Source organism: Adiantum capillus-veneris, chromosome 9 (genome assembly GCF_014529385.1).
Source record: "Adiantum capillus-veneris isolate H3 chromosome 9, ASM1452938v2, whole genome shotgun sequence".
In the NCBI taxonomy this organism is placed as follows: Eukaryota; Viridiplantae; Streptophyta; class Polypodiopsida; order Polypodiales; family Pteridaceae; genus Adiantum; species Adiantum capillus-veneris.
The window spans coordinates 67,799,518-67,871,606 of NC_140939.1; positions in this window are offsets into that span (position 1 = coordinate 67,799,518).

A 72,089-nucleotide genomic window follows, 5' to 3' on the forward strand; every position below is an offset into this window, starting at 1 on the left:
CCCTCATGATCAGAGCTCTGGATCCATCAATAACGAAAGAGGATCCACGATACTTCAACATGCAATCTGGAAACAACATTCTAACTCTAGGATCATTGCAGGTATACTTTGTTCACTCTATAATAACAAAAAATATTGATTATTTGGTTGTTGATTTTGTGTTTTCATTTTTCACTGCAGGTTGATAAGGAAAATATTGAAATCATCGATTGGGTTTTTAGTCAAACCCAAATTCCTTCTATCATCGGTGAACAAACACTACAAGAGGCTATTCATATTAGCGACGCTCAAAAAATAAAATCCCGGTGTCGCTATGAGCGTCGCAAATTTACAAAGAAATTTGTGACGCTCATAGCGACGCCGGTTGGGCTAAAAAAATAACCGAGCGCGCCCAAAAACTCAGATCTCAGATCTGAGTTTTTCGGCGCCCTCAAGCAAGGAGCAGGTAACACTCTCCCTCTCTCTCTCTCTCTCTCTCTTTTTCTTCTCCACACACACACACACACACACACACACACACACACACACACACACACACACACGAGGAGAGGAAGGAGAGCCAGGTATGCTCCTTCCCTCTCCTCATTCTCATGTTCCCTTCCCCTCTTTCTCTCTCCCTCTCTCTCTCTCTCACACACACACATACACACACACACATAGTGTTTTTGAGAGAGAGAGAGAGAGAGAGAGAGAGAGAGAGAGAGAGAGAGAGAGAGAGAGAGAGAGTACAAACAAAAACAAAAACGCACACACACATACATAAACAAAGAATGCACACACACATTGAGAGAGGAAAAGAGAGAGAGCATGCATAAACAAAAAACGCACGCATTGAGAGAGGAAAAGAGAGAGAGAACATGCATAAACAAAAAAAGCACACATTGAGAGAGGAAAAGAGAGAGAAAACATGCATACGATCCAAAAAAATGCACACACATTGAGAGAGAAAGAGAGAGAAACTAATTTAACGTCGTAGGAAACTAATTAAAATTAAAAGACCTAAAGATCTAGCCGACGAGGAGTTGAACTCAAGACCTATTATTCAAGAGGGAAATGGCATAATCAATCTATCATACTTGGCATGGGTGATAGAAAGGTTATACCATTTATCTCTTTTTATTGGCACACACATCCACACACGCGCACACACACAAGAAGAGGAGAGTTATAACGTCGTAGGAAACTATCTTAAAAGACGTTAAAGATTAGGTTATATGTAGACTTACATTAAATTAGATTTAGGTTTATTTTTAACTAGATTTACGTTTATTTACGCTAGATTTAGATTTATGTTATATTAGATTAGATTTAGGTCTCCATAGACTGCGATGCCTGCATGAAGCGGGTGAAGAAAGCCCTCAATGGAATATAGGGTATTGCTGCCTTCACTCATGGTGGGCTCCGTCGATCCAAAAGTACTGGTGAAATGTCTTCAGAAGATAGGGAAGAAGGTGGATCTTCAGGGCGGCAAGAGTCACTACATCCCCGACACAATGACCATCTAGACAACCTCTAGTCATTCAACAGCAACTTCAAAGTTAGTAACAAGAGCAAGAACGGTCTAAAGGGCCAATTGCTGTCATCAGATGTGGATGGAGATGAGGCAGCGTCACCGCCAGAAGTTAACTCTCACATCTTTAGTGATGAGAATGCCAACTCTTGCCGAGTTATGTGAAAAATTATGTGTTAAATCAGTTTTAAGGTTCTTATAATCCCTGTTAGTTTAGTTCTTTGTTTTTAATATAACATAATTTACGTTAGATTTAGATTTATGTTATATTAGATTAGACTTAGGTTTATTTAGGTTTACCCACACACACACACACAAGAAGAAGAGAGTTTTAACGTCGTAGGAAACTATCCCAAAAGACGTTAAAGATTAGGTTAGATGTAGACTTACGTTAAATTAGATTTAGGTTTATTTTTAGTTAGATTTACGTTTATTTAGATTTACGCTTATTTATGTTAGATCGAGTCCACGCAAGAATTACTTACGGTTTAGGGTTTAGAGTTAGACGAACAGTGAAAAGATCTACTGTGAAAAGATGTTAAGATGCTGTGAAGTGCTACAGCTAGAGAAGAGGCAAAGGGGTTTTGTCCACTACATGCAGTATCATGTAGACGTGGGTGTGTAGATTTCTTGTACCCACAAATATAGGTATTGACCAATAAAGACGAGATTATAACCCGGTGGTTCTGATCTCCGTGCACCTCTAGACTGAGGTGTGCGGGGATTGGACATGACTAGAGAATGTGAGGTAAAGAGAGAGAGAGAGAGAGAGAGAGAGAGAGAGAGAGAGAGAGAGAGAGAGAGAGAGAGAGAGAGAGAAGATGAAGAATGCCAATAGAATATTAAATTTGTTGTCCAAGTTATAAGTTTTTTATCCTCATTATGAGTAGTGACGAGGATGTGGGACCGTCCAACCGAAACACCTATCTCTCAACGAGGGTCTTATGTCCTTGTAATCAATGCAAGCATGCTGTGTGACGGACAAGACGTGTTTCTTTGCAGCACGTTCGCAAATTTGGCGAGTTCGATCCATCTATTATAGATCGAGTTGTTGCCAATTATAACTCGTCGGACTCTGACGCTGGCCAACAAGCAGCAATCTTGCAACCCAATAGACGTGTTCGCAGGCTCTTTGGTCAAGCAGCATATGTGAGGCCACAAGATGTAGCCTCTGACAGCTCGGGGGATGATCATGCAGAGCACATTCCCAACAAGGCAATGTTTGAGCCCGAGATTGATGAAATGATCGAGACGATCATGGATTCAGAAAGGCTTATCTATGATGATATGAAAAGTGAAGCCGATACGCCATTGTATAATGGAGCACGTATGTCTAGATTGAAAGCACTCCTGGTTCTTCTCAACATGCAGGCAAAGTTTGGATGGAGTGACACTAGTGTCACAGCGCTTTTCAGGTGATCTATTACAATTAGTTTACTTTAATAAAACTCTAAATGTATAATGATCTGATAGATTTTTACACGACTGTATCATATTTTTATGTTGTGTAGATTGCTGAAAGAGCACATACTACCAGCTGACAATGTGATGCCAGATTCCCGAGATGAAGCAAGAAAGATTTTGCGAAACTTGGGGATGGATTACAATTCTATCCAAGCTTGTTCTAATGACTGCATTCTTTTGAGAGGGGAATACATAGACATGGAGAAGTGTCCGAAATGTGATTCCGAAAGATATCGAGTAGATCTCCACGGGACAAAAATTCCACAAAAGGTTTTGCGACATTTTCCTCTGCTTCCTCGCATCAAGCATTTCTTCGAATGTAAGTCCATGGCCGCCCTAGCATCATGGCATGAGGAGAATAAATCTTCGGATGGTGTGCTACGAATTCCTGCAGATTGCGCAGCCTGGAAACATATAGATGGAACATGGTCGGATTTTGCCAGGGAAGCTCGAAATTTGCGCTTAGGCCTGGCTATGGATGGCGTAAATCCATTTGGTCAAAGATCAACATCTTACAGTGTATGGCCCGTTGTCATCGTCAACTACAACATTCCCCCGTGGTTGACTATGAAGAAGGGGCACCTATGGCTAAGCTTGATTGTGCCAGGGCGATATAAAGTGGGGAATATGGATGTGTATCTTCGTCCACTATTGGAAGAGCTACAACAATTGTGGATTGGCATAGAGGTGGTGGATATGAGCTGACACACAGGACGACGGAATGCTTTGATCAGAGGCATTCTAATGTGGACCATGCATGACTATCCCGGGCTAACAGAATGCTCAGGTGATCTATTGACACTCCTCACTCAGACACTATAAATCTTGTTTTTTCCCATAGTTGATCTATTATCATGTGTATACATGCAGGGCTTCAAACAAGCGGATACAGAGCATGTGTCACATGTGGACCTAGACTGAGTGCACGTAGGGCACCCTCACTGAAGAAGCAAATCTACGAAGGTCATCAAGCGTATCTTCCAGAGAATCATGTGTTACGCGACGGCTTTTTGGGAAGAGAGCCACCAAGGATGTCTGCACAAGCATGGTTAGAGCAGAAGGAGATGTGCGATGACGGATTGCCTCCAGGGATGAAGAGAATATCTCTATGGTACGAGTTACCATACTGGCCCCGACTCATGATCAATCACTTGCTCGATCCAATGCACATATTCAAGAATGTGGGTAATCTACTATGGGACCATTTGACCGGCAAGAAAGATACTTTGGGAGCCAGAGTTGACCTTAGAAATGTGGATCGTATGGAGCAATATTGGCCGCAAACAGCGTCTGATGGATCGATAAAACTCCCTAAAGCACCATGGATTTTCACAGGAGCCCAAGAACGCAAAGTAAAAGAGACCATTCGATCTTTGCGGACCCCCACTGGCGTAATGCACTCGCTCTGAACGTGTTTTACTAAAGAAGGAAAGCTTACCGGTTTGAAGTCACACGATTGGCATAAAATGTGTCAGGTACATTCATAGTGGACTTTAATATCATTGCATAAAATGTGGACTTTAATATCATTGCTGCACATACTTTACAGTTTATTTTACCGGTTGCTATTGAGGGATGTTTGTCTCTCGACATCCGTAACACAATCTACAAACTTGCAAAGCTGGTGCAACGGATCTCACAAAAGGAGATCAAGGTAGACTCCATACCATTTGCCAAACTAAATGCTGCGGAGCTTGTGTGCATGTTTGAGAAACATTTTCCTACTACAATGCTAACCATTTAGGTGCATCTTCTTGTTCACATAGTTGATGAGGTGGAAATAGCTGGCACAGTTCATTCCAGATGGATGTTCTTCTTAGAACGTTTCATGAAAACGCTTAAGGGATATGTGCGTCAAAAGGCACATCCGGAGGGTAGCATGGCAGAAGGTTGGTTGGTATCAGAGTCCCTAGTGTACATTGGAGAGTGGCTAGACGGATTTGATAAAGCCCGGGACACGCTATGGCGAACCATAGATGATGAGCGCATATCTGGGATTGTCATGTGCAATCTCGGTGTTGAGAAGAAGATGACGGAAGATCTAGAGGCTAAAATCAACCGATTTTGCATGCTTCACAATCCAGTGATGCAAAAGTGGATTTCACAATATGAGGATGCAAAGCAAGAGCGACAAAGGGCACGAATCGAGTGGAGACGGGGAAGACGACCACCGATGCACTATCCAGCGGTTCTGGAGAGCCTACCAACCTTCATGAGCTTAAGATGGTTGCACAACCAATTGAAAAGCGCACAACAATGCGGTGACGAAGTGACTGAGGAAGAGTGGGAGTACTCTCGGGGTTGCGCGACCAAGGTAAGTTTGCAATGTACGACTAGCAAGTGACTTTATTTATAAACGTTTGAACGGCCACTCATAATCTTTGTTCGTTGTAGTATAAGTCATACACAGCAGCATGGTGTAAAGGTTGACATTTTAGGGTGGAACGAATCGACAAAAAGCGTTTTACTCAAGATTGTGGAATCATGGCAAAATTTGAACAGTCTAGTTGACGACGTTCCTCTGATGCAGATCCTGTGGTGGCGGAACTCACTTACTTCGGCACGCTGCAAGAGATTTTGAGGATCGATTACAGAGGATTTTTTGTCGACTTGTTCGACGTGCAATGGTTCAAGATAATCATGGAGGGTCGCAACGCTACTGTGCGTAGAGGAGAGTCTGGTTTTCTTGAGGTGGATTCTACTAAGAAATGGACTGACCTAAGAGACACTTTCGTACTACCCGAGCATTGTGAACAAGTAAGTATGTAAATAGTTAACATCCCCCTTTTACAAGTTATGTGCTTGAAAGCTCTCATGTAAGTTATGTGGCTCTGGCAGGTAATATTTCATCCTACAAAGCCTACATCAAACTGGTGGTACGTCATAGAGGTAGCCCCTCGTAGTGCAAGGACGTATGAAGGCTACCATGTGCCAATCACAACGACATCAATGGAGGAGATCAGAGAAGATGCTCAATCAGAAGCCGCTGTGGTGGTGCCAGACGAGCATCAAGATGCTACTACTCTATATGGGGTGCATGCAGAGGAGCTACAAAATGAAACAGAGGATATGTGTTTAAACGGAGAGTTCTATATAGATATAGGAAGTTATGCTGAGTTATGCGAGGATGAGAGAGAGATCTCTTAAATCCACAAATATTGTATTTGAACAATTAAGTACCTTCCATGGTGTATAACGCTCTTTTCTGCTCGCGCTCACATCTTTTGATTGAAAATTCTGAGTTTTCGACTTGCCTCTTCTATCACTCAATTCATTGCGTCATTGTATTTATATGCGTCATTACGTCATTGTATTTAATGGTCTTTGCGTCATTGTCTACTCTATTCATTCAATATTAAGTTTAAATATTCGTGTGTTTAATGCAGGTATGGATGATGAGGAGTTTCTTTCTTCTTTGTCACCGCAGCAGAGACAGTGGTACGTGGAGCGTCATCGCTCTGGCGCATCATCGCGCGTTCCTACTCCATCCGCATCTCCCTCTCTTTCGGAGCATTCGGCGCGCTCCGAAGCTTCGGCGTCGACGAGATGAGCTTCACACTCGTCTAGACACCCGCGCTCTAGTGGTGGTGGTGGCGGTTGTTGTGGGGATTCCGCCACCGATGCCTCCACACCGCCTCGTGTTCGACGAAGCTCTTTACCCTCCCCTTCTTTGCCCGCCCCCACACCAGCCACAACATCGCCATCTTTACCCTCCCCTTCTTTGCCTCCACACCGCCTCGTGTTCGACGAAGCTCTTTACCCTCCCCTTCTTTGCCCGCCCCCACACCAGCCACAGCATCGCCATCTACGCCAGGTTTTGCGCGGCTGACTTTTCCTAGCAGCTACACACCTCTACCTACTCCGCCAGGAGCCACCCCACTTGACACTCCTTGCTTCGGGGCCTAGACGCCAGTGGAGACACCTGACGTCCGTACCCCCATCGACACGCCGCTAGAGACCCCTGCCGGGACACCCAGGTTCACGCGTCACCGGCTAGAGGGCTTGTCTTACTCCATCGACTTCAGCGGCGGCATCATCATAGATGATGACGGCAAGAAGGTGATCTCGCGCATGCGTGGTCTTTGCTCTCAGCTATTTAGACACTACATACTAAACAAATGGAGTGAAGTACCAAGTGATTTAAAAAACAGAGTCATCAGCATACTTCATGATGAGTTTCCCTTTCCAACACGGGATCAACGCTTCAATGAAGACCTGATGAAGATTCGAATGCGCGAATACTGCAAACACAAGCGTTTCGAAGTGCAAAAAGCAATCAAGAATGGGTGGAACAGGCCAGATTGGCTGGCCAAAGAAGATTGGAAGAATGCGAAGAAAGTAGCGTGCGAGAATCCCGACAAGTGGAAGCAACAAAAGGATGCAGCCAGAGCGCGAGTAGAGGCAGGGAGCTCGCACCACTTGGGGAGCGGTGGATGGGCATCATTTGAGGCCGATTTTGTAAGTGTTTTCACATTACTCTTTATGTTCGATAATTTAGGGTTTATGAGTTTTTTAATTCTAACATAATGAAATCTTTGTATGTTTTGACAGTGGTCGATGACAGGACGTGATCCCACACCGTACGAGCGCGAGTACGCAGGCAGGAAGGGCTTAAACGCCCTGATGGACATTCTCAGTTCTCGCGGCGGCATGGTTAGTATTAGGGTTTACTCTTTTTTATTTTTTGTATTGTTTTCTAAATGTCGTTATATGTTTATACTTACTGAAAGCTGTCTTATTGTCTTTTTTTGTAGAATCCGACAGATACGCCGCTTGGACGCGATGAGACATCTGACTAGACGACGTCAGTTTAGCCGTAGCTAGATAGCATTAGTTTAGGGTTTCTCATAGCTTATATATCATGAGACGGATTTTATACGTCTTTTTGAAACATGTATATTATTACATTTGTCACCGCAGTTCCTTTTGCCAATCAATTCTTTATGCCTATGATGTTGTACAATTGTCATTATTACATTTGCCAATCAATTCATTTTGCCTATGATGTGTACACTTGTCAATTTTGCAAACAATGCGTCTTGTGGGTGACTATTTTGGGTCTATTATCTACCCTTGCACTTTTTTTAAAAAGTGAATCAAGTACAATATGGTTGATGGGTGGATGCCCTGCCACCAAAAAAAAATTCTCTCGGGCGTCGCTATAACCGTCGCTATTTATGGCTCTGTAGCGTCGCTATAGTCTTCAGTGTAAACGTCGCTATAACCGTCGCTATGAGCGTCTCTATATAGCGACGCTCTCGTAGCGACACTCGTAGCGACGGTTTCAGCGACGCCGGGGGTTATAAAAACCCAGTGTATTTCCGTCGCTAACAGCGTCACAAGAGCACACAACCTCTTGTAGTGAAAGAAATGGAGCCATTCTTTCAGTGGAAGGATTTGGTGACTATACAATGGAATGGCACATGGCAGGTGACTTAAAGACTCTTAAGTGTATATACAACATAACACACGGAGGAGATGTGGAAAATCTATGCTTATATTGCATGGCTGATGCACAATCTCTTGAGAGTGTGCAATGGAATAGAGCTCCCAATAGACATCTTCAAGATAAAACTTTTAGGCCAGTGCTTGATATTCCTGTGTGTTCACGTCTGTACACTTCATGCACTCTGTCAAATAATTGAAAAGGTGGTTCATTTGTACATATGTTTTGCATGGACATTAAAGCTAGAGAGTGAGTCAAAAAGAGTGATCAAAGAATTAGAGGGAGTGCTCTCAGACATTGGTTTTCATGGAGGCAATGCCAAAATCAAAGAGGACCCTAAGATGTCTCAAAGTCGTTACAAGGTACTTAGGAAAGCATCGATAGGTGGTGTGAATGCAAGAAGGTTTCTTGGGTTTAGCCTCAAAGATTCAGATAGAGAAGAAAGGAGAAACTTGTTCAACAAATGGAAACAGTTACATAAAGTGGTTAAAGACAACGTTGGTGGTGGGGCAATTCAGAATCACAAGGCGAACGTGTGGAAATCACTATATAAAATTTTTCACTACGTTGAGCAGCATTCTTGGGACCAAAGTAAACTCACATCATTTCAAGCAGCCTTGCTGGATTGGAAGAAGGCTTACCTTACAGGGTGGGGTGGGCAACATATCACACATTACATAGTGGGTTAGCATTCTACGTATACAAAATAAAATTTTAAATTGTACTCTATTGACCATTTTTTAAAATTTCAATGCAGCACATACTGCTCAACCATGGTCCATATTTTTCCAAGACATACGGCTCACTATCAATATGGTCCACACAAGGCATGGAAAAAACCCACTACATGGCAAGAACAGGTTATTTTAAGCACACTAGACATGGGGGAGGAAAGGATAAGGCCAATAGCCTATTAGAGTTACACCAATGGACTTATAGACGACTAATTCATAGAGTAAGGCAAAAGGAGCTTCTTAAGAGTTCGGAAATTACACGGTCTTTACAACACATCTGCAAAGAGAAGAAATAGATGGCTTGGGGAAATTCAAATGCGGGGGAGCGCCATGCAAGGTGGCGACATTCACGAGTCAGGAGCGGGAGAAGATGGACCTAAGCCCATTGTTTTTATCCTCTTTGATGCACCTCCTTCTTCCTCACTTTGTACCTCTTCGATGTGAAAGCTCTGTAGACGAGCTCGTTTCTCTGTTGATGGTGGGATCCCCATGGGCATCACGCATCTTCTTTCCCTTAGAAACAACCGCTTGTTGTATGGATCTAAGCTCTCCGGGTATTCAACCCCTATAGCGAGAGCTTGAGCTATGTAGGACATGAAATAGGGGGCTCTGACTGCTTGGCACCCATACCCAATGCCAAAGATGCGTAGAGCAAACTGTTTCTCAATCAGAATTAGTCTTTCTGTGTTTAGTGGGAGGGGGTGTCCACCACACAATTTTTTAATAACTTTCATTGCAAATAGTGGGAACTTTGCATTGTCCTCAGAGTATTCCTTGTGGTATATTATGATCTACAGAAAAATAGTAATGAATTTATGGGTCGTAAGTGAGATGAGTACAATTGCCAAGTACTTGAATTGTTTCTACAAAACTTTTTGTGGTTGAAACGTCCGATGTAGTGAGACAACGCCCTTGCAGTGAGCCTCCTACTCTTCTAAGGAAACTATCGTCATACACTAGCACCTGTCAACAAAAAAATTGATCATGATATTTTATCACTAGGCCATCTCCAATACCATCTAAACTTGCACGACAAAAATTACCATCCGATTCTCGTCCATTTCTAGCATCGACCTTTCCCACAAGTGAATAGACTGACTATTCATTACCTGAGCTCTAGGTGCCACTGGCCTACCCAGGTTTTCCAAGCCGAGCTGTTTTGTTGTCGATTGAAACTGCTCATCTGTTGGCAAATTGGCCTCCCCGAAATTTGCTTCATTGAATGTATCTTTGATCAGTTGCCACCCTGAAGTAAACTGCGAGTCGCGGACAGCTGTGTCAGCAATAAGATGTTGGTCCACTCCAACATCATCCACAAATCCCATGTCTGCCTCACAAAAATTCACAATTGCAGAGGCAGTAGTCCTCCCGTATATTCATCTCATGCATGATATCTGTGAGCATAACGTAGTGGGTGTCGCCCGCCATAGAAAAGATGGGAGCGCAATTCAGAGACAAAGTCACTTCCTTATTTGGGCTTTCTTGCTTGCACCCTATTGCTGCATCCGCAAGAGAAGCAAGATTTAAGCTCACATCAAATGTTTCCTTTAATACCTCTACGCGCTCTTCTTCTGGGTCAAACTACACCTCCACATCCTCTACCTCTTCCTCCGGTGCCAATGGACAACTGCCGAAAGTTGTTGACTGGGAAGTCTCTGACTCACCATCCGTCTGCAAGTATAAGTAATAGACAAACCCGTGGTAGAATTCCACTAAGTGACACTTTTTGAGTTGCTTCATACACTTGTCTTGTACAAGCAGTGCATTGGAGGGACACTTTTCTAGACAACGATTTAGTTTCCTTGAAGAACTCTTGTCAGGGTCAAGGTTAGCTGGGTGCACATATCTCATGCCATCAACTGTCATGGAATTGTCAGAAATGACTTCCTCATATCGTTGTAAATGGGTTTGTAGGTACTCAAATGAGCAATCTATAATCCTCTGTATAGAAAGCTCTGCATTAAACATTCCTGATAGTTCTGGTGCATGCTGATGAGCACGGGCGTTGTATAAGAACGTGAATAGTTTTTCTTCACATGTATCCTCGCCCACAACATCTGTTTCCAGGACTATGATTCCCATGACTGTAAGAAAAAGCAAGCCAAAACTACTATTCAAAATTGGTATGTATTTGGTGTCATAACCAAGCGAATATTGAGCCTCGAGTACCCCTCAAGGTTTTTATTTTCTTGGTTCTGTCCCGTGTGCTAATGTCATAATAGATGATGTCACTTGAGTCAGAACCAGGCAAATAGGGCCCCCAAGAATCTCCAAAGAGCCCTATTTGCTTGGTTCCGACCCAAGTTGAATTTCCATTGTAGCCTCTACCTCCAGGATGCGGTCCCCCATGACTGAAAGAAAAATCAAGCCAAAACTACTATTCAAAATCATAACCAAGAAAATATTGAGCCTCTTGTATCCCTCAAGGTCTCTATGCACTTGGTTCTGTCCCGTGCGCTAGTGTCATAATAGGTGACATCACTAGAGTCAGAACCAGGCGAATAGGGACCCCAAGAATCTCTCAAGGGCCCTATTTGCTTGGTTCTGACCCAAGCATTTGGAACAGGTGGATTAGAACAGAGCATTCAATGTTATCAGTGATAGATATATAGGCCTACTCACTCACTATGCCCAAACTCAATCACGGTCACATAAGGAGTAATTATTCCAACCATGTGGTGCGAGACTTCTAATCTTATCCTAACGACCACTCTTTGTCCCTTGGAGTGTTGTTCCCATTGTGCTCTAGCCCCGTAACGCAGTGGCTTCGATGCGCACACAGTTAACAACACACAGGAAGGGGAGAGAGAGAGAGGGAGAAAGAAATGGTGCCGAGTTGGATGGTGATGGCGATGGCAACGCGGTAGCAAAGGACACAAACCAGTGGAGGTTGCTCAATGCAGGATCACGAGAGGTGTCCAAGGGGAAGAGCGTAGAAAAGGCAAAGGCAAGGACGATATGTTTGTTCTACTTCGAGATGGAGATGGCGGCTGCAAGGGCGATTGGCATTTGACTCTAAGCAGGATCACGAGAGGTGGCCAAAGGGAAGAGTGCAGAAAAGGCAAAGGCAACAGAGACCTGTTTGTTCTACTTGGAGGTGGAGATGGCGACTATAAGGGCGATCAACGTCTAACTCTAAACGGTCACTCAAAAAAGGAACGAGGGTTGCGCTCACAAGGACAACCAGTAATGAATGGGCTCAGATTCCCATGCAGTACGATTTACCAACCACAATCTTGGGTGTAATCATGCGCATAAGTGAAGTTGTCACCCTCACCAAGGTAATCATTCTAAGTGTAGAGGTAGTACCCCTGCCAAACATTTTAACTATACCCTCACCCCAGATGAGCGCTCTTCTGCCTCTTTTTGCATCCTCTACTACCCATCATTTTAACTCTACCCCCATCGACGCTACGCGGTAAGCAAACCATCTCTTTGTGCTCCCAACCCTTTTTGTGCATCTCCTCTTACTCTCTAGTGCTCCTCCTTTTTGCGCATCCTCCTCTTACTCCTGTTTTGCAATGTTTTAGTGACGCAGAACTCTACACACAGTGAAGAGGTATGCTACTACACTTTTGTGCACTTGTATTTTGTGTAGTCAGTACCAAGCGAATAAGGGAAGGTAAACCCTGTTTGTCGCACCTGTTCGCTTGGTACTGACCATCGTCTTTATTAATGATGTTTGCTATTAAACTTTTATGAGGTCAGTACCAAGCGAATAAGGGAAGGAAAACTTTGTTCGATGCACCTCTTTGCTTGGTACTGACCTCAAAAAATATAAATGATGTTTGCTATTACACTTTTCTAAGGTCAGTACTAAGCAAATAAGGGAAAGGTCAACCCTGTTTGTTGCACCTGTTTTTTTTTAAAACCAAATACGCGTTTTGAATTTATAAGGGAGAAGAAAAATTACAACTTAACATCCATGTAGGGGGTTTTGAGTTAGAAAACACTAGGGACATGCGCAAAGGCCAGGTTTCAGACTTTACAAAAAGTGGTCTACTAATTTTCGGGGGATACAACTGGCAATAAAAAGTTAGAAGTTAATCCTTTTCCTTCACAGCCAGTCTATCTCTTCCTGAAGGTTGTTGGCAAAGTTCAGGGCTTCCTCATATTTACTGGCTAGCTCAAGCAATTTGTCCTTCGTCTCTTGTACCCAATTATTGATAACATTTAGAGAGACATTTTCATCGAGCAATCCCTGCAGGTCTTCAGCCCTTCTTGCTTCCAGAGAGTCTTTGAGGATTGAGACTCTGTACCTGTAGATCCTCATTTGTTCTAGCTTGAGGTTAGCATCCTGCACAGAGCATCCAACAAATAAGATCTTCAAACTAGGAGCTTGAAAATTGGGAACAAAAAGGAAATAATTTTTGAGCGTCCAAGGGTTGGTACTAAGGGGGAAAGGATGGGGGTGTTGGTTTGGTAGTTGAGACAGACAGGATTACTAGCAGCTTACCTCAAGGATTGACTCTCGTGTTGACAGGAGTCACTCCCGAACTGTGTCAATGGAGAACGCTATGGGTAGCATTGGGGGAGGACCAAGGGGGGGCCTCATGAGGAGGGCCCGTATGTGGTCCTGCTGGCGCTGCGGAGTGTCCCTTGGAAGACATCACCACTTTTCCAAGATTCCTGTAGTTTCTCTATGAAACCTTGAGGGAGGTTCTGAAAAAACTATTGGTTAAATAGACTAGATGGACATGCTTGAAAGCAGGGCCTCGATTTTGGCTGATGAGTGGTCTGTGAGGCGGTGGGTTGAAGTACCGCCATGTGTTTTCATGAGAGATAGACGTGGGAGGGAGAAGCAATGGTACCACCCCCCCTAGATTAAGGGAGGTGATGGGAGGGCACGGCATGACAGTTAGGACAATATGGACTTAAACGTCTCCTTCACATTGGATAGATGTGGGAGGGAGAAGCAATGGTACCACCCCCCCTAGATTAAGGGAGGTGATGGGAGGGCACGGCATGACAGTTAGGACAATATGGACTTAAGCGTCTCCTTCACATTGGTATTTTGTTGCACCTGTTTGCTTGCTATTACACTTTTCTGAGGTCAGTACCAAGCCAATAAGGTAAGGCAAACTCAGTTCAATGCACATGTTTGCTTGGTACTGACCTCAAAAGATTTAAACAATGTTTGCTATTAGGATTTTCTGAGGTCAGTACCAAGCGAATAAGGGAAGGCAAACTCTGTTCGATGCACCTGTTCGCTTGGTACTGACCTCAAAAAATATAAGTGATGTCTGCTATTACACTTTTCTGAGGTTAGTACCAAGCAAATAAAGGAAGGCAAACTCTGTTCGATGCACCTGTTTGCTTGGTATTGACTTTTTCTGAAATCTTAAGTCCCTTGTGCTGACAAATGAAATGTCATTTTTTGTTATGCTATAGAGATGCCTCATGCAAAGGCCACGCCTAGAAGGGCAAAACGTGACTCTTTGAATGCTCAATCAAGAAGACGTTGATATGAGGCGCACAAAGGTGTACTGCAAGAGCTGCAAAGGATCAAATGACACGTTCAACCGGCTATTCCATGTCTTCCTTTCCAGCGTGTAGTGCGAGAGATTTGCAAGCAGTGGAGAGTCGGCATGCGATGGGCCAACAATGCACTTCTTTGCCTTCAAGAAATTCCAGAAGACTACCTCGTTGAATTCTTCAGCGATGGATATATACTGGCTGCCCATGCACACCGCGTTACTATCTTGCCGCAGGATTTGGGACACTCTTCGGAGACTGCGCTTTTGCTATGATGGGCTGCTTCAGCCAGTACTCATCTGAGATATGCAAACAATGGATATTCTTAACATCCCCTCTCTCCATCCTCGTGCATGATAGATAAAGCCGTCTAGGGCTGAAATAAACAGCAGAAGGACAAGATCACGAGTCGAGAGAAACGACACAGATGGGCAGGCTGACATAGCCACATAGGGGCATGGGCAAGCAAGGGTGGACCTCGAGGCAGTCATGGAAGAAACAGAGACAAATATGGAGGAGCCAGCTAGACCCCAAAATGAGCAAGTCATGGAGGATCCGGAGCTAGTAAGGGCTGATGAGGGGCATGAGCAGGCCAGGGTGGACCCCGAGACATCTATGGAGGAACCAATATTGAAGGAAAATGAGCAAGGCATGGAGGATCCGGAGCCTGTGTGCCTATTAGGGAGGACCCTGTGGCTGTTAGGGAGGAGCCTGAGGCAGCCAGGGATAAAGCTCAAGAAAGGGAAGGGCAAGGCTCTCCTTCACAAGGGCCATCCAATCAGGAGCCTTTATCAAATGAGTCGGTTATTTTAGAGTAAATCAACGAAGAGAATAAAGAGGAGTTGCAAGTTCTGTTTAGCACAGCACCTCTGCATGCACAGATACTGCTACCTGGAATGTCAGAGGAGGCCTGCATTTTCAACCTCGATCAACAAGACTTCCTGTGCATGCACATTTTCACCAACTCCAATGCAACGGATGGGGTCGTCAACATTGCTTTGTGGTAATTCTCATGCTCTTTAAAAGTCATGGTTGGTTCATTAAATGGCTCAGTACCAAGACATGGGTCAATACCAAGCGAGTCAGTGGCTTATGGAATTGGATAGTGATACTAATCGCTCGGTATTGACCCGTGTCTTCGCGAAAATCGTCAAGTTTTTCTTTATAAGTCACGCTTGGTTCATTAGATGGCTCACTACCGCTAAGACATGGGTCAATACCAAGCGAGTCAGTGGCTTATGGAATTTGATAGCTGCCCCAGTCGCTCGGTATTGACTCATGGGTTTGTGGGAGTGACAGCCCGCTAAAATATCTTAAGTCTAATCTCTACCATTGATTCATGTTAGGCACGCTGTCTCGCTTCTGCCCCCTGAGGTTCAAAACAAAATATACATGGGTGAAAGCATGTTAACGTGTCGCGCTTTTTGTGTTGGTTAACACTTTCAAGCTAGCACATTTTTAAAAATTTGGGCGTCCGGTAAAATTTTTACAAATAATATCAAATTTTTTTGGAGGTTGTATATTTGGATTCCTTGTTTCAAGAGCTTTCTACTGATATATCATATGTTATAGACCTTAAAGATGTAGCTCATGTTATTATACTAGTTAGCATATGTCAAAATTGTGCTAGTTAGCATTGTCCGGGACATGAAAAAGTGTGACATGTTAACATGCCTTTACCCACATAATAGATCCGCTGATATCGCCTATGATGCAGAACAACGTTTCCTTTTTGGCTCTGATGGACTGGTTTAGCCGAGTCAATTTTGATCTAGCATGCTTTCTGGTCACTGCATACAATCAATCGTGAGTTTTTTTTTGTCTTGTAAAAACCATGTTGCATTTAGAATCGTTCTCCTCATCTTTGATGGTTTTGGTGTAGTGATCATTGAACATAAGATTTTTTATTACGCAAAATCCGGGCAAAGCAGGGCGTTTCACAATCGTGTAAAAATGTAAGGCACATCTGGGTACATTTGGAAGTAGTGTCTCTTTGTAATGTGTTGTTGACTCAAGTGGTTATGTATGTAGTGCCGCGAAAAAACTTGTATGCTGTGTAGAGTATATTTTGTTAGAACATGATCCAGGGAATACCATCCGGCACAAAGGGGTAATCGTGCCCACGTAGATTGATGACTATAGATGTGGCTGGTGAACTTGTTTGAATGCCTTGTTGCTCCTCAGTCAAATTTTGGATGTACCGAACGTAAATAATCGTGTTGTTTCATTGTTTGCTGCAATGTTTGTATTAAAAGAAGCAACATCTTTACTTACTTTCCTATTATCACACTTCTACAGGAACTTTAATTACATAACTACACCCCCACTGATGTGCGACATTTTTTTGTAATGGCCATCCAGCATATTATAATTTTGGTAAACAGATGTACAAGGGGCAAGAGCTAAGGAGTTCGAACAGGCTCGTGTTAACAAAATGACGCAACGCTACAATCAGACTCAAGAAGTCGTTCAAAATATGCAAGAAGCAATAAATCAATATTATGCGGACGTTGCAGAAGTAGAGGAATGGGCTACATGTTGACGGCAAGAGCAAGAACAGAGGGAAGCTTCAGAGGTACAAGGTGCATGGGAAGCCATGGAAGAGGCCCATGATTTCAAACAACACGAAAGGATGCCCGAGACCAGCATCCCCAGAGGCAGAAGTAGTAGCAACCAGAGCAGAGGGAAGGGGAGCGGTGGCATCAACCGGGGGAGAGGACAAGGGACCAGTAAAAGAAATTGGGGGAGAGGGAAGGGGACCAGTGGTAACAACCGAGGGAGAGGATAGGGGACCAGTGGCACAAACCAGGGGAGAGGACAGTAGTAGGGAAAGGAATCAATAACTTGTATAAATCTTAACAGAAACAACACAATTTATAAATTTTTGAGACAATGAAAAGTGTACATTTTCTAAATATTGTTTGACTGCTACAAAATGTCTTTGTATTAGTCATTTTGAAGAGTACATCATGGTTTGCATGGCATCAAAGCTCATTGCGTGCACAAGGTATGTGACCTAGCTTCCGGTGGAAGCAATTAAGTGAAGTGTATTTGTGAGTGACTCCTTGCACAATTTTGTTTTCTCCTTGCGTCTTGGAATCTGAAAAGAAGAAAAATTTAGATTCTCTCTTAATGTATTAAAGGCAATCAAAATTCATCCATTTAGTAAGCACCTTTCTATTATTGAGACTGAATGCATACAATTCCGGCAAAAGTGGAAGTTCTTCACATGTAAGATCTACCCTAGGCTGTGCAAGAGCTGTGCTTGACATTGTCTCCATCACACTAAGTAGGCTATCTTGAAAGTAGAGATCCATTGATAAGGGTTTGTTCTCGAGGCTAGACTCTGTATCTTGGTCGAGTGGAATAAGCTGCCCACTAAGAAGATGATATCTAAAATAGTAAAACGACACTATGAAATTTGGAGAGCTTATAATGAACTTGCAAATTATGGACTTCTTTTGCAAAATACAGATTTTTCTCGGTGATTGTTTCCTATCCCAATTATCATCTAAAAAGTCCAAACAACTCTCAGACTTGCAAATGAACATTGTTGCGGTAGTTCTTATTTGCTCATCAAAGACAAAATCTACAAACACTTCAAGAGGCATAAATAGTGCGCAACAAACTATTTTTGTGGCAATTGAATACTTGAGGGACTTTTGTATATCCTAAAACAACTTATTCCTAAATCTTTCAGTAGTTTGCGAAGCTGGCAAAGACCAATCCTTGTTGTCAAAGTATGGAAGTGACAAAGGATCTACACGACCTCAACCAATGGAAGTTATCGGTTCCACATATGACATATCATAAAAGAATATTCCAATATCTGCAAGTTCCTTGTGTTGTTTTGCTCGGTACATTTGCTCACCAATAAATGCATGGAAAGCATCAAAAATCCCAACTATGCTCTCAACTGGTTGTCAATCTGTCCTATTCGATGGATAAATATCTGAAACATACCAAAGATGATATCCACCACTTAACCTTCGGCTATAATCATGCATTAAGTGAGATGCTCAAAATAAATTACAGTTCGGTCGATGCCTTGGAAAACTTGGAGGAGATGTTTGCAACGTCAAGTCTGCATGCTGGAAAGCATGTTGTATGAGGACCTCTTTCACCCGCTTGCTTTGTGCACACACTTTAAACTCTTTAACTTGTCCCTTGAAAGCCTCCACGAAATCATTGCGTTGCCTCCTCTTCCTCATCCTAGTTTGCAGTAGAACCCAACTTCTGATAGTTATTCGAAATGGTATCCATGCTTGATCATCTGTAGTATAACTGTAAAAAATGCTAACAAATTCAATGGTAGTGCTAGGCCTTCGAGAAGTCGTCATGGTGTGCACTAGAATACACAAAAAGGTTAGCCCAAATATGAAAAGGGGAAGAAGTTTTGAGAAGAAAGTAGAGCTACTCAAAGTCATATTTGAGCGGGAACATAGATACTAGATAGAGTCTTCAATGAAAGTTCTGATATTCCTCGGTTCAGAGTTAGTATGACTTATGGCATTTATGCCTTGAAAGCGTGAAATTGTGCAATTTGATGAACAAAAATAATATTTTCTCCCTTTTTTCTAAAAGAGCTTGGCTCCAAAATGTCGATTTTCAACGTAACGTTAGCCTCTTCCTCATTGGTCGAGTGCCACTCTCTCCCTAGAACTGAAAGGCCCAGAAGTGAGTCCAACTTTCTCCTAATGGCAAGCATGTTTTCTCTTTAGTCCATATCATAGTGACAAGCTCTACTTGGTGTTTGAGAGACATCGTCATCACAAGCATGATCTTAAGCATGCATACTACTTAAATTTGTGGACAATAAAAAGAGAACTAGTCTTATTGGACAAAAACATTAATCATTTCAAATAAACATTTACATTTTCTTACTCTGTGTAGCATCATAAGCATTGACAAGGGTCATACTATCCTTAAGCTGTATTCCTTACATCCATCTAGCATCTTTAAAAGGGTAATTTTTGACCTTAATAAGATACCATCCAATAATCTTACCATGTCGTAGTACCTTGTCCTCATGTTGAAGTATAGCTTCAGGTTGTAGTGCCTCTTCTTGAGCTTTGATTTCTGGAGGGTCTTAAATAATTGGATTTTTTGGTGGCTCTTCTTTGTAAGGTTTGAGTGGACTCACATGAAAAGAATTGTGTATGATCAAATGGTTGGGCAACTTGAGTTAATAATCCATGTCATTGATTGGCTTTAAGATTTGAAGGGGACCATAGTATCTTTTTGCTAGTTTAGTGATGACCCGTAGAATTTTGCTAGTTTAGTGACGACCCATAGAATTTTTTCCCTTCGTTTGCCTCAATCAAGCCTTGGGAAACTTGAGTAAGACCCAATAATTTTATATGAACATTAAGGCACTTTTGAAGCTTTTTTCCTTCATTGAGAGATGGATATAGTGTCCTTAATCTTTTGGAAAGATTCTTGTAGGTCACGGATATACTCATCAGCATCGAAGATTTTACCATGTACTTTGAGTAGCAAGGGACTTTTTGGTATTCCCTATGTTATCAAAAAGTGTCTTTCCCGTGGTGGCATGTATAGTATTATTTTACACATACTCTATAAGGGGTAAAGACTTCTCCCGTTGTGAGCATTGATCTACTTCTGTAACATAAGGCTCTAGGAGATTGAGAATCGTAAGATTGACTATCTCACTTTTGCCATCCATTTGTGGGTGATAGGCCGAAGATAAATTCAATCTTGTACCTACCATTCCAAAAGTTACTAGTCCTTCTAGGATCTCTATCTGACATGATGGATGTTGGAAATCCATGGTGTTTGAAAATATGTGATATAAAGAGGATTTCCATTTGGTGTGCCTTAATAGTCTTTTTGACAGGAATAAAGTGTGCTTGCTTGCTAAACCTATCGGCTATTGTCCATATTCTTGTATTTCCATGGATAGAATTGGGTAATCCAAAGATAAAATCCATGGATATACTTTCCCATGGAGAATTGGGGATAGGGAATGGATGAAGTAATCCGGGTTACTTCCCTCTATCATACTTGGTACTTTAGCATACCACACATTTTGAAACATACTCTTGTAAGTCCACTTTCATGGTAGGCCAATAGAAGCACATTTCTTCTCCTCAGAGACTAGGTTGAATCCCTCGATGCCCCGTATAGAGAGGAGCATGGGATTCATACATGAATTTGTCACGAAGGGAGTGAGTAACACATAGCCTGTTGCCATGGAAAACATAACCATTCTGCAAGGTGAATGGTTTTGTTTTCTTCCCTAAGGCAAGGGTTGGCATTATGTCTTTAAAATGAGGGTCAATAGCGTACTCATCTATAATGGAATATAGATCATTGTGAGTTTCTATAGACACCGCATTTACCCTCAATCTCGTCACAATAATGCATTGACCACTTGATTATTATTACTAGCAATGTGAGCAATATGAAACTTAAATTGCAAAAGAAAATTCTCCCACCTCATTTTTTTTGTCAGAGAGCTTGGTTTGGGTTATGAAGTACTCGAGACTCTGGTGGTTCGTTCACAAAACAAATGAGGTCCCCAATAGACAATGCTTTCATGTGTCTACGGCATGTAGAATAGCTAAAAGCTCTTTTTCATACACGTCAAACACCCATTCATTTGTATTGAGCCTTCGGCTCTCATATGCTATGGCATGTCCTTTTTGAAGCAAAACTGCTTCAAGGCAATTGCCATAAGCATCACATTGGAACTCAAATGGCTTTAAAAGATCCGGAAGCAGAAGCCCTAGCTGGGAGGTAAGCTTCTCTTTGACCTTGTCAAAATAATTTTTCGCTTTAGAATTCCATGAGTACTTAGCATTCTTCTTGGTTAAGTCATGTAATGGTCCTACTATTTGAGAAAAATTTTCTATGAAGTGTCTCTAATATGCACACATACCAATAAATCTTCATAGATCATGTATATTCCTTGGATTAGGCCATGCTTTTATTACCTCCAACTTTGATGGATCCATAGGAATACCATCTTGAGAGATAATATGACCTAAGTATTACATATTTTGAAGGTAAACCTTGTTCTTCCTCAAAGATCCAAAAATTACATGGAGATGATGCTTGTGCTCCTCCAAGGACTTGGAGTAGATGATGATATTGTCAAAGAACAATACAATAAACTTGCGGTGGGGTCTAATAATTTTCTTCATTAAACCATTGAACGTGGTTGAAGAATTTGTCAAACCAAAAGGCATGAAAAGATATTCATAAAGACCAGATGTTGTACGAAACACGGTCTTCACAATATCTTCATTCACTATCTTTATTTGATGATAGCCACTTTTAAAGTCAATCCTATTGGAGTAGGTCAACCTTGTAGCTTATCAAACGAATCTTCTACTCGTGGTTCGGGAAATCTGTTTTTGATAGTGATACAATTTAGTGCTCGATAGTCCACACACATGTGGTATGTACCCTCTTTCTTTTGCACTAAAAGGATTGGAGAGAAAAAGGGAAGGGATCTAGGCCTTACCATCCCCTTGTCTACCAACTCATGTACTTGCGTCATAATCTCCTCTTGTTGAGCTTGAGATACTCTATAAGGAGGTTTATTAGGCAGTGAGCTCCCGGGTAGAAGCTCTATAATATGGTCATCATCCCCTCGTTTTGGAGGTAACTCCATAGTGATGTCATCAATAAATACATATCGGTTCATCTATCTAGAAAATTAGACAAATGTAACTCTTCTTGATTCCTACCACTTTGTTTTGTTATAACATGAGCATCATTTAGAGACTCTCTGACAAAAACCATGTACGAGGAAATTGAGCTTATCATTGAATTATCAAAATCAGGTGATTTTACAAGTGTTAAAGTACAATTGGACTCATTAGCATATATATATATATTCCCTTTTCCCTATAGGTGAAGTAAATTCTCCTTTTTGGGAGCTTCATGTTGGCATCCATGCGGTTGAACCATGGTGCCCCTAGGATAACATCTTCATGTTGGAGAGGAGAGATGAAAAAGTCTTCGTTATTGACATAGCTTTGGACATGAAGCCTCAACAACACCATATGAGTGAGTTTGGGAATTTTTGTATTCCCACTTTCAAAAGGAGTTTAGGATTTAACCACATGGCCAAATTCTAGCCACAGTTTTGAGAGCATGGCTTGAAAGCAATTTTCCAGTACTACCTTGTGGAAGGATCTAGCCTTAAAAATAGTTGGAGATTTATCCATATGGACAAATATTTAAGACACTGGTGATTCCCAAATTGGTCAACTTCCAGATCAAAGGAGTAACAAAGGCTTGTTGTCCCTTGAAAGCTCCATCGGTAGTTACATTTTATCCCATCTCGAAAGATTGAATGTCGAGATTAGTGGCCAACTTCATTGATATGAAGTTGTGAGTAGAGCTAGTGTCAAAAAGGATGAAGGCATCATGCTCCATCACCTTACCCCAAGCATAGGAAAGGGATGATCCTTTGCAATGAGCATCCTCTTTTGGAGCTTTCACCGTGGAAGCTCTTGGAGTCTCATTGCGGGCATTTCTTTTGGGGCAAGAATGATAGTCATGTCCTTGTTCCTCACACTCAAAGAAGTTATGATCTTTTCAAAAAGCCTCTAGCTCTTCAAGAGAGAGTTTGTTTTTACCTTTGTAAACTCCTTTCTTCTTGCTATTGTTACTGTTAATGTTGTTGGAATTGCCTTGGGATGAACTTTGAGCATTTTTCTTCCCCTTTGCATCATTTTGATCTTTGTTTTTCATGGGCTAGGCATTCCTTGTAGCCCCTTGTTGAAAATTGATACGCGATGCAACCATAGTGTGGTGGATGACTTTGGTGATAGAACTAGGCTGTTGGGAGTTGACATACTCGACCATTTCTTCAGGTAATCTCACACAAAATTGTTCCTTTTTCTCGATGAAGTCTATCTTTTTAAAGAGTGTAGCTTTGAGATGTAAATCCCAAAACGTGTCTACATATTTGTAGATAAACTCATGGGGAGTAGCTTCAAGATTCTCCATTCATTAAGAATTATGTCCTTGGAATCACTTGCAAGTAATTCATTCATTACAAAAACTTGTAGAGTTCTCAATGTCCTTGGGGCTTCGCCATTCTCATGGAGACTAGCCCACCATTGACCAACAAATTTTTTAAAGTGCATAGCTACATGGTGTATCTTGGAGGACTTTGTGAAGCTCTTGTCTCCAAAGTCCGCATGGAATTGCTGGATCAAGGTCAATAGTTTGTTAGTAGCACCAAAGGTTTCATCATAAGTGAGGTAAGAGATACTCTTTCCTCCCCCTTTGAAAATTTTTATGCTTTTGGGACCTTTTTCAATAAGGTTAGGATTTGTGATGTCCTCTCCTATTGTATTCTTTAGGAGAATAACCACTACTTTTTTTGAAAGAGGAGGAAGGTGAAGAAGAAGGAGAAGAGGATGACCTCTTTCTTGTCTTTTTATTCATTTATTTCCTCTCTTCCCTTTGGGAGTGATGAGGACAAAGATTATAAGATGATCTTTTCCTCTTGGGAGGAGTTGGGGATCGTCGAGACCACCATCTTCGTGGAGCCACATCTTCAGAGGAATGTAGAGATTCACTATCTTCTCATTCATTGGATTTCTCCTCTTCTCTTATTGGAGAGAGTATTATTTTGCAAGTCTCGACAAGAGGCTTTGTAATCTCCCTCTATTCTTGGAGAGGAAGGGAGATCCCATAAGCATGCAGTTGTTGAGTAACTTCCGTTTGCAAGGTAGGATTGCCCATAGCTTGTTGCAACCTAGTAACAAGATAGTTCACAAACATTGGGGCATCATCAGTAGCACCTTCATGTACAAAATCAAAGTTGTCAATATTCATTCTACTCTCTTGATTATTGTTAGCCATGCTTATTAAACTTACGTGTATGCTACTTTGTGCTTTGGTACCCTCAAAAACCTTATTTGCTACTCTTCTTTACCTTTGAAAATTAGTTCTCAAGCAGCCACATTTGTGGTTCAGAGACTGTTGACAAAAAATAATAGTCGAGAGGATCTAACATATATATCCTGGTTGATTATGGTTCCTTGTGAGCTATCTAGTAGCTCGATATTGGTTAAGCCAAAGGAAAGCCCGAAGAGACTCCATTATTAAGTCTATAGTTCTCAATAGTGTACCTCCAACTAAGCCCTTTTCAACTAGGATAATAGATCCCTGTGCTACTTACCCTCTTGCAATGAACAGGTCGAACCTGGAAAATTGACCTCACTTCTTAAGCAAGAAAGGAGAAACCAATATCCTTAATACCAATGTAAAAGAAATGGCCTATGAGCATTGAGAGTGAAATTAGGAGAGCTCTGGAGAGCATTTTTTTGAGACTGCTTTGAGAAAATAGAGAATGAACTTGATTAGCAACATAACCATTAAACTTAATTAGAGGTAGAAACATAACCATTATACTTAATTAACTTGGCATGAACAATACTTGGCAAGAGAGAGAATTAGAGAGCTTGACAACAATTGAGGACCCTGTGGGATGCATGTCTAACCTCACCATCCTATCTTATTGTAGTATTAGCGAGAACCATGATTAATTTGTCAAACCATGGGACGAAGCTGACTTGACTAGTGCATAGAGGCTACAAGAGGTTGTCAATCTCTCGAAAAACAACTAACAACTCACATCTAACTCAAGCTACACTCAAGTGACTGAAATCACCAAAAGCCAATCGCTCATCGGTAACCAATTCACATTCGTTACGGCATCAGACGACATCCAAACATAACAAAAATTCTAGGATAGGTTTATAAGACCTAATCACACATGCCTATGGCCTCAACCCCTACTTTAGGTCAAGTTCCAAAATCGTGATTATTAACAGCAGTGGATTTTTGACCTAGTCATTATCGACCCAGAATGCATCTAAATGCTTAGCAATGATGCCCCAATACCCCACCTAGGCTTAGTTTTCGATTTAAAAGTGTAAATTCCTAGTTATGATGAAACTAGACCGCGGGTAGACGACGCCAAAATCTACGAAATACTATGAATGGCTTACATCAATGCATAGAGCTCTTACCTGCGGTTGCAATGCAGCAAACACAATCGCAATGTGACAACCGGAGAGGGAGTAGGAAGCGTGAGAAGGAGAGAAGTGAGCGCTATTAGCTCACGCTGTGTATTTCTTATCCAAAAACTTATAAAAAACTTACAAAAATTGGCTTTTATACCTTAGCCAAGGTTTTTGGGTGGTCAAAACTAATAATCTGGAGTTCTACCAAAGCTGGGTGATGACTGGCTTATACAATCTGGAAGCTTGTATCCCTGGCTCATTAATTACAAAGTTTATCCGAGAAAATAGGAGTTACAATATTCTTGATTTATCAAAATCATAATTGTTTTACAAAGAGAACTCCAAAAAATGATGTCCGTGTTAGCTTGCTGCTAACATTCCCCACCTCCTCGCTTGTGTCGTCCCTTGACACAGCATTATGGACTGAAGTAGTCTTCAGGTTGACGGCGGTCGAGGCGGTCTTTAAGCTTGTCCAGGGCTTTCTGGTATCTGATTCTTCGTTCTTTGTTGGGCACTTGCAGAAATTGCATGGTGACTTGATTCTTTAGCTCCACCGCTGAGTAGGCTACAAACCTGGATGTTAGGTTTCTTATCACCGGTGCAAATATCTTCGTTCGCCAGGTGAAGAATCCAATGTAGAATGCTTCTTCAAAGGCTATCATATTACTCAATGGCAGGAACATGCATCTGGCATAGAATCCGTAAAGGACCTCCTCTGAAGGTTGCCTACTCAGATCATAGCATAGGCCTTTTTTTCCTTCCAAGAATGATAGCCATGGGGCTCCTGTTTTCTCAGGCTCATTAAAAACTTGTATACATGTGAGTAGCATCCTGCAAATCTTATATAGCATTGTACAGGAGAGATCTGGCAGACGTTTGAAGAAAGATATGCCACCTGTTAGTTTTTTCACCATGTATTCCTCTGTCACTTGGCCTCTCTCTGGAGCTAGCAGCCTCGGGAAGTTGAGCCAAGTTGGCCTCTTATTTTGCAGTGCTTCATGCACTTGCCATGTCCTTACTCTGGGTACAAGATAGAATGTTGGATCTCTTTGTAGGGCTACAGGTGCTCTTGTGGATAGAATCAGGTATCTTGGATTCTTGTTCAGCCAGCTTAATCTCCACTTTGGGTGGTCTTTATCTGTGCCATCTTCTTGCATATCCTTGTACAACCTTTCTTTCACCTATAATAGTTCTACTTTGATGAGTGGGTGCGACAGGGATTGTTGGTGCCATTGAGTGTTGATCTGATTGGAAGTGAGTTGAGTGATGTTGACAAAGTGTAAAACTCTCAACTCCCAATCCATAGCAGCTTCCACTGCTCATCCACCTCTAAGGTGATCTTCTCCTTTAGTGCGTCTTCTTCAGCTTTTGACAGGTGGATCATTGGCATTGTGTCTACATCTGTGATGTGAACCTAAAAATATTCACCACCACTCAGCTCTGTTGTGGACTGCATCTCAAACTCAGCAAACGAGACCGAGGGTATGTCTATTTGTGGTGGCTCTGAAGTGACTGCCTCTTCCAGCGTGTCTGGTTTTCCATCTCTGAGGAGTTGATTTATCCGTTTGAGTTCTGCTATCTCCTTTAGGAGCTCCTCCTCTCTTTGAACCCTCATTAGTGCCAGGTCCCTGCACTGTGATTGTTCTAACTTTAATTCCAATTCTAAGTCCTTGTTTTTTTTTAAAGTGCCTTGTACACTTCATCAGTTCCTTTGATCGAGGCCACGGCTGGATTTTCTCTGATTTGACGTAAGAAAATGGCCTGATCATTGATTCTCTGTTCAAAAAATATTGTAGAGAAGCATTTGCAACATCTAATTGCACCTGAATTTTTTGAGGTGACAGAGAAGTCGTAAGAAGTTCATTTGTAACTTATGTCAGCTGCTCGTCTTTTGCTTTGCAGGCATTAGATAATTTGGTGAGTAATTTACCTAGCTCCTCCATTTCTCTTTGTTGTTTATCTCTGGCTATCTGATGCTGTTCTGCTTCTGCCTTCAGCTCTTACACCTGCCTTTGGAGATCAATGGTGACAGTCATCCTATCTTCTAGCTCTCCTTGAAGCGCGTCGATCACCATTTCAAGTTCCTTGGCGTTTGTGCTGCGGCTTAAAGCTGCTGAACGGAGTCTCTCTGTCGTTTCCCGCATCTGACGTGCATATTCATTGACCTGTATTATTACTTCATCGTTGGACTGCCACTCCTCCTGTCTTTCCATCTGGGATGTGCCTACAACCTCTGGCTCGGGCTCCGTCTCATGTACAGTGGTAGACGCTTTTTCTGCATCTTCTTCTTTATCAGTCTTTTTTTCAAATCTATTTGCCTGTTCCTTGTCTGGCTTTTGAGTCTCTTCAGCTTTCTTCTCCTATTTCGGCTCGGCTTCTTTTTCTTTTTTTCCTTCGGGGTGGTCAGCGTCTTCTGTAGATTCTGTTTGTTGGGTGGACTCAAAATGTTTCTCTTTGTCAGGCTCTACTTCTTCATTGGTTTCTTTGCCTGCAGGTGATAGTGGTGGGGGCTGGGCATGGGATAGTCTTGTTGTTCTGTATGCGGTGAGATGGGTCGGGGAGATCCATGACTTTGCTCTTGACTAGCCGTTTCCTCGGCTTGCCTTTGGTCTTCTGCTTCCTTGGCTTTCTTCGCAGCTTCTTCTGCCTCTTTCAGCTTTAGCGCTTCAGCCTCTTGGTACATTCTGTCTAAATATTTTGTTGATCTTGAGTTTCTTTTCTTGTGTGATGCTTTGTTTAAGGGCCGTTAAGTCAGCATGTGCCCATTTTTCTGGGCCTCTCCCTTGTGCTTGCCTACTACACTGGTGCGCCTATTTTTCTCTCTCATATCAAGCTTGCTTTTGCACTAGCTTCTCTTGGTGGGCGGCCATAGCTTTTCTTTTCATCTCTTCAATTCTTTGTCTTCTTTATTCATTGTCAGAGCTCTCCCTACTGTGCCTTTCTGGCGAGCTCTCAGCAGTAGCTGACTCATCATCAGATTTATGTGATCTTTTACCTGACCTTGTGGTTCGTGGAGAGGGTTGTGCTACCAAGATCCATGTATTCTGATCAAGGACAGGAGGTAGGTTGTCGGCCATTGAGAGATACCCCTCCCCAGGGGTCTATGCACAAAATATACAATTTACACTTTTATACAATTTTCAATATACATCAGAGTTGCAGAAGCATTTGCATAGGGGAGGAGTTCTCAGCGCCCGGCCAAGCATGGAGTTTAGGCCATGAGCCATACTACATCTAGAGGTACCTAGCGACTAGTGCTACCCCTGAACGGGTGTTATGAATGAGAGCGTACCCAAGAAAAATATAACTTTGTGGAGGATGAATATATGTGTACACCACGTTGCGGGAAGAGAGAGAGAGAGAGAGAATATAGTGTGGTGAAATAGAGTCCATAGAGACGTGAGAAGATGACAACGAAGAATCTTTAAGTCCCCATCTAAATGGAACAGGCAACCATGTATTAATGCAATGACAAAATCTGGATATACCATAACATCAAAACGTTTATGACAAAACAACTAGAAGAGCACCGGACCCTATGTAGGGATCGACCGGTCCACCCATCCACTTCCTCTCTACTATGGACAGAGAGAATTTCACTGCACTGGGAGCGAGCCAGAACACCTTAAGCCTACCTAAGCCAGACATAGGTGAGGCTGCTTCGCCCCCCTCCATGAACCCCAGCTCTAAAAGGATCCGAAATACTAGCAGGTGGTAGGGTATCAACACCAAACATACAAGTTTAGGCGCCACGCCTCTTTTATGCCCAACATCGGGTGTTTAGGCCAAGCCAAGGCAAGATCCCAACGCGTTAGCCATGTAGGTCATTCAACCTCCGATGCACTAACCGTGTAGATGAGCTTAGAAAAAAGAAGAAGACATAGGCAACACCCCCGATCCAACAAAGCCGCACGTCAGTGACCTTTAGTCTAAGGCTAAGCGATGTAGCTGATCCTAGTCTTGTAGAAACACTGCCATGAGAAACATAACACATGAGTCCAATCACAATAGCACTTCCAAGATGCACAAACAATCCTTTTCCAAAAAGTTAGACTGTACAGGGTCTCTACCCTTACATGTCTACCATAAACCATCTTGATCGCTTCAAGATCCAATCCAAAAACCATAAACCATAATCCAATCACATCACATGGGTGAGCTCTCCACCCTACTTGGATGAGGCACGACCAATCCTGCATAACCACTTTAGAACATAACATGGCTGCAAAAACTTTGGCAGCATAACCCAATCTAGAAAACAAATCATAAGCCACACCGGCTTTCACCATAAGAACTCAACCATAATCCATGAGGGAATCTCAGCCCTTAAGCATAAATCATAATCACACTGAACCAACTCCCACACTTGGAGATTGACATATCCCCTACAATCAATCGGAGTCTACACACATGTGACCCTTAAGATATGATTCTTTCACGCATAAAAATCCAATTTTGATAACATGCAACCATGAAAAGTTGATGCATCACATATGCACTTCACCACTCTAGCACATAGAGCTAGTTTTGACTTAGAAAGGTGGAAAGCAGTCATAACCATGGATATGAGGTATCCACATCCATCCATGAGTTTTCATACATCATATGAGAACATTCCAACACCATAAACATGATGCAAAACAACTCCGCCCTTTAGGTCAACCATAAACCATAACTTCACACATATGAAAAAAACAAATTCTTGCCATTTTTGGGAGCATGCAAAACATGCAAATGAAAGTATTCGACCTCAAACCAATGCATCAAATTCAGCTCCATAATATAGACTAACACTCCATCACATCACTTTGACCATATGCTATTCACACAAGAAACGGTAACCTCAAAAGGAAGTCACTTTGTTTGTAACATTTAATGGCCTAATAACTTGTGTGTAGCGGAAATTAGCATGAACATAGTGGGAATTTCAATAGAATACATTCCTACTGAGAATTACAAGAGTGCTTGGGTGGAGAGAGCAACAAAAATCATAACACCTAGTTAGATAGCATCAACAATACTTCAAAAGAGAGAGAAATTAAGCTATTGACAACAGTTGAGGACCCGATTTGCATGGAGCCGGTCCCCCTTCCAAAAGGCTTTGTATTATGGTTTCTCCCATCAAGAGAGACATTGTACAATACAATTCTTTGTGTTCCTTCAAGAATAGCTAGTCCAATGAAGATGAAAGCTTCATGCACTAAGAAAAACACTTAGCAAACACAACGCCCATTGGGCTGCTCAATTCCTATTGGACCCCTTCACGGGCTGTCCAATAATCATCCAGGAGACTTAATTTTCATTGGTTCTTTTTATTAAGTGTTTTTAAATTAATTAAACTAGATTTAATCTAGCCTAATTCTCATTGGTCCACCTCTAAGGCCATCCAATAGGAATTGGGTACACCTTGTGGGCATCTGGCCTAGGGAGCTAACATGTGTCCCTCATTCCCTTTGTGTAAAGGGAGCTTGTGTGTGTGTGTGGATTTCTCTCTCATCCCCTAGAAGAAAGGCTCGCCCCCTCCCATGTAGGGATATGCAAAGACCTTTTTTACACACACAAAGCATCCAATTCCCCTAGGGTTGACCTTTGGACATAACCTTTGAATTTTGGAACCTTAGCATTTTGGAAGTCTTAATGGGCGGAACCTTAGGGTCCTTTTAGACCATTGTTGCACATGGATCTTTTGCAGATGGCCCCCCTTTTGGATCCCTACTTTCCCTCCTTTGGATCCCTACTGTGGCCGGTCTACTAGCTTAACCAATATTCTAGCTTTTTCTCCCCTGCACTTCCCCACATTAAATGATCAGTTTAATATGAGAAAATCATTTAGGAGAGTTAGATATTGATTATTATGACATTAACTCTCTCTTGAAATCATAGTCATCGTCAACTATGGTGTAGAGAAGATAAAGCATATTCATGAGTCCTTTCCTTAGCGGGTAGAGGATCCCTATGTTACCCTACGACATCATTCCACGATGGATGACTAGTCCATTTGGCGCTTGAGAGCTTTAGGCTGCCGCAATCATGTCTGCACATTAGTCCTATCAATCTTCCATAGTAGAGAGACAAGCTCTACTTAAAGTTTGGGAGACGTTGTCTCCGCAAACTTGATCTAAGCACACATACTACTTCATTTTTGTGCACAATAAAGAAAAAGAGAGTCTTATAAGACAAAAAAAACTTTGTTCATTTTTAACATTTTGTACATTTGCTTACTCTTGGGAAGCATTGTAAGCATTGACAAGGTTTAGGTTATCCTCTAATTGTATGCCTTGCATCCATCTAGCATCTTCAAAAGGATAATTCTTAAACTTAATAAGATATCGTCGGATAATCTTACCGCCTCTTAATACCTTCTCTTCATGTCGGAGAATGGACTCGAGCTGCAGCACCTCCTCTTGGTCCTCGATCTCCGGTGGGTCTTCAATAGTTGGTTCTTGAGGTGGCTCTCCTTTGTAAGGCTTCAATAGGCTCACATGGAAAGCATTGTGTATGAGCCAATGATTGGGCAACTTGAGTTGATAGGCCATCTCATTGATTGGCCTAAGAATCTAGAAGGGACCATAGTACCTTTTTGCTAGTTTAGCATAGTACTTTTGGTGGCCCGTAGGATTCTTGCCCGTCGTGTGCCTTAATCGAGCCTTGGGAAACTTTAACAAGACCCAATAATTTTCTTTAAAGGCTTGGTCTCTTCTGTGCTTGTCAGCAGCAACCTTTTTCCTTTGCTGTGAGATAGAGATAGCATCCTTAATCTTTTGAAAAGATTCTTGTAGGTCTCGGTTATACTCATCTGCAGCGAAGATCATCCCATGTACTTTAAGTAGCAAGGGACTTTTTGATCTTCCCTTAATTACCTCGAAAGGTGCTTTTACCGTGGAAGTATGTACAGTGTTATTGTAAGCATACTCCACTAAGGGTAAGTACTTCTCCCATTGGGATCTTTGATCTACTTCCGTTACATAGGCTTTTAGTAGATCGAGTATGGTTAGGTTAGCTATTTTACTTTGGTCATCCGTTTGTGGATGATAGGCCGAAGAGAAGTTTAGCCTTGTCCCTAAATTCTCAAACAGACCCTTCCAGAAATTACTCGTCATTCTAGGATCTCTATCCGACACTATGGACATTGGCAAGCCATGGTACTTGAAAATTTGTGACATGAAGAGAGTTGCCATTTGATGGGATTTGATAGTCTTTTTGACAGGTATAAAATGAGCTTGTTTACTGAACCTGTCTACTATCGTCCATATTCCCGTACTCACTTGGATAGACTTAGGCAATCCAACGATAAAATCCCGTGTTCTCTCATCATGGTGATGAGCTTGGAGAATCCTGTGAGCACGGAGCTGCCGTTGCACTTCCCTTTGGAGAGATGGATTGCCCATGGCTTGTTGAAGCCTAGAAACAAGATAGTTAACAAGCATTGAAGCATCATTAGTAGCTTGCTCATGAGCAAAATCAAAGTTATCAACATTAATTTCACTCTCTTTACTATTGTCAGTCATTCTAACAACTTTTAGGTGTAAACTTTTTAGGTGTACTTTGGCACTTCAAGCCCTAGTTTCTACTCCTCTTTACCCCTTTAGAAAAAGAACTCAAGCTACTGTACCCGCGGCTCGAATACCATAAATTGCAAGGAATAGAAGAGAGGGTCTTTCGACACCAAAAAAACACCGGCTCCTGTCAAGCTTCTAATAGATCAATAGTGGTTAAGCCGTAGGCAAGCCCCGTAGGACTCCACTTTTAAGACCATAGCTCTCGACAGTGATGCCCCGTTAACTGCACGAAGGCAGGCGCACTGCAAGGCTGGAAAATCCCTATTCTACTTACTCAAAGGCAATTAATAATACCAACCATTTAAAGCTAGCTTGAGGACCTCCCTTCTTGAGAAAGAAAAGAGAAAATTTGTGCTCTGATACCAATGTAACATTTAATGGCCTAATAACTTGTGTGTAGCGGAAATTAGCATGAACATAGTGGGCATTTCATTAGAATAGATTCCTAATGAGAATTACAAGAGTGCTTGGGTGGAGAGAGCAACAAAAAGCATAACACCTAGTTAGATAGCATCAACAATACTTCAAAAGAAAGAGAAGTTAAGCTATTGACAACCGTTGAGGACCGGATTTGCATGGAGCCGGTCCCCCCTCCAAAAGGCTTTGTATTATGGTTTCTCCCATCAAGAGAGACATTGTACAATACAACTCTTTGTGTTCCTTCAAGACTAGCTAGTGCAATGAAGATGAAAGCTTCATGCACTAAGCAAAACACTTGGCAAACACAACTTTAATTATCCCCGTTCTCAGACCCAAGACCTCACACACCTTCGAAGATGGTGAGAGCTAGCAGGGTATGAGAGTAGCTTGAGAGCAAGAAGGAGTATCTTACAAGAAAGATGTACATGTCCTCACATAATCACTCATATTAGCATAGCTTAGCTTAGTAATTAGCTTGGTAGAGGAGATGAGCATGCAATGAAGCTTCACTCTTGGTTGGATTTGCATCCACATGCCAAGAGTGTGTTGATGTAGGCTTCTATCGCACAAGCTTGGAGTAGGTGATGAGCTCTCCATTAAAGCTTGGGAAGAGCTAGTCTTCTCTTTCTTTACACATGAGATTGTGTGAGTGTGTGTGTGATAATGCCTTGCAAAAATCAGCCCCCTCTCTCTCTCTTGGGCGAGCCCTCTTGCTATTTACTCTTGCAGGCTCCCCATTGGACCTCCCCAAGTCAAGCCAATGGCTATTAAGCAGCATAAGTGATAGCCTTTTGACATGTGTCCCCCGTTCCCCTTTTGTGAGAGGTTAATCAATTAAACTTAATTGATTTAAATGAATTAAATCCTCATTGGACCTTTCCCCATTCTGACCAATAGGAATAAAGTAGCCCATTGGGCTGCTCAATTCCTATTGGACCCCTTCACGGGCTGTCCAATAATCATCCAGGAGACTTAATTTTCATTGGTTCTTTTTATTAATTGTTTTTAAATTAATTAAACTACATTTACTCTAGCCTAATTCTCATTGGTCCACCTCTAAGGCCATCCAATAGGAATTGGGTACACCTTGTGGGCATCTGGCCTAGGGAGCTGACATGTTTCCCTCAGTCCGTTTGTGTAAAGGGAGCTTGTGTGTGTGTGTGTGTGGCTTTCTCTCTCATCCCCTAGAAGAAAGGCTCGCCCCCTCCCATGTAGGGATATGCAAAGACCTTTTTTACACACACAAAGCATCCAATTCCCCTAGGGTTGACCTTTGGACATAACCTTTGAATTTTGGAACCTTAGCATTTTGGAAGTCTTAATGGGCGGAACCTTAGGGTCTTTTTAGCCCATTGTTGCACATGGATCTTTTGCAGATGGCCCCCCTTTTGGATCCCTATTTTCCCTCCTTTGGATCCCTACTGTGGCCGGTCTGCTAGCTTAACCAATATTCTAGCTTTTTCTCCCCTGGCACTTCCCCACATTAAATGATCAGTTTAATATGAGAAAATCATTTAGGAGAGTTAGATATTGATTATTATGACATTACCTCTCTCTTGAAATCATAGTCGTCGTCAACTATGGTGTAGAGAAGATAAAGCATATTCATGAGTCCTTTTCTTAGTTGGTAGAGGATCCCTATGTTACCCTACGACATCATTCCACGATGGATGACTAGTCCATTTGGCGCTTGAGAGCTTTAGGCTGCCGCAATCATGTCTGCACATTAGTCCTATCAATCTTCCATAGTAGAGAGACAAGCTCTACTTAAAGTTTGGGAGACGTTGTCTCCGCAAACTTGATCTAAGCACGTATACTACTTCATTTTTGTGCACAATAAAGAAAAAGAGAGTCCTATAAGACAAAAAAAACTTTGTTCATTTTTAACATTTTGTACATTTGCTTACTCTTGGGAAGCATTGTAAGCATTGGCAAGGTTTAGGTTATCCTCTAATTGTATGCCTTGCATACAATTAGAGGGAAGCATTGTAAGCATTGACAAGGTTTAGGTTATCCTCTAATTGTATGCCTTGCATCCATCTAGAATCTTCAAAAGGATAATTCTTAAACTTACTAAGATATCGTCGGATAATAGTACCGCCTCTCAATACCTTGTGTTCATGTCGGAGAATGGACTCGGGTTGCAGCACCTCCTCTTGGTCCTCGATCTCCGGTGGGTCTTCAATAGTTGGTTCTTGAGGTGGCTCTCCTTTGTAAGGCTTCAATAGGCTCACATGGAAAGCATTGTGTATGAGCCAATGATTGGGCAACTTGAGTTGATAGGCCATCTCATTGATTGGCCTAAGAATCTAGAAGGGACCATAGTACCTTTTTGCTAGTTTAGCATAGTACTTTTGGTGGCCCGTAGGATTCTTGCCCGTCGTGTGCCTTAATCGAGCCTTGGGAAACTTTAACAAGACCCAATAATTTTCTTTAAAGGCTTGGTCTCTTCTGTGCTTGTCAGCAGCAACCTTTTTCCTTTGCTGTGAGATAGAGATAGCATCCTTAATCTTTTGAAAAGATTCTTGTAGGTCTCGGTTATACTCATCTGCAGCGAAGATCATCCCATGTACTTTAAGTAGCAAGGGACTTTTTGATCTTCCCTTAATTACCTCGAAAGGTGCTTTTACCGTGGAAGTATGTACAGTGTTATTGTAAGCATACTCCACTAAGGGTAAGTACTTCTCCCATTGGGATCTTTGATCTACTTCCGTTACATAGGCTTTTAGTAGATCGAGTATGGTTAGGTTAGCTATTTTACTTTGGTCATCCGTTTGTGGATGATAGGCCGAAGAGAAGTTTAGCCTTGTCCCTAAATTCTCAAACAGACCCTTCCAGAAATTACTCGTCATTCTAGGATCTCTATCCGACACTATGGACATTGGCAAGCCATGGTACTTGAAAATTTGTGACATGAAGAGAGTTGCCATTTGATGGGATTTGATAGTCTTTTTGACAGGGATAAAATGAGCTTGTTTACTGAACCTGTCTACTATCGTCCATATTCCCGTACTCCCATGGATAGACTTAGGCAATCCAAAGATAAAATCCATGGATATGCTCTCCCATGGTGAATTAGGGATTGGCAAGGGTTGATTGGCAAGGGTTGAAGCAATTCAAGTTGCCTTCCTCTATCAAATTTTGTCTTTTGGCATACCACACATTTAGAAACATACTCTTGTATGTTTACTTTCATGGTAGGCCAATAGAAATATGTTTCAATTCCCTTTAAGGAAGACTGAATCCCCCTATGCCCCGCATAAGGTGGAGCATGAGATTCATACATTACTTTCTCACGTAGTGAGTTAGTGACACATAGTCTATTGCCATAGAGAAGATAACCATCTTGTAAAGTAAATGGTTCTTCTTTCTTCCCTAATGCAAGGGATGAAATCACATCTCTAAAATCGGGATCAATAGCATACTCATCTATCATTGAAGATGGATCATTGTGATTGGCTATGGAAACCGCATTCAATCTCGGTCTTCTTGAGAGTGCATCAGCTACTTGATTATGCTTGCCAGCAATGTGAGCAATATGAAGATGAAATTGCGAAAGGAAATTTGCCCACCTCATTTGTTTGTCCAAGAGCTTGGTCTGCGTCATGAAGTACTTAAGACTTTGGTGATCCGTTCACGGAATGAAAGGAGTCCCCAATAAATAGTGCTTCCATGAGTCTAAGGCATGTAGAATTGCAAGAAGTTCCTTTTCATATATGCCTAGAGCTTGCTCAACAGGGTCGAGCCTTCGACTCTCATGGCCTATGGCGTACCCTTCTTGGAGTAAAACAGCTCCAAGGCAATCACCACAAGCATCACATTGGACCTCAAATGGTTTTGAGAGATCCGGTAGTGTAAGCACAGGTTGAGAGATAAGCTTTTTGAAAGCATTTTTCTCCTTAGCAAACCATGTGTACCTAACACTTTTCTTTGTTAGGTCATGTAATGGTCCCGCAATTTGTGAGAACTTTTCTATGAAGCGTCTATAGTATGCACACATACCTATAAAGCTTCTTAGTTCAGGAAGATTCCTTGGTTTAGGCCATCCTTTTATTACCTCTAACTTTGATGGATCCATTTGGATGCCATCTTGAGAGATAATGTGACCTAAATACTGAATCTCTTGCAAGAAAAATTCACTTTTCTTTCGATTAACATAAAGTTTATTCTCTCTTAAAACTTGAAATATTACCTGGAGGTGTTGCTTGTGTTCATCTAATGAATTAGAGTAGATGATAATATCATCAAAGAACACTCCAGTGAAGGTTCGATGAGGCCTGAACAGCTTCTCCATCAAGCGGTTGAATATGGCTGATGCATTGGTCAAGCCAAAAGGCATGACAATGTATTCATAAAGACCAAATGTGGTGCAAAATGCGGTCTTTACAATGTCTTGATCAACTATCCTTATTTGATGATAGCCACTTTTTAGGTCAATCCTACTGAAGTAGGTCGATCCTTGTAGCTTATCAAATAGGTCTTCTACCCGTGGAACGGGAAACCTATTCTTGATAGTGATCCTATTTAGTGCTCTATAGTCGAAACACATACAATATGTGCCGTATTTCTTTTGCACTAATAGCACAGGTGAGCAAAATGGAGATGAGCTAGGCCTAACCATGCCCTTCTCAACTAGCTCATGCACTTGCCGCATAATCTCCTCTTGTTGAGCTTGAGAAACTCTATAAGGAGGTTTGTTAGGCGGTGAAATTCCTAGAAGAAGTTCAATTGCATGGTCATCATTACCTCGTTTAGGAGGTAGCTCACAAGGGATGTCGTCAATAAAAACATCTTGAAACCCCTTTGAGGAAATTGGATAACTCTAATTCCTTTTGGTTACTTTTATTTTCTTTTGCTAAAGCATTAGGTTCATTTTGAGAATCTTTAACAAAAATCATGTACACGGAAATAGAGCTCTTTATTGACTTGTTGAAAGCTGGTGTATGTACAATGGGAATAGTGTTACCCATTTCCTTAGCATCTATATACATGTCTTTTTCCCTGAACTTAAAGGAGATTCTCCTTTCAGGAAATTTAACATCCGCAGCTAGGTGGTCAAACCTTGGTGCCCCTAGGATTACATCCTCATGCTTGAGAGGAGAAAAAAAAAATTCCTCTTTGTCCACATAGCCTTGGACATGAAGCCTCAATTTCCCGATTAAGGGAGTGGCTGAAGGTTCTTGCCCCTTGAAGGCACTGTCTATGGGTAGGACATCTCCCATCTCGTAGGATTGTATGCCTAGCTTGGTAGCCAACTCTATAGATATGAAATTGTGAGTAGAACCAGGGTCAAAGAGAATAAAAGCATCATGTTCTCTTACCTTTCCCCAAGCATGGCATAGAGGAGATCCTTTGTGGTGAGTTTGGTGAGTCTCCTCCTCTTGGATTTCAACCAAGGAAGCAATAGGAGGATCTTGGAGGTTGTTCTTTTGGGGACAAGCGCGGTACGCATGCCCTTGTTCGCCGCACTTGAAACACCGGTTATCCTTGTGATAAAGCTCAAGCTGTTCAGGAGAGAGTTTGTTATTACCTTTGTAAAGTCCCTTCTCTTTAGCTTTGTTGGAGTTGCCCTTAGGAGACTTTTGGACATTGTCCTTCCCCTTAAGCTCATTGGAACCCTTGTTTTCCGTGGGCTTATTATTTCTTTTAGCCCCCGTTTGTAAATTGACTTGAGAGGCCACCATAGTATGGTGTATTACCGCCGATATGGTACATGGCCTTTCGGAGTTGACATACTCCGCCATTTCTTCGGTTAAGCCCGCACAAAATTGTTGCTTTTGCTCTCCAAAATCCAAATTTTTGAAGACAGTGGCTTTGAGTTGTAGGTTCCAAAACTTGTCTACATATTTGTGGATGGATTCATAGGGAGAGAGCTTTAAGATTCACCATTCGGTGAGTACTTTGTCTTTGGCATCGGTGGCCAAAAACTGCTTCATAATGGAAGCTCTTAAAGCTTTCCATGTTCGTGGAGCTTCACTGTTGGCTCGTAGGCTAGACCTCCATTGCCTGGCGGACTTTTGAAAGTGCATAGCTACATGGCGTAGCTTAGAGGACTATGTGAAGCCCTCATCTCCAAACGCCGCATCGAATTGTTGGGGATAAAGGCCAAGACTTTGTCAGTAGCACCAAAGGTACCATCATAGGTGAGGAAAGAGATGCTCTTCCCTCCCTCTTTGAATTTCTTCAGCTTGGATGACCTCTTCCATGCGGCATAGGATTTCCTATGGCCTCTTCTTTTTTATGGTTCAAAGGTTGCACCATCATTTTCTTCATAAGGTGAAGAATTTGAAGAAGGTGGGGAAGAGGGTGACCTCTTTCTCGCCTTTTTCTTGTCTTGATCTTCATCGTCTTTACCATCACTTTCATAAGAGGAAGAGGATGAAGAAGATGGAGAAGAGGGTGTCCTCTTTCTCGCCTTTTTCTTCTCTTGCTTTTTATCATCCCTCTTTGAATTATGGCGTGGAGAAGAGTGTGATGGTCTTCTCCGCTTTGGTGGTGATGGAGAGCGTTTAGCCGGCCGTCTTCGTGGAGCCATCTCCGCCGAGGTGGCGGGAGACTCACTTCTTTCTCGTTCCTTCGGTGGAGGCTCTTGAGTTCTCCTTTGGGAAGGAGATGCATCATCAAGAAGTAAATTCTTGAGCCCTTCGTACGGATTCTCTTCTTCTTCCCGAATCAGAGAGAGACCTCTTTTGGTAGTCTCACAAGGAGCCTTCCTAGGTGTTCTCTCATCATGGTGATGAGCTTGGAGAATCACGTGAGCACGGAGCTGCCGTTCCACTTTGCTTTGGAGAGAAGGATTGCCCATGGCTTGTTGAAGCCTAGAAACAAGATAGTTAACAAGCATTGAAGCATCATTAGTAGCTTGCTCATGAGCAAAATCAAAGTTATCAACATTAATTTCACTCTCTTCACTATTGTCAGCCATTCTAACAACTTTTAGGTGTAAACTTTTTAGGTGTACTTTGGCACTTCAAGACCTAGTTGCTACTCCTCTTTACCCCTTTAGAGAAAGCACTCAAGCTACTGTACCCGCCGCTCGAATACCATTAATTGCAAGGAATAGAAGAGAGGGTCTTTCGACACCAAAACAGCACCGGCTCCTGTCAACCTTCTAATAGATCAATAGTGGTAAGCTGTAGGCAAGCCCCGTAGGAATCCACTATTAAGACCATAGCTCTCGACGGTGATGCCCCGTTAACTGCACGAAGGCAGGCGCACTGCAAGGCTGAAAAATCCCTATTCTACTTACTCAAAGGCAATTAATAATACCAACCATTTAAAGCTAGCTTGAGGACCTCCCTTCTTGAGAAAGAAAAGAGAAACCTTGTGCTTTGATACCAATGTAACATTTAATGGCCTAATAACTTGTGTGTAGCGGAAATTAGCATGAACATAGTGGGCATTTCATTAGAATAGATTCCTAATGAGAATTACAAGAGTGCTTGGGTGGAGAGAGCAACAAAAAGCATAACACCTAGTTAGATAGCATCAACAATACTTCAAAAGAAAGAGAAGTTAAGCTATTGACAACCGTTGAGGACCGGATTTGCATGGAGCCGGTCCCCCCTCCAAAAGGCTTTGTATTATGGTTTCTCCCATCAAGAGAGACATTGTACAATACAATTCTTTGTGTTCCTTCAAGACTAGCTAGTGCAATGAAGATGAAAGCTTCATGCACTAAGCAAAACACTTAGCAAACACAACTTTAATTATCCCCGTTCTCAGACCCAAGACCTCACACACCTTCGAAGATGGTGAGAGCTAGCAGGGTATAAGAGTAGCTTGAGAGCAAGAAGGAGTATCTTACAAGAAAGATGTACATGTCCTCACATAATCACTCATATTAGCATAGCTTAGCTTAGTAATTAGCTTGGTAGAGGAGATGAGCATGCATTGAAGCTTCGCTCTTGGTTGGATTTGCATCCACATGCCAAGAGTGTGTTGATGTAGGCTTCTATCGCACAAGCTTGGAGTAGGTGATGAGCTCTCCATTAAAGCTTGGGAAGAGATAGTCTTCTCTTTCTTTAGACATGAGATTGTGTGAGTGTGTGTGTGATAATGCCTTGCAAAAATCAGCCCCCTCTCTCTCTTGGGCGAGCCCTCTTGCTATTTACTCTTGCAGGCTCCCCATTGGACCTCCCGAAGTCAAGCCAATGGCTATTAAGTAGCATAAGTGATAGCCTTCTGACATGTGTCCCCCGTTCCCCTTTTGTGAGAGATTAATCAATTAAACTTAATTGATTTAAATGAATTAAATCCCCATTGGACCTTTCCCCATTCTGACCAATAGGAATTAAGTAGCCCATTGGGCTGCTCAATTCCTATTGGACCCCTTCACGGGTTGTCCAATAATCATCCAGGAGACTTAATTTTAATTGGTTCTTTTTATTAAGTGTTTTTAAATTAAATTAACTAGATTTACTGTAGCCTAATTCTCATTGGTCCACCTCTAAGGCCATCCAATAGGAATTGGGTACACCTTGTGGGCATCTGGCCTAGGGAGCTGACATGTGTATCTCATTCCCTTTGTGTAAAGGGAGCTTGTGTGTGTGTGTGTGTGTGTGTGTGTGTGTGTGTGTGTGGATTTCTCTCTCATCCCCTAGAAGAAATGCTCGCCCCCTCCCATGTAGGGATATGCAAAGACCTTTTGTACACACACAAAGCATCCAATTCCCCTAGGGTTGACCTTTGGACATAACCTTTGAATTTTGGAACCTTAGCATTTTGGAAGTCTTAATGGGCTGAACCTTAGGGTCCTTTTAGCCCATAGTTTCACATGACTCTTTTGCAGATGGCCCCCCTTTTGGATCCCTATTTTACCTCCTTTGGATCCCTACTGTGGCCGGTCTGCTAGCTTAACCAATATTCTAGCTTTTTCTCCCTTGGCACTTCCCCACATTAAATGATCAGTTTAATATGAGAAAATCATTTAGGAGAATTAGATATTGATTATTATGACATTATTCATATGTACCTATGCGGTTCGGGATGTTTAACCATATACTCTCAGACAAGTTTATGACCATCTAAGAATTGAAATCAACTCACCAAAACAATCCATAAAACATATCAAAATGACTCGGTTACCTCACGACGTCATATGGTATCCCTCCCTTGATAATACTACACGTGTAGGTAAAACCAATAATAGAGTGACCTATAACTTGCATTCCCAAAGTGATAACGGAGGCCTAATTTCATGTATCATCAATTTTCATCAAGAATTTTAATTGGTTAAGTGGATTTGCCCATCCGGTGAATCTATATAGTGGTTCTCCAAGGAACCTGGAGTCAAATTTTGGTTAAGTGTAGTGGGCAGGAATCTGTTTTTTGATCATATCTCTTAGTTCATGCGTGTTTTTCAGATGACACAAAACAGAGAAAATGTTCTAAATGATGTGTTTTACCTTCGACATAAAGGGTTCGGGATGATTCCTAATGGTTTGTGATTTATGACCAAAATAGTGTTCCTACTACGTCTATGACGTGAAACGAAAAAGCATACAAGCACTTGTACGCAAAAAAAATCACCGAGAGGTTGACCGCAAAAAAATGACATACAGAGAGAAAGACGTTGGCCATGGAATTTTGAACTTCTTACCATGCTTTAGAGTCGATTTGGGGTTGTTGAAAAGCTTCTTGCTTTGCCGTAGAGAGCGGTGATGAGAGTTACGTAGAGGTTTCCGCCACGAAAGCTTCCAGAGAGTGCGTACACCATGAAACAAGAGAGAAGATAATAAGCAAGTAGAGAGAGAGTATCTTGAGAGAGAGAGAGAGAGAGAGAGAGAGAGAGAGAGAGAGAGAGAGAGAAGAGCTTATGGAGATGGTGATGAAGAGCTTACACCACTCCGTATAATAGATAGGTAATTTTGACGTCAAGGCAAGAGAGCTTCCGCGTCTGAGAGTGTAGCTATCTTGCTTAAGTGAAAGAAGAGAGGTCTTTATATAGGCTCTCAAGGCCAAAAGCACAAGTTAAGAAAAAGAGTGAGCAAAGAGAGATAAGTTCGCGCACATTCGCAGCTTGGAAAAAAGAAATTGATTTTTTTGTCATTTTTTTTTTAGGACACGGATTTTGATGCGCGATTTATAGACCTAATACAAAGCTTGGCTTCCAAGAAAAGAGTTCTAGACTAAGCTACTCGTCTTTCTTTTCTAAAAAGACTCTTTCTTTCCTAAAAATAAGTCTTTGCTTTTTGGTGGTCAACTCTCCCACTTACCATTCAATTTTTACATTAAATTTGACCTTCCAAGTAGTACCTAACCAATTAATGAGAAACCGTAGCTAAACTACGTCACACCGCGATATCTGGACATAATTATGACTTTCCAATACTGTCAATCAAGCATCAAATTAGACGAAATTGATATTGAAAGTTGTTTTTCTTATTTTTAAAAGAGACCCAAAAATTGGGGATCTTACATCCTCCCACACTTGAAAAATTCGAGGTGTCCTCACCTCGACATGAATAACAAATGAGTAAGTCTAAAATGTTCTATGGATATATGCTAAATTAACTATCCTATTTGTCAATCATTGGCATTTAGCAGGAGCTCCATTTCCTCTAGGAGGCATGATGTATTTATGCATCATGTCAAATCCAAAATCTTATTTACAATATATTATATTAATCTTCCTGCATTATGAGTCTTAACGCTAGAATGGTAACCTAACAGGACATAAAAGTGTCCTTTCAGGGTTTTGGGAAAAAGTTCCAAAACCATAGTAGATCCACTCATTTTGAAAAATCCTTTCATGAGCTTATAGTTCAATAACTACTACATATGGAAAAAATAAGAAACTTGTAATTTTTCTGATCCCTTGGTCACTACAAGCCTCCAAAGTTGATGGACCAGTGCATTTTGCCCAAAACAACAATTTCTCACGGTTGATTGCATATGAATAAGAGTGGAGATTTTTGTAGGATATGAGATAAAATGCCCCATTAACTTCAATGGGTTGGTGACCAAAACATATGGTTGCTTTTAGCTCACTAATTTTGTTTTGGACAAAAACAATAGGTACAAAAAATTTGCATTTTTTCCATTCTGCGGACCTATCATCAAAGTTTCTATAGTCACGCTCAATACAGATACTATATACATGTTTTGTTAGTTCCCTTTGGGCCTCTTGATTCAAAAGGAGCCATGGAGCATGTCAAAAGGATAATGGATCTCTTACAATTGGAACCTTGGGGGCAATGATAAAGTGCTAAATATAGCAAACATGAAAAAACTGGGTTTAGCATTATGACCTCTAGAAACCCATAGAAACTACTCAATATCTAGCCAAGTTTGTTGTCTATGCTTAGATATGGTCACTACCTACAAAATACACACAATTGGCCTAAGAAACTAGCAATATTGAGAAAGTTATACTTGCTACTCTAAAATGTATCGTATTCTTCGGCAATCAAAAAACTCAACCATCATCATATACTATGCTATATAGCATATTACGTCCCCCAAAACTCAAGGAAGATTAGCTTTATGTTATACATTACTTTTACACAATCAAAATTGAATTTGGATATCAAGAAAGCCACCAAAAAAATCATAAAAGTGCTAATTTTGCCCAAAAAATAGGATTATGCATTTCTTGTAAATTGGTCATAACTTTCAAGTTTAACACTTAGCTCTCCCTACAAGCATCAAAACATGTTGAGAACTATGAAGGCTTAACCTCTAGCCATCTAAACCTCACAAACATGAAGTTTAGAGTGGTATAGTTGCCAAAAATTGAAAAAAAAACCAAAAACAGGACTTGTTTTTTCACACAGTTTAGGTTCAAAAATGTTGTGCAAGAGTAAGGTTAATGGTGAGATCGATACTCAAAAAAAAATGCTAAGTTTTTTTCAGCTCATAAGGCAACTTTGTGGATATATAGCACCTAGAAATTCATTTTCATACTCTTCAAATAATTCAAGCAAAATGGTCACTTAACAGGACACAAAAGTGTCCTGTTACCATTCTAGTGTTAAAGGGTGCGCTGGAGGAAAAAAATTTAACCATAATTTTCTAAGGAATGGGTACTCATTTACACTCCATTTAAAGACAAGATCTAGTTATGAGACGTTAGAACTCATCCGCAAAGGTCCTTACTAAAACAAACATTCAAAAAATTAAAATTAAAATTTATTGATACACTTGTTGAACACTTCAATCACTTTACCATAACTCAAACCAAGCAATTCCACTCAAGAAGACAAGTCAAACAAGTACCATCAACCAATGTCACTTATAGATGCATCATGAATACAATATTCTTTCTCAAACAACATGCATGAATGCTTGCATGATGCATAACTAACCCCACTAGTATCAGGATTTAGGCTATCTCCATAACCTTAAGCATTGGATCTAATACCAAGTGAGAGATACCCATCCCCAGGGGTCTATGCACAAAATATACAATTTACACTTTTATACAATTTTCAATATACATCAGAGTTGCGGAAGCATTTGCATAGGGGAGGAGTTCTTAGCGCCCGACCAAGCATGGAGTTTAGGCCATGAGCCGGACTGCATCTAGAGGTACCTAGCGACTAGTGCTACCCCTGAATGGGTGTTATGAATGAAAGCGTACCCAAGAAAAATATAACATTGTGGAGGATGACATATCCCTTGTCATCTTCTCACGTCTCTATGCACTCTATGCACTTAACCATAAATCATAATCACACTGAACCAGCTCCCACACTTGGAGATTGACATATCCCTTGTAATCAATCGGAGTCTACACAGATGTGACCCTTAAGCTATGATTCTTTTACGCATAAAAAGAGTCCGACCAGCAACTAATCATGATATAAAAATCCAATTTTGACAACATCCAACCATGCAAAGTTGATGCATCACATCTGCACTTCACCACTCTAGCACATAGAGCTAGTTTTGACTTAGAAAGGTGGAAAACATTCATAACCATGCATATGAGACATCCACATCCATCCATGAGTTTTCATACATCATATGATAACATTCCAACACCATAAACATGATGCAAAACAACTCCGCCCTTTAGGTCAACCATAAACCATAACTTCACACATATTCCATTTTCGGGAGCATGCAAAACATGCAAATGAAATTATTTGACCTCAAACAAATGCATCAAGTTCAGCTCCATAATATAGACTAACACTCCATCACATCACTTTGACCCTATGGTATTCACACAAGAAACGGTAACCTCAAAAGAAAGTCACTTTATTCATATCTACCTATGCGGTTCGGGATGTTTAACCATATACTCGTGCACAAGTTTATGACCATCTAATATTTGAAATCAACTCACCAAAACAAACCATACAACATATCAAAACAACTCGGTTAACTCACGACGTCGTATGGTATCCCCCCCTTGATAATACTACACGTGTAGGTAAAACCGATAATAGAGTGAATTATAACTCGCATTCCCGAAGTGATAATGGAGGCCTAAATTCATTTATCATCAATTTTCATCAATCATTTCAATCGGTTAAGTGTATTTTCCCATGCAGTGAATCTATATAGTGGTTCTCCAAGGAGCCTGGAGTCAAAAATTTTGGTAGTGTAGTGGGCAGCAATCTGTTTTTTGATCATATCTCTTAGTTTGTGCACGTTTTTCACATAACACAGAAGAGAGAAAATGTTCTAAATGATGTGTTTTACCTCCAACATAAAGGGTTCAGACTGATTCATAACGGTTTGCGATTTATGACCAAAACAGTGTTCCTACCGCCTCTATGACATGAAACAAAAACGCGTTTTTTATGCACGCACGTGATCATAGACGCATCATGTGCATAAATCAGCGTTTTAAACATGATGAAATAATCATGGTTCAACATCGTATGTACTTGGTTAATCCATACATGCACTCGTACGCAAAAAAAACAATCACCGAGAGGGTGACTACGCAAAAAAAATGACATAGAGGGAGAAAGACGCTGGCCATGGAATTTTGAACTTCTTACCGTGCTTTAGAGTCGATTTGGGGTTGTCAAAAAGCTTCTTGCTTCTCCGCAAGAGAGCGGTGATGAGAGTTACGTAGAGGTATCCCCGCCACGAAAGCTTCCAAAGAGCACGTACACCGTGAAATGAGAGAGAAGATAATAAGCAAGTAGAGAGAGAGTATCCTGAGAGAGAGAGAGAGAGAGAGAGAGAGAGAGAGAGAGAGAGAGAGAGAGAGAGAGAGAGAGAGAGAGAGAGAGAAGAGCTTATGGAGATGGTGATGAAGAGCTTGCACCACTCCATATAATAGATAGGTAATTCTGACGTCACTGAGGCAAGAGAACTTTCACGTCTAAGAGTGTAGCTATCTTCCTTAAGTGAAAGAAGAGAGGTCTTTATATAGGCTCTCAAGGCCAAAAGCACAAGTTAAAAAATAGAGTGAGTAAAGAGAGATAAGTTCGCGTACGTTCGCGGCTTGAAAAAAAAATGATTTTTATTTCTGAGGATAGGGATTTCGATGCGCGATTTAGAGACCCTACTACAAAGCTTGGCTTCCAAGAAAAGAGTTCTAAACTAAGCTACTCTTCTTGCTTTTCTAAAAAGACTCTTTCTTTCCTAAAAACAAGCCTTTGCTTTTTGGTGGTCAACTCTCCCACTTACCATTCAATTTTTACATTAAATTTGACCTTCCAAGTAGTACCAAACCAACTAATGAAAAACCGTAGCTAAACTACGTCACACCGCGACATCCGGACATAATTATGACTTTCCAATACTATCAATCAAGCATCAAATTAGGCGAAATAGATATTGAAAGTTATTTTTCTTTTTTTAAAAGAGACCCAAAAATTGAGGATCTTATAGTCATGTCGATGGCATGATATGCTATTCTAGTCAACACCTCTGGCGCACCCAAGTATGTGACTTTGCCTTCCTTCTTGGTGCTCTTCAAGGTCGTCAAGACAAACTGCACGTGGTCCATGGGCTGTCTTGTTGTCGACTTAAAAACCTTAGTGAATGTGGTGGCCACGGCGTGATTTGGTGTAGTGTACCTTGGAGGCCTTTTTGACAGAAAATGGAAGTGTTGATGGTACAAATGGGCTGGCTCTTCCACCTGTTTGTGGATGAGATCAACAAATGTAGCCACAATTGTCTCCTTGGTAAATGTCCCTGCAATTTTCCTGTCTCTTGCCCGCATGGTCATTCCTTCAGTGGACAGTCTGAGTGCCTCTACCACTATCTCTTTTGTGATCACTACCTCGACCTTGTTCTCTTGGTTGTCTGATATCTGTGCGGTTCCATCTTCCGTCTTCTTTGATGGTGGATAGAAGCTCGTAAGATTTCTAAAATTCCACTCCGCAAGGCTCTTGTTCGTAGAAATGTCTGAGCCCCAGCCTGGGGTTAGCCTCTTTTGTCTCTGGCTTGGCAGCTACATCATAGACTTCTTTGGGTAGGAGTTGCAACTCCACCTGATGTCCTTCTTCACTTTTGAACCTGCCAGTGAATACCGTGGTGTGGTGCTCTTCGAGTTGTTTTCTAGAAAGGTAGGATTCCTTTTGCCGCTTTGACTGACTCGGGATCTAGTTGATACACGGGAAGTTCTTGTAGTTTCTCTTTCTGGTTTAACTTCTTTTTAGCCCTCTCCGCTGCTTGCATGGCTCCTGTTCAGTGAATAGAGTGCAAAGTTAGCAGATTTGTCAAAATTTTCTCTGAACTGTCCTTCTAGACTGAAATGCCATGACCTTGGGTATGAGATATGAAGTGATTTGGATCAAGACATGTGGTCCATAACCCCAATTTTGGCTTGCAAAGACTTCTTTACGTTTTTTGGCAATTTTGCAAGTAATGGGTGGTCATTTTGGGTCATACTTGATTTTTGGCATGTAATAGGTGTGTACACATGATAGGTGAGATGATTTGATAATTTCCAAGCAGAACTGATGAAAAAGTAAATAATCACGATTATTAACTACAGTGACAAAAACTTTGCAAAACCTACAAATTTTGACCTAGACATGTTTCATACACCTAGTACAAGTCCTAAATTGAATTAGGTCAAGTTTGGTCAGGCCGTCATCACTTTATGCTCCTTCAACTCTGAAATCACCGCTTTTTGTGACTACACTCCCTATCGGGTTGGTCAGTCAACTTTGAGGCTTTGGACTTTTCCGCAACATAGTCGTGAAGCAAAATGTCCAATTCTGACTCATTTGGAGTCAGTTTGGTCTCGCATATCGAATTTGACGCTTTGTAACCTTTGAGCCATTTTCTGCTAATCGAGGGATTTGCTTGATGGATTTCATCAAACCAATCATATACATTGTATATGGACCTCATTAACAAGCCATCTGTGGAGTCAGGTTGAAATTTTGGCATTTGCCAAAAACCTAACTTTTTTACCGGGGACCCCCTCGACCCCAGTCAAATGGTCATCTGATGGTATAGAAGGGTTCTATTATGTTAGGGCATGATATGGTTCAAATCCCATTCCGATTTGGTCAAGTTGGCAGGACGCTATGGTCATTTTTAGGTCGTAGGTCTTCGTACACTGCTCGGCTTCTAGGGTTTTTTCTAGGGCTTTAGACTAGCCATCGACCGTACAAAATGGATTATAGTTGAGTAGAGAACTTACCCCTCATGTCTCGTATGAGACGATGCTGAAAAAGGTCAATTGTGGGCTCCGGAAAAGTCGCACGAAAGAGGCCGAAATCTCTCTCTGGAAAGGCTCCAAGTGGAAATGAGGTGGTTTTAGCCTACCATGGATATCTATACCCAGACTTCCCAAACCAAATTTCCCCAGATTCCCCCATGAGTCCTACTAGGCCGTGAAATCTATGTTACACTCAAAAATTTCCCTGACCGGATTCCTGTAGCTCATTTTGCAAGAATTTTGCAAAAGTAGACTTGGCTGCTTAATTTAAGCTTTCGGCTTCCATCTTCCGATTTCATTGAAATATTTTGTGCTTGTCTTCCTTGTCTTTCTGATCACCATCGTGTCTTCCGTTTTTCCATCTGAGCTTCCCTACTATTTATTATTAATTTTTGACCTGTTCATTTGAAAAAATCAAAGAAAATAGCAAAATGTTCTAAAAAAGTAAAGTGAAAATCCAATAATTAAAAAAATCCCTTGAAAAACACAGCTTTATTGTTTTTTGTTGGATTTCTTTCTATTTTTAAGCCTCATTATCAATAAAAATGATAATCCAAAATATCCAAAAAAGGACTACTTTTGATGATTTCTGATAGTATATACACTATTTACACTCATCGGGAAGATATTATCAGTGAATTTTCCCTTGATGATGAATTATAAGGGCATTATTATGTAATTTTGCAAAAAATCAAACGTTAACATCAAACTTTTTCCTCCCTCTGCAAACATTGCCCTTAAATACTTAGTACTTAGTGCCCTTCCACCCCTCCTAGATGGTGTACTCCGGGATGACTGCGTGCATGGGTTGAACAATCGTGTCTATGTATAGCCGTGGTTGGCTCTATCATGATATGAAGATCAATGCAATTCAAACAAATATGCAGTGCGAGAGGTGGGTCTTGAGTAATCAACTCAAGGGTTCCTGATGTCGAGGTTTGTTGTTGGTGTCTCCCAAAGAGCAAGTCTTGTAGCTTGTGTGATCTTTGTTTAATTGTACCATCGGGATGTTTTAGCACACTGATTGCTTGAGATTTTGGTAGCACTTTCGACTATTGTCGAGCTTTTTCTAGCCATTGGTAGGTTGGTCGGTTTGGTCTTGCATGGTGTGGTGGAGTCTTTTGAGACTTAACTCGCCATTGCTTGATTGGTTTTACGGTTTGTGTAGAAGATAAGTGCTCCTTTTTCTTCCAAACCATTTTCATGTTAGGTTTCTTGCTCGGAGATGCTCATCTCTGTGTTTTAACCCTTGGAACCTTCTTTTGTTTTGTCGGTGAAGTTTTAGGCACCCAAGTCTCAAACGGTTTATCCTTCAGCTGTGCTTTTGGTACCCAAATATGCCTGACTTCTTGCATGCTACTTGTAGCATTTGATTTTCGAGGGGATGAAAAAGATTGAGTACTTCGTGGTTTGGTCTGTTGATTGCTTCTTTTCCATTCCTCCTTGCTTGGTGCAATTGGAACAATGAGTTTCCCTCCTTTAGGTGATAACTTTAGCTGATTCATATCCCAATCTCGTATTGCTTTGCACGTACGCATTGAGGTATTTCCAATGAGGGCGAGCTTTTTGAAATGGGGCCTCTAAACCCAAACCAATGGGCCTACCCTCACAAAATGTTCATAAAGAGGTACGCACACTACTTGGGGCACCACCTTCCTTTGGGAGTGGAGAAGGAAACCAATCAAAATAACACTTGCACTCACCCACTCAAGCAACACACTTTGAAAACCCCCTTACTCTATATACACTTTGGACACTTGAACACCATCAACGATTATGCAACCCAATGTCGTGCATCAAAATGAAATATGCAATTTGTGGAATAGCATTCACCTTCTCCCCATAAGAATACCCATAATACATCCAAACTCTTCCTCTCTCAAGCACTCATCAAAAAATCATGCGCACAAGACTTGCCTCTCAAACACACAAGAGAATCACTTACATCAAACTAACACACTTTGCATAGATAGCTCATCTCCATCTATGCAATGCCGTGACACAAATAAAATCACCATGAGAGGTAGCCACATGCATATGTAATGAAGCAAAAGAGAGTTGGAGTGAGAAATTTCTTTAGACCAATTGAATAAGTGTGGAGAAACAAACCAATGGTAAATTGAGAATAGAACACTTACTTGATTTCTCGCACACCTTTTAAGGGGAGGACAGACGCTGGCTAACCATCACGAATTGCGACACTTGAAAGTTTTGAAGATGATTTCATGATCATTGACATAACCGTGAGAGAGATCATGATGTATTTACAAGTTATTGAGGTGCTACAAATGATTTATTGGGTTGATGGAGTAAGAGATTGTAGAATGGAAAGAGTGGAGAATAGAGTTGCAGTTCCTCCAAAGAGGAGGGTTAGGAGGGAGGATGTGAAAGAGGGAGAGTTGGGGTTTCTCTATTATTGATCAAGAAACAACATGAAGTTGAAAATATAGGTGTGTGTCCTTGAGTCTCTCCAAGGGGAGCTATTTATAGTTGTGTAGGAGTGGGATTATGCTACACTTAATTAGAGTAAGTGATTAGACCTAATTAAGTGTCCTTTGACCACTCATTGAATATTGGACATAAAAGGGACTATTTATTCACCAAAAATATCATTTTAGACTGTGAAGGCTCCATAGGGGTGCATAATGTAGGTGGGCCCCACCATGAAGCCCTACGGGTGGCTCCTGCGGGGTATCTCAACTTGTCTGTCTTGGCATTTAGAAAGCATCTTTAGGTTGGTCCCATCACATGCAAGTGACCTTGAACACTCATTGCTCTTCTAGAAGATGAGTAGGGGAAAAATAAGATCTCACCCTCTTGATTTACTTGATTTACAGTTCCCTTTTGCTGCGAATCTGACAGATTTACACTATTTTGACCATAACTTTTTACCTGTAGCTCGGAATGACATGCTTCAAAAGGCAAAATTGACCTTCTCAACATGTTTGATATGAATTTGGACTATTCTTCATGCCCATGCACCAAGGAATTCGGTTTGGAAGGTCCACACTAGGCTAGGGAACCTTTTGCTTCCAAGTCTTCTTGTATGGGCCCTTTGCTTGTATGCATCCAAGGGGAATCATGCTTTTTCAAAAGGCTATGAGGCTTAAACAAATAGAGGAGGGCCCAATATTATTTGCTTGTGAAAATAATATACAATTGGAGTCTTTTTGAAAGGAGAGAATCTATATGTATATTCTTAAGAGATATTGGGCCACCTATGTAGGGGGCATAGAAGACTTGTAGAGAGGGACCATAATCTTTGGTAAAGACAAGTGGAGAGTTGATTTCCATGGGAATTTATCTATATGTGGTCGAAGATGGATATATTATTTTTCTACTACTAATTCACAAGAGGTAAGAAAGTTTGGGGGTATATAGTTGGTTATTGTATGCTTATTCTATTTACAAAGCAAAAAAGAAAAGGGTGGTAATATAAATATATGACTAAGGTGACATTTTTGGGAAGAGTATAATGTATGTGTCACCACAAAGGTTAAACAAAGAGGGGTAATTTACTCTAGATAACTTAATAGCGTAGAAAAATATATACACATATGAGGAAGAGGACGTTGAGTAGGCTGACAAATGTTGCAAAAAGATGGTTACCATTTTATGCCACTCACCAAGAATCATAGTTTCATTCATGTGTTCATCTGGCAAGCATTCAAGCTGATGAGGTCATGAACATCCATGTACTATCACGTTCAAGTTGACTGTTCCCAATGTTGGAGCTAGGTTCTTGTTGCATCCTGTGATTGTCGCTATTCCTGCCATCAATGCTTGACTTGTGGCTTTCTTGTATGTGGAATAACTGACTGCATTTACTCTAGCTCCTATGTCGACCAAATCATTGGTGCTATGATTTTTGAGTTGTACTTTGATGCGCAGGTCCATTCCATCTAACCAGTCATCATCTGTTGAAACTGCATCTTTATGTAATTCCCATTATCGATCATCTATTTCCAAATTGTTGAGGGGAATCGGTATGTGTTGATTCTTGAGAGCAGCCTTCCGCTTGAGTACCCGAAGCCGAGCTTCCTCCTGGGCCTCATCAACGTAACAATAAATGGCCTAATAACTTGTGTGTAGCGGAAATTAATATGAACAGAGTGGGCATTTCATTAGAATAGATTCCTAATGAGAATTACAAGAGTGCTTGGGTGGAGAGAGCAACAAAAAGCATAACACCTAGTTAGATAGCATGAACAATCCTTTCAAAAGAGAGATAAATTAAGCTATTGACAACAGTTGAGGACCGGATTTACATGGAGCCGGTCCCCCCTCCAAAAGGATTTATATTGTGGTTTCTCCCATCAAGAGAGACATTGTACAATACAATTCTTTGTGTTCCTTCAAGACTAGCTAGTGCAATGAAGATGAAAGCTTTCATCTTCATTGCACTAAGCAAAACACTTATCAAACACAACATCAATTCTCTCCGGTCTCAGACCCAAGACCTCACACACCTTCGAAGATGGTGTTGCTTCTTTTTCTTCTTCTTCTTTTTTTCTCTTTTTTTTGTCATTTTTCCTTTTCCACCTTTTTTTTTTCAATAGGAGGAGTGTCATGTACTCTTTTACTCCATTAGACCTGCTTTTCATTACCTCAATCCCATAAAGTGGAGATGGGAGGGTTGCCTTGGGTATGTTCATATTCCAAGGTTGGTTCTTCTTTGCACATCAAAGCTTTAAAAATAGGTGGAGCATTTGCCAAGCCGAAGGGAGCCATGTCAATTTGGAGCTTAGACAATGTAGGCAGATGACTGCCTATCAACGGATTGATACGTTGAAAGTAGGGCTTTAATCTCCATCCATTGACTCTGGTCTTGTGGAGTTTTCCTGATAAATCTGCTAATCTGTAACTACCATTCCCAAAATTTGTTTTTATCGTGAAAGTTCCCTCCCATCTTTGCAAAAACTTTTTGTCAAGTCGAGTATCAAGTCGGTTATCATAGCGAAGAACCAACATACCTTCCTTCAATCCTTTCCCCTTGAGCTTCTTGTTGATTTTATCCCTTTGGCTTGTCGCTTTGGTGATGTAGTGATCAATGGACTCTTCTCTATCTAGCTCAAGTCGTTGGAGATCTAAGATCCTTTCATGTAGAACCTCTTTTGGTTTTTTTGCCACTCTTGCAAGAACGTGCAAGCTTGAGATCTCTACCTCAATGGGGAGAAGTGCCTCCTGTCCATAAACTAGATGAAAAGGGGTGAATTGGGTAGATACCTTGAAAGATGTCCTATACGCCCAAAGAGCAGCCGTCAAATGGCAATCCCAATCATTAGGCCGGTCCACAACCTGCTTGGAAATGATCTTACATATCATTCCATTCACTTTTTCCACCAGTCCATTGCATTGAGGATAGTAGGGTGTGGAATGCAGGTGTTTCACTTTTAACCTCCTCAAGAGATCATTCAGAAGGTCATCCCTAAAACCCGGGCCTCGATCTGATAAGATTTCTAGGGGTGCTCCAAACCTACTACAAATATGATCAAAAAGAAACTTTGATACCTCTTCAGCTGTGATTCGGGTTGTGCTTGTTGCTTCCGCCCATCGTGTCATGTAGTCAACACCCATGATGATGAAAACCTTCCCTGTAGAAGTACGAGGTAGGGGACCTATTGCATCCACACCCCACTTTTCAAAAGGGCCATAAGATATTATTGGGACTCGAGGCTCATATGTTAGTCTTCTATCCTCAGCAATTTGGCATGGCTTACATGCCTTACACCAATATTGGACATCACGATGTAAGCTCGGCCAAATAAACCCTGCTTGTAAAATCTTCCTACTTGTAATATCTTGAGAAAAGTGACCACCATAGACATCATCATGACATGAAAGAAGAATTTTCTCTATCTCTTGCACACCTGGTACTCTCCTCAAGACCAAATCTTTCCCTTTGTGATATAAATCATCCCTGATCAACTGGTAAGGTGTGGCCTTCTTAACTAGTCTATGTCTTTGCACCTTGTCTAAGTGTTTGGGACACTCACCTGCTTGTAGAAAGAAGATAATGTCTTTTAGATCCTCTTGACCTTGATATTTGGGTTCATATAGTTTCACACCTCCTACCGCCATTTGAAGCTTTTCATTTGCGAGTAAGTCTGCTTCCTTGTTATGGGTTCTCACAATGTGTTGTACCTGTGTTGCTTTAAAAACCTTCATCAAAGCTCTTGCACTACTAAGCCACTCAAACAATGTACGATTCTTGCACCTCCAAGTCCCTTGGATTTGCCTGACCACTAGCAAAGAATCACCTTTTATAATAAGTCTTTTTATGCCTAATTCTTTGCATTCTTCTAACCCGAGGGAAAGAGCAGCATACTCAGCCTCATTGTTAGAGTGAACACTGGGTAGAGTGATACCTTTTCTAACCATTACCTCCTTTTGTGGGTTCAAAATGATGATTCCCCCTGCTGCTTTGTCTTGTTGGCGTTGATAAGCTCCGTCAAAGCATAAAGTATGGACATTATCAATCTCCTTCACTTTGAACTGTTTTGAGCCTTCCTCTCTTTGTAGTTGTGATCCTTCCCTTTCTCTCACTTTTTAGGTGAGAATGTCTGCAAGTCCTACTCTTGTGCTATCTTCTACAAGGAAAGTGTATTCAAATTCTTGGAGTTCAAGCACCCACTTTGCTATTCTAGATGAGAGGCTCATGTGTTGTACTACATATGGTAGATTGTGCTCTAAGGTGAGAAAAACAAATGGCACAGGGAGAAGATACGATCGAAACTTCCTTACCGCAAACAAGATTGCAAAGACCACTTTCTCCATTTCAGTGTATCCCTTCTCGGCCGGAGTCATCACCTTGCTTGCAAAATAGATCGGCCTCATGTATGATGTTTTAGGATATTTTTGCATCAAAACAACACCAATTGCTTCGAAACCTACACTTGGAGTGACATAGTAGGTCTCCTTTGGATGTGGTGGCATTAGGATTGGGAGAGAGCTAAGAATGCCCTTCACTTCCTCAAAACATTTTGCATGTTCCCTCCCCCATTCAAATGTAGATTGGCTTGCCAACCTATGCAAAGGGTCGATGGCTTCTGCTAGGAGATGGATGAAGCGAGACATGTACCTCACTTTGTGGTTGAAGGTCATTAGCTCCTTAGTTGTTGTTGGTGGAGATAATGACAAAAGGGCCTCTACTTTAGAGGGATCCACTTGAATTCCTTGTGAAGAAACCACATGGCCTAGCAAAACCACTTGAGATTCACCGATATGACACTTCTCTAAGGTTGAGTTGTCCCCCAAATTGATGGAGCCTCTTAAGCCCCTCTTCAACCTTTTGGCAATGAAGTGATCTACAACTATAAATACAGAAATCATCCATAAAGACTCTTATAGATTTTCCAAAGAATGGCTGAAATACAAATATTGTGAATCTCATGAAGGTGCTAGGAGCATTGGTGAGCCCAAAAGTCATTACTCTAATGCAAAACATCCCCAAGGTGTGATGAAGGTGGTTTTTGGTTGGTCCTCTTCTGCTATTCTAATTTGAAAATATCCTGAATACCCATCACACACAGTGTAGCATTCGTGACCTGCTACTTCATTCAAAATTTCATCTTGGAAAGGGAGAGGGAAGTGGTCCCTCTTTGTTGCAGCGTTGAGGGGTTTGTAATCCACGCAGACCCTCCACTTACCATTCTTCTTGGGAGTGATACAATAGGTGATACCCATTCGGAGTTGGGTACTGGATAGATGAAGCCAGCCTTCAAGAGTCGATTCACTTCTTGTAGGAGAGCCTTTTGTTGCACAGATCCTAGTCGCCTTAACTTTTGAGCCACGGGTTTGGTCCCTGGTTTCAATTCAATTCGATGCTCTATTACATCTACACCTCTTATTTGTGAGTAGTCAGTGATAAACAAATTGGGATAACTCCTTAACATATTGATGTAGGACCTCTTCTCCTCACAAGTAAGATCTTTTGCAAGAATCTTCTCAAATCATTCTTCAAGGTGGTGGCATCTTTCATCCCCTCGTGTGTGATTGTCTGTTGGCTTTTCTTCTACAGGAACATCTTGAGTGTTGGCGTTGAATACAATTCCCATTACCTCCAAAGAATACTCCTCTTCACTGGTTGATGCTTCCTCATCACTTGAGTAAGGACTCTCCTCCTCGCTCTCTTCATCTGCCGTGGTTTCATAGTTGATATCTAGTTGCTTTCCTTCTCGCCAATCATACACCACCGGTAGACCCTTCTTAAGAATCAAACGACCACTTCCCCATTTTTGATCTGCATTCACAGCAATGAGCCAAGGCCTCCCTAGGATGATGGGATAGCCCTCCCCCTTAGCTGGCATGACATACATATCCACTCGTGCATCTATGTTACATACAGAGACTTTTACATTTTCAATGATCCCCAAACACTTCACACTTGAGTTGTTGGCTAGCCTAGCTTGACAATTAGAGGACTTTGTAATTTCAAGCCCTAACCTATTCATTGATTTTTCCGTGATCACACACATTTGAGCTCCACCATCAACATATACATTAGGCACCTTTTTACCCCTTATGTAAGCATCCACAATGGGTTCCACATCTTTTTGTAGCTTTGAGGCCACAACCTTAATGGAAAGATTTGCTTTCTTTTTTGGAATTCTTGTACTTACCAACTTTGGCCATTGCCTTCTTACTTTGGCTGATAGGTGTAGAAGTTGAGGCCATGAAATGTTTGGCTTTTGGGTTTGTAAATCCTCCAGGATGTTGTAGGGCTCTAGCTCCTTTCCCAATGGGAAGTCGTTGATACCAATTTCCCTTCGCCTTGATCTTTTCTTCCTGCTACTTTCAGCTTCTTCCATCTTTGACTTCTTCTTCTTGTCCCTTCTGGCTGAATTTGTTCCTTCACTTCTCATGTCTTCATCCTTATCATGTGCTCTTGTGTGTTTTTCTGCCGGCATAACATCAAAGTTTAGAGTATGCTCATCTATTACCTCTTCTAGCTTGATGATGTTGACTCCTCGTTCTTCCTCCTCATGTGGGACGGGAGGTATATTTGCTGGTGGTGGTGGTCGACGAAGGATTTGTGGGCCTTGAGCTAGTTCTTGCTGCACCGTGAGAGGAGGCGGTCTAGGGGGATATATGTCTCCCGGAAGTTGCCTTGGATGTGGACAATTGTACATGCCATGGCCCATTTCATTGCAATTCCAACATCGCAACTCTTGAGCTTAATGTCTTCGTTGATTGCGATTCCCTTCTCTTGGTTGTCGTTGTTGAGGTAGGCCTTGTACTAGATTCAGAGTGAGGTTCTCAAGCTGTTGAGTTAGCCTTTGTAAAACCTCTTGTTGAGAGTTATCTCCTATTTGTGAAGATTGTGCAAGAGGGGCCCTAATTGGTGCTTCCATGGTTTGTGAAGACTCCCTCTCACTCACTTCATTCAAACCCCTTGCTCTATGTGCTTGGAAGTGTAGTTTTCTAAACTTGATGACGGCTACCTCACATGCTTCTTCGAAGGTGGATGGGAATTTTAGCTCTACTTTAGCCTTTAAAAGTGGATACAAGCCAACCATGAATCTCTCTTTTTTTAGAAAGTTAGGTGCACCACCATGATTTTCTAATGTAGCCTCCCACCTACCCCATAGATTGACAAAGGTTGCTTCATAAGAGGGATAGTCTTCAAGTGATACCTGCTTATGTCCAATAAGACATTTCCATAGTCCTTCAGAAGTATCACCTTGCCCGAACTTGGAGAGGAAGCTTGCTCGCAGTCTCTCCCAATTGGACTTGATTTGGGGTTGCAAGGTCTCATACCATGCTTTAGCTTCTGCTTTTAGAACCAACGAGAAGGCTCGTAGCTTTACTTCCTCTTCATCTCTCCCGGATATGAGATGTGCCATTTCCAAGTTGTCAAGAAACTCTTGCGCATCTTCCCCACTTCTTGCATAGAACGTGGGAAAAGAACTTGACATTTTGTTTAGACTTTTCGAAATTTCTTTTTTTTAAAGAAACTTTTCTCTTACAGGCCGCACAAGATTGTTGACACTATAAATCTGATTACATTAAAATGAAGATGTACACATCCATTGTTAATTCGTACTTTATCATAGGTAGAATAAATGGATTAATTGAAGCATTGATTTCATTGAGGTGAGTGGATCCAAATATCCTCCTTATGATAGATTGAAACCTAAACTTAGCTGCAATGATTATATGAATGGATTGCCGAGCAATAGGCCTAAAAGGTTCATTGTTTTGATCGTGATTCATGTGCTACTCCTCGTTGTTGGTTTGAAGACCTCGTTCCTTCATATGGCCCTTGAGCAACCCCTTCACCACTCCTTGTTCCTGCCTTTAAAACAAAATGAAAACGTGAACATCAAAAGAAGTTTCATAATTGATGATTGGAAGTATAATTGGATTGGGTGATGCCAATATTTCTCTAAGTTTTTCTGCACCAAACATAAAAACAATGCGTTGCTGGAAAAAGACTTTTCTATCTATGTGAACATTTACTCTAATGTGTTGTGCAAAATGAAATGGATAGATGGGAACTCCATTGTTCATCACTAAAAAATTTGAAGGTAACTTGGAAATATGTTCCTAAGTGGGGGCACCACTTTATGAGGGCGAGCTTTTTGAAATGGGGCCTCTAAACCCAAACCAATGGACCTACCCTCACAAAATGTTCGTAAAGAGGTACGCACACTACTTGGGGCACCACCTTCTTTTGGGAGTGGAGAAGGAAACCAATCAAAATAACACTTGCACTCACCCACTAAAGCAACACACTTTGAAAACCCCCTTACTCTATGTACACTTTGGACACTTAAACACCATCAACGATTATGCAACCCAATGCCGTGCAGTTAAAATGAAATATGCAATTTGTGGAATAGCATTCACCTTCTCCCCATAAGAATACCCATAATACATCCAAACTCTTCCTCTCTCAAGCACTCATCAAAAAATCATGCGCACAAGACTTGCCTCTCAAACACACAAGAGAATCACTTACATCAAACTAACACACTTTGCATAGATAGCTCATCTCCATCTATGCAATGCCGTGACACAAATAAAATCACCATGAGAGGTAGCCACATGCATATGTAATGAAGCAAAAGAGAGTTGGAGTGAGAAATTTCTTTAGACCAATTGAATAAGTGTGGAGAAACAAACCAATGGTAAATTGAGAATAGAACACTTACTTGATTTCTCGCACACCTTTTAAGGGGAGGACAGACGCTGGCTAACCATCACGAATTGCGACACTTGAAAGTTTTGAAGATGATTTCATGATCATTGACATAGCCGTGAGAGAGATCATGATGTATTTACAAGTTATTGAGGTGCTACAAATGATTTATTGGGTTGATGGAGTAAGAGATTGTAGAATGGAAAGAGTGGAGAATAGAGTTGCACTTCCTCCAAAGAGGAGGGTTAGGAGGGAGGATGTGAAAGAGGGAGAGTTGGGGTTTCTCTATTATTGATCAAGAAACAACATGAAGTTGAAAATATAGGTGTGTGTCCTTGAGTCTCTCCAAGGGGAGCTATTTATAGTTGTGTAGGAGTGGGATTATGCTACTTTTAATTAGAGTAAGTGATTAGACCTAATTAAGTGTCCTTTGACCACTCATTGAATATTGGACATAAAAGGGACTATTTATTCACCAAAAATATCATTTTAGACCGTGAAGGCTCCATAGGGGTGCATAATGTAGGTGGGCCCCACCATGAAGCCCTACGGGTGGCTCCTGTGGGGTATCTCAACTTGTCTGTCTTGGCATTTAGAAAGCATCTTTAGGTTGGTCCCATCACATGCAAGTGACCTTGAACACTCATTGCTCTTCTAGAAGATGAGTAGGGGAAAAATAAGATCTCACCCTCTTGATTTACTTGATTTACAGTTCCCTTTTGCTGCGAATCTGACAGATTTACACTATTTTGACCATAACTTTTTACCTGTAGCTCGGAATGACATGCTTCAAAAGGCAAAATTGACCTTCTCAACATGTTTGATATGAATTTGGACTATTCTTCATGCCCATGCACCAACGAATTCGGTTTGGAAGGTCCACACTAGGCTAGGGAACCTTTTGCTTCCAAGTCTTCTTGTATGGGCCCTTTGCTTGTATGCATCCAAGGGGAATCATGCTTTTTCAAAAGGCTATGAGGCTTAAACAAATAGAGGAGGGCCCAATATTATTTGCTTGTGAAAATAATATACAATTGGAGTCTTTTTGAAAGGAGAGAATCTATATGTATATTCTTAAGAGATATTGGGCCACCTATGTAGGGGGCATAGAAGACTTGTAGAGAGGGACCATAATCTTTGGTAAAGACAAGTGGAGAGTTGATTTCCATGGGAATTTATCTATATGTGGTCGAAGATGGATATATTATTTTTCTACTACTAATTCACAAGAGGTAAGAAAGTTTGGGGGTATATAGTTGGTTATTGTATGCTTATTCTATTTACAAAGCAAAAAAGAAAAGGGTGGTAATATAAATATATGACTAAGGTGACATTTTTGGGAAGAGTATAATGTATGTGTCACCACAAAGGTTAAACGAAGAGGGGTAATTTACTCTAGATAACTTAATAGCGTAGAAAAATATATACACATATGAGGAAGAGGACGTTGAGTAGGCTGACAAATGTTGCAAAAAGATGGTTACCATTTTATGCCACTCACCAAGAATCATAGTTTCATTCATGTGTTCATCTGGCAAGCATTCAAGCTGATGAGGTCATGAACATCCATGTACTATCACGTTCAAGTTGACTGTTCCCAATGTTGGAGCTAGGTTCTTGTTGCATCCGGTGATTGTCGCTATTCTTGCCATCAATGCTTGACTTGTGGCTTTCTTGTATGTGGAATAACTGACTGCATTTACTCTAGCTCCTATGTCGACCAAATCATTGGTGCTATGATTTTTGAGTTGTACTTTGATGCGCAGGTCCATTCCATCTAACTAGTCATCATCTGTTGAAACTGCATCTTTATGTAATTCCCATTATCGATCATCTATTTCCAAATTGTTGAGGGGAATCGGTATGTGTTGATTCTTGAGAGCAGCCTTCTGCTTGAGTACCCGAAGCCGAGCTTCCTCCTGGGCCTCATCAACGTAACAATAAACGGCCTAATAACTTGTGTGTAGAGGAAATTAATATGAACAGAGTGGGCATTTCATTAGAATAGATTCCTTATGAGAATTACAAGAGTGCTTGGGTGGAGAGAGCAACAAAAAGCATAACACCTAGTTAGATAGCATGAACAATCCTTTCAAAAGAGAGATAAATTAAGCTATTGACAATAGTTGAGGACCGGATTTACATGGAGCCGGGCCCCCCTCCAAAAGGCTTTATATTGTGGTTTCTCCCATCAAGAGAGACATTGTACAATACAATTCTTTGTGCTCCTTCAAGACTAGCTAGTGCAATGAATATGAAAGCTTTCATCTTCATTGCACTAAGCAAAACACTTATCAAACACAACATCAATTCTCTCCGGTCTCAGACCCAAGACCTCACACACCTTTGAAGATGGTGAGAGCTAGCGGGGTATGAGAGTAGATTGAGAGGAAGAAGGAGTATTCTTACGAGAAAGATGTACATCTCCTCACATAATCACTCATATTAGCATTGCTTAGCTTAGTAATTAGCATGGTAGAGGAAATGAGCATGCATTGAAGCTTGGATCTTGGTTGGATTTGCATTACAAAGCCAAGAGTTGTTGGTGTAGGCCTCCCTTCTCACAAGATTGGAGTAGGTGGTAAGCTTTCCATTAAAGCTTGAGAAGGACAGAGAGTCTTCTTTACTTCACACATGAGATTATGTGAGTGTGTGTGTGATAATGCCTTGCAAAAATCACCCCCCTCTCTCTCTTGGTCGACCCCTCTTGCTATTTGCTCATGCTACAGTCTCATTGGACCTCCCTAGGGCTAGCCAATGATAATTAAGAAGTATAAGTGATATCCTTTTGACATGTGTCCCCCTTTCCCCTTTTGTGAGAGCTTTATGTAATTAATAAATGCAACTAAACTCTCATTGGACCCCCTTGCCTCCTGGCCAATAGGAATCAAGCAAGCCATTAGGCTACTGAATGCTCATTGGTCCCCTTGGGAGACTGTCCAATAGTCTTCTAGAGAGCTTAATTCTCATTGGTTATTTTATTAAGTGTTTTAAATTAATTAAACTAGATTTACTCTAGCCTAATTCTCATTGGTCCACCTCCAAGGCCATCCAATAGGAATTGGGTACACCTTGTGGGCATCTGGGCTAGGGAGCTGACATGTGTCTCTCATTCCCTTTGTGTAAAGGGAGCTTCTGTGTGTGTGTGTAAGTTTCTCTCTCATCCCCTACTCCCAAGGCTCGCCCCCTCCTATGTAGGGATTGATAAAGACTTTTGGGTCACACACAAAGCATCCAATTCCCCCCATGCTTGACCTTTGGACACTACCTTTGAATTTTGGAACCTTATCATTTTGAAAGTCTTAATGGGCTGAACCTTAGGGTCTTTTAAGCCCATTGTTTCACATGTCTCTTTTGCAGATGGCCCCCCCTTTGGATCCCTATTGTGGCCGGTCTGCTAGCTTAACCAATATTCTATCTTTTTTCTCCCCTGGCACTTCCCCATATTAAATGATCAGTTTAACATGAGAAAATCATTTAGGAGAATTAGATATTGATTATTATGACATTACCTCTCTCTTGAAATCATAGTCGTCCTCGACTATGGGGTAGAGAAGATAAAGCATATTAATTAGTCCTTTTCTTAGCGGGTAGAGGATCCCTGTGTTACCCTACGACATTCTTCCACAATGGATGACTAGTCCATTTGGCGCTTGAGAGCCTGAGTCTACCGCAAGCATGTTTGCACTTTAGTCCTATCAATCTTCCATAGTAGAGTGACAAGCTCTACTTAGTCTTTGGGAGACGTAGTCTCCGCAAACTAGATCTAAGCATGCATACTACTTCATTTTTGTGCACATTAAAGAAAAAGAGAGTCTTATAAGACAAAAACTTTGTTCATTTTTAATATTTTGTAAATTTTCTTACTCTTGGGAAGCATTGTAAGCATTAACAAGGTTTAGGTTCTCCTTTAATTGTATGCCTTGCATCCATCTAGCATATTCAAAAGGATAATTCTTAAACTTAATAAGATATTGTCGGATAGTCTTATCGCCTCTTAGTACCTTGTCTTCATGTCAGAGAATGGACTCGGGTTGCAGCACCTCTTCTTGGTCCTCGATCTCCAGTGGGTCTTCAGTAGTTGGTTCTTGATGTGGCTTTTCTTTGTAAGGCTTTAATAGGCTCACATGGAAAGCATTGTGTATGAGCCAATGATTGGCCAACTTGAGTTGATAGGCCATCTCATTGATTGGCCTAAGAATCTAGAAGGGACCATAGTACCTTTTTGCTAGTTTAGCATAGTACTTTTGGTGTCCTGTAGGATTCTTGCTCGTCGTGTGCCTTAATCGAGCCTTGGGAAATTTTAATAAGACCCAATCATTTTCTTTAAATTCTTGGGCTCTTCTGTGCTTGTTAGCAGTAGCCTTTTGCCTTTGTTGTGAGATAGAGATAGCATCCTTAATCTGTCTCATGTTAAATTGATCATTTAATATGGGAAAGTGCCAGGGGCAAAAAAGCTAGAATATTGGTTAAGCTAGCAGACCGGCCACATTAGGGATCCAAAGGAGGGAAAATAGGGATCCAAAGGGGGGGCCATTTGCAAAAGAGCCATGTGAAACAATGGGCTGAAAAGACCCTAAGGTTCAGCCCATTAAGACTTCCAAAATGCTAAGGTTCCAAAATTCAAAGGTAGTATCCAAAGATCAAGCATGGGGGGAATTGGATTCTTTGTGTGTGACCCAAAGGTCTTATCAATCCCTACATAAGAGGGGGCGAGCCTTGGGAGTAGGGGATGAGAGAGAAACTCACACAAACACACAAGCTCCCTTTACACAAAGGGAATGAGGGACACATGTCAGCCTTCTAGCCCAGATGTCCACACGGTGTACCTAATTCTCATGGGTCCACCTCCAAGGCAATCCAATAGGAATTGGGTACACCTTGTGGGCATCTGGGCTAGGGAGCTGACATGTGTCCCTTATTCCCTTTGTGTAAAGGGATCTTGTGTGTGTGTGAGAGTTTATCTCTCATCCCCTACTCTCAAGGCTCGCCCCCTCCTATGTAGGGATTGATAAAGAGTTTTGGGTCACACACAAAGCATCCAATTCCCCCCATGCTTGACCTTTGGACACTACCTTTGAATTTTGGAACCTTAGCATTTTGGAAGTCTTAATGGACTGAACCTGAGGGTCTTTTAAGCCCATTGTTGCACATAGCTCTTTTGCAGATGGCCCCCCCTTTGGATCCCTATTTTCCCTCCTTTGGATCCCTACTTTGGCTGGTCTACTAGCTTAACCAATATTCTAGCTTTTTCACCCCTGGCACTTCCCCATATTAAATGATCAGTTTAACATGAGAAAATCATTTAGGAGAATTAGCTATTGATTATTATGACAATCAATAACCTGCTGTCATTTGATCTTTCTTTGCTTGGTTGCATGCATTATTTCTAGCATATCATTGGTTAATGGAAAATTGTATTTCTTTGAACGACATTCACTAATCCAATTAGCTATTGGTTCACCATCTAGGGTGGACAACTTCACTGGTCCACTTGGAGATACATCTTCAATGATAAATGGTCCGTTTCCCTTTTTCTTAAACTTGGGAATGTGTTGCTTAAGGGAATAGACTAGAACTAAGTCCCCTTTCTTGAAGATTTTTGTGATTAAGTGGGAATCAAAAAATTGTTTTTGTTTTTGCTTTTGTGCATAGATATGAGCTACAACAGTTAGCCTTTGCTCGTCTAGCTTTTCCAAATCTTCAAGTCTTTCTGACAATTCATGTCCAGTCCACTCAAGATTCTGTGCTACCCTTAATGTAGGCAATAGAAACTCTATTGGAAGTATGGCATCAAGACCATAAACAAGGTTAAAGGGTGTAGCATTTAGAGCTGTTTTGAATGAAACTCGATAAGCCCATAGAGTAGCATGGAGATTCATTTCCGAGTCTGTCATTCCTAAAACAACCACTTTAGTCAGCACCGAGCTAAGAATTTTATTCTTATTCTCTGCTTGTCCGTTTTCTTGTGGGTTATAGGGAGCTGATTTGTTATGGATGACCATAAATTCATTAAGCAAATACTCTATTACCTCATTGAGGAAATGAGTTCCCCGATAACTGACAATCTCTATTGGCAGTCCATATCTTGTGAATACATACTCATATAAGAATGCAGCAATGGTTCTGGCATCATTCTTTTGAGTTTCTTTAGCTTTGTCCCACTTGGTCAAATAGTCCATAGCCACAATGATATATTGAGCTTGGCTTCTATAAGTAGGTGGCTATATTGGTCCAACAAAATCTATACCTCATTTTGCGAAAGCTCGAGGCCCCATCATTGGTCTTAAGGGCATGCTATCTACACGTGTTGGCATTTTTGCTCATTGACAAGCATCACATCTTCGAACATACTCCTTAGCATTTGCAAAAAGTGTTGGCCACCATATGCCTGCCATCAAGATTTCTCTTGCGGTGGTCTCACTAGAAAAGTGACCTCCAACTAATCCAGCATGTGCTTGTTCTATAATCGGAATATAATCGTTTTCATTTGCACAAAGACGCAAATGTTGATCTTTACCTCTCAGATGCAATTGGTTCCCTATAAGAGCATAGTCTCTTACTTCAGTTTCAATTGCTCTTTGATGGCGTTTACTCATATCCTCAGGAAATGTTCGGCTCGATAAGTAAGTAACCAGATAATTACTCCACTTAGGAACATGTGACATTTGAAACAATGTTACATGAGGCATGGGTTTTTGTTTTTGACATTGAGGGCAATCCTTTACAAAAGATCTAACATCTCTCCTCATAGTCGGCCAAATACTCCAAGTCTCAAGATTCATTGCATAGTTTGGTCTTCCGCAAAGTGAAGTCCTACTATGGTAACATGTGCTTGACTTAGGTACTGTTATTTTTCTTCAGGGTTAATGCATAAAAACAGTATCTCGTCCTGATTTCTTTTGTATAGTCTTCCAGCTAGTAATTGATACATAGCCAATTGCTTGATTAATCCAATTGTGATAGGAAGTGGTATTTGTGAATCCACTTGAGCTATTGTCATCAATGACAAAATGTTTTCCGACCATCTAGGTATCATTTCTACGAAGAATAAATAGGCATCTGGTAGATCATCGTCTACCCCTTTAGGTGATTCCCCTAAAACAATCCTTGACAAATGATCTGCTTGTTGATGTGTAGTACCTTTTTTTACAACCACAGTGAAATCAAATTCGCGAAGAATGATGAACCATCTCACTATTCTCCCTGCGCTGCATGGCTTGTTGACCAAATACATCAAAGCTTGGTGGTCGACAAAGAACACAAACTTGTTGGCTAATATGTAATGTCTATACCTTTTAACGGCATAGATCAATCCTATCCTTCTCTTTTTGTGGTGATGTAATTCTTTTTTTCCATGTTCAATTGTAGGCTAGCATAAGAAATAGAAAAGTCAATTTTCCCATCTCCTGGTTGAGCTAGTATACAACCGATAAGCATTTACATGTACGTGGAATACCTTGTCCCAATCTGGTGCTTTCAATTTGGAGCTAAGGTGAGAGCTTGATTAAGCTTCATGAAGGATTCTTCACATGTTTCGGTCCATTCAAAGTGCGTAATCAAACTATACATGGGTTTTGAAATTATAGCATACATGTAGATGAACCCTCGGTAATATCCACAATGTCGCATGAAGGCTTGCACCTCCTTGACTATTGTTGGTCTAGGAAAATCCGCAATGACATGAATCTTCTCAATATCAGTAGCTATGCCATTTTTTAGACACTATATGTCCAATAATTTTTCCTTGTCTTCCCATGAATGTGCTCTTTTCAGGATATAAGCAAATCCTATAAAGTCGACATTTTTTGATAACCTCTTTGAGGTGTTCAAAAGGATCAGCCCGGATTGATTAATGTACGCATAGATAATCCATATATACATCTAAGACTTTCCTAAGATATTCTTTGAAAGCATGGCTCATTAACCTTTGAAATGTGGCTGGAGCATTAGTTAACCCAAACGTCATAACCCGATAGGCAAATATACCCCATTCTGTTGCAAAAGCAGTTTTGTGCTGATCTTTTGGGTCAACCAAAAGTTGATTGTATCCCAAAAAACCGTCTAAGAAGCTGTAAGCTTCTTTTCCTGCAACTCGTTCTAAAACATGCTAAGTTATTGGAAGAAGAAAGTTGTCTTTGATGGTAGTTGCATTCACCTTTTTGAGATTAACACACACTCATAATTTTCCATTCTTCTTGGGTACTACCACAATTGGAGATACCCAATCTGTGTGTTCAATTTCATAAATAAACTCGGCTTCCTTCAGTTTTCCAATCTCTTCTTTTATGTTCTTGGCAAATGTTTCGTTATACGTGTATGGTCTCTGTCTACTTGATTTTGCGTCATCTCTCATGGGTATGGTATGTTGAGAGATTTTTGGATCAACACCCTTGAGTTCCTTGTAAGACCAAGCGAAGATATCTCGGTATTCCTTTAACAAGCTGAGAAAAAGCTTTTCTTCTTCTTTTGTTAGGTCATTGGCAATGTAAGTAGGTCTAGGCTCTTCTCTTGGTTCAACCAAGTCTATCCTTTTAGCATTTTTAGGCCCTTTGTAAGACTCGCCCTGTTTTCGTAGTTCCCTAACAGGTTGTTCAACTATGATTTCATGATCTTGGAGAGTATACTTTTTGTAATGGGATGGAACACGCATTACATCCTTACCATCCTCTTTCATGGTTTCCATTTTGGTTGTGTATATCTCCTTTAGAGCTTTTTTCAACTCTTGATATTTCTTTTTCCGCTCGACTTTTGTCATGAGTGGTTTCTTATCCTGTGATTTTCTTGAGTAACCTTCCTTGTTTTTGTCGATGTCTGAGACATTTCTGAGTTTTTGTTTGAAGGATATCTGCTAGTTATTTTGTCCTTGACACAATCATTCGCATCTATTTGCATCAAGAATTGTGTTTTACTGGAGACTGATGGCATAGGTCGTGTTTTCACAATTCCGGTGTCTCTCTTTCATCTATACCATTTTTGTCTTCTTGATTTCTGGTTTGGAAAGTCAAATTTTTTTTTCTCCCCTTCCTTTAAGAGTAACTTAGCTCTCGTATGCTCTTTTTCTCACCCCGAATCTTCTGAGGTAGATGAGTGTTCATCTAACTCATCAGTTGCATCGTAATACAGGTCTGAAAGGGAACTATGTCGTAGCCATACTCATTGCAAAATTGAGTAGGCATAGACGTATTCACACATACATCCATTGTCGCTAAAATTTGAGTCCACTCGAATGGCTGAAATAAATGTTCTGGAAAGGGTTCAGGTACGTAGGCTTTGTCAGTGCAATCCCTTTCTACGATACATTCTTCTCGTCTTAAGCTTCCATTTTCTGAAGCCCCACACATCCAAATAGGAGTGTCTTTGTTTAACCAAGATGGGAGTTTAGTTTCAGCCAAAGAGACTGAATCAAACTCTTGGATGGGTGTTTTCAAGACATCCTTATAAGTGTGATCTTTTAGATTGACTATTGTTATAGATCCCACTTGCTTCAAGTATAGATAGTTGTTTCCCCAATCTTGTATAAGCTATACATGTCGCATGAAATGTCTTCCCAATATGATTTCATAGTTGAGCTTTTTCCCAAAGTCTACTATGGCAAAAGTGTGTTGATATTCAATTCTACAGGAATTGACTATCACTTTTTCAAGCAGCCCTAATGGTCTCTCAATGTGTCCATCAGCCAACCGCAATTTCATTCGAGTTTGTCTAATGACTGGCTGTCCCCAGGATTCCCATATTGCTTTAGTGGCTATGGATATGCCAGCTTCACTATCCACTATTGCCATGGTTTCAATGTCATTATATTTCACTGGGAGGGTGGTGTTTCCTTCTTCCCCTTCATAATATTCTCCGACTTTGTTCATAGGAACTGATCAAATCTCTTTGTTTTCCATTTCATTTTTCAATTTTCACAAATTCTTCAAGATTAACCCTGTTATCCCCACCTTCTCTAGGGTTTTTTACAAATCATTCCACAAGTATGGTCTTAGTTTTAATAGTTCTCCCAAGGTAAGAGTGCATTGGATGGGTGTAGACATGATTGAATGAATGTTGTCTACTTCTAGTGTCTGTTTAGCTCTTTTTACCTGGGTGGTCTTGCACACGATGGATTCATCTTCGTTATCTCACAAGTAAGAAGGTAATTTTTTAATATCAATGGTTTCCACATTCTTGAAGCTTCCAATCTGCAATCCCCGTACAAGGATAATCCATGTTCATATCAGAAGGTAGGTTATCCAACCAGACTTCCTCTATAGGACCTGACTTTAGAGTTAGCCTCCCATCATTGATCTCTCTTACTTTTTCCCATAAGTGTCCTGAACATTCTTCCTCTACGAATGGAATTCTGTCTAAGGTTTGTTTGTTTCAAAGTGGGGTCCTGCCACCACATCAGATTTTGCTTTCATTTCTTTTACTACAAGCTCTTGACGTTTTGCAATACTTTCAAGCTTGGGTTTTTGTTTTTCCAGCATTTCTTGCGTGATTCTTACCAAATTTTGATAGGCTTCTAGCTTAACTGCTTCCATGTTTGGAGATGGATAGTTTTTCCATTTGTTTTCCATGTTTTGCCTTGCTTTAAGTCCTACTTGGTAGGCTTCCAAGGCGACATTAATAGGCTCAAAAATTTTATCAACCAGAATGGATCCTCCATATTTCACGGTTGTTTCCTTGAATTCGCTGCCAGTTTCTTTCAACTTGTCCTGGACTAGCTTCTTGGATTTATCCTCAATTTCAACCC